The sequence below is a fragment of the Juglans microcarpa x Juglans regia genome, chromosome 5D (assembly GCF_004785595.1).
Source record: "Juglans microcarpa x Juglans regia isolate MS1-56 chromosome 5D, Jm3101_v1.0, whole genome shotgun sequence".
Taxonomy (NCBI): Eukaryota; Viridiplantae; Streptophyta; class Magnoliopsida; order Fagales; family Juglandaceae; genus Juglans; species Juglans microcarpa x Juglans regia.
Genome location: NC_054602.1, coordinates 8,477,451 through 8,533,310, shown reverse-complemented (window position 1 = coordinate 8,533,310; position 55,860 = coordinate 8,477,451). Strand labels below are relative to the sequence as shown.

General features: G+C 33.0%; 4 protein-coding genes and 1 long non-coding RNA gene across 9 annotated transcripts; 2 read left to right on the top strand and 3 right to left on the bottom strand.

Moving 5' to 3' along the window:
* Window positions 1-4,903: 4,903 nt before the first annotated feature.
* LOC121264196 lies at window positions 4,904-6,059 on the bottom strand. The gene has a single exon (XM_041167274.1). The coding sequence runs from the start codon at window positions 5,911-5,913 to the stop codon at window positions 5,257-5,259; it is 657 nt and encodes a 218-aa protein (XP_041023208.1). The 5' UTR covers window positions 5,914-6,059; the 3' UTR covers window positions 4,904-5,256.
* Window positions 6,060-25,997: 19,938 nt separating this feature from the next.
* LOC121264195 lies at window positions 25,998-36,656 on the bottom strand. The gene is made up of 3 exons (XR_005940473.1): window positions 36,646-36,656; window positions 30,657-30,658; window positions 25,998-26,137 (listed from the first exon to the last, which is right to left on the bottom strand). It is a non-coding gene; the product is annotated as an uncharacterized LOC121264195 (long non-coding RNA).
* On the bottom strand, window positions 34,429-36,620 carry LOC121264194. 2 transcript variants are annotated; one of them, XM_041167272.1, is made up of 2 exons: window positions 36,166-36,620; window positions 34,429-35,672 (listed from the first exon to the last, which is right to left on the bottom strand). In XM_041167272.1, exons 1-2 carry the CDS (start codon window positions 36,472-36,474, stop codon window positions 34,542-34,544), a joined length of 1,440 nt encoding a protein of 479 aa, XP_041023206.1. In that variant the 5' UTR covers window positions 36,475-36,620; the 3' UTR covers window positions 34,429-34,541. The 2 variants fall into 2 exon arrangements, with proteins under 2 accessions (XP_041023206.1, XP_041023207.1); XM_041167273.1 differs by having other exon boundaries at window positions 34,429-35,507.
* Window positions 36,657-42,740: 6,084 nt separating the features above from the next.
* On the top strand, window positions 42,741-43,133 carry LOC121265636. Its single transcript, XM_041169327.1, has one exon. The coding sequence runs from the start codon at window positions 42,741-42,743 to the stop codon at window positions 43,131-43,133; it is 393 nt and encodes a 130-aa protein (XP_041025261.1).
* Window positions 43,134-49,433: 6,300 nt separating this feature from the next.
* LOC121264193 (uncharacterized GPI-anchored protein At1g61900-like) lies at window positions 49,434-55,204 on the top strand. 4 transcript variants are annotated; one of them, XM_041167267.1, is made up of 8 exons: window positions 49,435-49,880; window positions 51,764-51,943; window positions 52,069-52,674; window positions 53,065-53,310; window positions 53,447-53,458; window positions 53,715-53,855; window positions 54,002-54,046; window positions 54,697-55,204. In XM_041167267.1, exons 1-8 carry the CDS (start codon window positions 49,775-49,777, stop codon window positions 54,765-54,767), a joined length of 1,407 nt encoding a protein of 468 aa, XP_041023201.1. In that variant the 5' UTR covers window positions 49,435-49,774; the 3' UTR covers window positions 54,768-55,204. The 4 variants fall into 4 exon arrangements, with proteins under 4 accessions (XP_041023203.1, XP_041023204.1, XP_041023201.1 ...); XM_041167268.1 differs by having other exon boundaries at window positions 49,435-49,884; XM_041167269.1 differs by lacking the exon at window positions 51,764-51,943 and having other exon boundaries at window positions 49,434-49,880.
* Window positions 55,205-55,860: the final 656 nt, after the last annotated feature.

The following is a 55,860-nucleotide window of genomic DNA, read 5'->3' as shown; positions in this document are numbered from 1 at the left end:
AATAAAATGAATTTTATATATAAAATTATAAATATACATGTCACTACTCTTAAAAAAAAAAAAAACTCTTAAAAGAGTCTCTGGTAAATCATCATCCTCGAAACCCAGAGGAAGTAAGGCCCAGTTTGATTATACAGATAAAAAAAGATGAGATAAATAAAAGTTGAATAAAATAATATTAAAATATAATTTTTATTTTAAAATTTAAAAAATTAAATTATTTATTATATTTTATATAAGAATTTAAAAAAATTATAATAATTAAATAAAATAAAATAAGATAAAATGAGATGATTTGTATTAAAAAAACAAAAAAAAAAAAAAGGCCAAATGCTCTTAAAAAAGTCTCATATAAATCAAATCACCATCCTCTACACCCGAAGAAGGCTCTTAGAAAAAAATCAAATCACTAGCCTCTACAAGGCTCTTAGAAAAGTCTCTTATAAATCACCATCGTCGAAACCCCGAGGAAGGCTCTTAGAAAAGGCTCTTGATCAGTCGAAACATTCCGGCTGCTACTTTTTACAGTCAGTGTTGATCAAAGTAGTTTTTTCCGAATCGGAAATTAACATCTGTCAGACTGTCACGGTGGTCAGTCGGTACTTGGCCATTCATCAATGTAAACCCAAACTAATACATCTACTTGAGATCACGCGTACATCACAGTTGCATTTGACCAATTATATACGCTTTGAGTGGTTTGCATTTTTATTTATTTTTTTCACTAAATGTATATTAATTAGCATTCATTACATAAAATAAAATTATAACTTCTTTTTTATCAATTTGTTCTTGAGACCCATTTGAATTAGAGTTGATCTCAATTCATTTTATTTAATTTTTTTTAATTTTTATATAAAATATATTAAATAATTTAATTTTTAAAAATAAAAATAATATTAATATTAAAAAATAATATTATAATAATATTTTATTTAATTTTTAATTTAATTAATTTCATCTCCGCTCACTATCTAAACCATATTTTAATCTGGCGAAAACAAATTGTTTCCCGTTCGTATATCCCAAACGTAGCCTAACCCAACGATCAACTTGCTAGGTCTCAGGTGCCGCGCTCTTTAAATCCTTGAGTTTCGGTTTGGGAGCTCAACCCACATCCTCCTAAAAAGTGCCCATCAGCTTCGGTTTCCAGCAAACCTAACAAAACTTTTGACGAAATAAAAATGGGCCTCTTGGCAATAGGCCATATGGCCTTTTTCGTGCAAATGACTTGCCAGAAGTTTTCTGCCGCCATCTGCGTCCCATGTTAAGTTTAAGACTATATTTAAATGTCAAAATTATTTTTATTTATCTCAAATTAATCATTAATCAGATTTATTATTTTTTAATTTTTTATAAAAAATTAAATTCATCTCAATCTATTTTATATATTCAAATACATATTTCAATCTATTTACATTTAAATATATCTCAATTGGACTCATAAAATATTATTATTCACAAATAAATTCAGATAATCTAAAATCACCTCAACATCCAAACACGGCCTAAGATTTCATAAAGAATCATTATGGTCGAATATGCAATTAAACAGAACCTATTCGTTTTATTTAAAAAAAAAAAATAGAGGGTCTTTATCACTGTCCATGCAGATTCTCTTGTGTGTTAGCTAATTTGAATAGTTTGTATGCTTTACATATAGGCCGCAACCCATATAAATCGAGAAATAATGTGCATGGATACTTATTTTATGGGGCAAAAATCAATTAAGCAGATTTGTCTATATATGAATTAATATGAATGGCATGCAATGAAAGAAGATCCGAGAGAGCATCTGAAAGCCATCCAAGTTGTGAGGCTCAAGGAAGGAGTGGTGTCGTTTTCTTGAAAAAGGTAAGCCAATAGGAATCCCACAGTCGAGACCCTGAGTTTTTGTTTGATCATTCAGAGAGACATTGATTAACACCCCTTCCTCTGCATGGGACCTTTTGTCAAGTTGTGACCCCACTCCCACTCCCACCCCCATCTATCTATTTGAGTAATTTTAAGTATAATTTTATCGTATAATTATAAAATGTATAATTATTTTAAAAAATAATAAAATTTATTATTAAAAAATTAATTATTTTTTATATAAATCTCATATTTTATTTATTTATTTTTTAAATAATTCCGTGACAATTGTATAATTCAAAATTACAAATAACTTTTCTCTTAAACTAATAACCTCTCCTCTCTCGCGGGGTCCTTTGTTCGTCCAATTCTGTTCGTTTACTCAACAGGGGTCCATCTCTAATTGAGTTAAAATATCTTGATCCATTTAATGCTAAAGCATGGATGCCATACAATTGACCTGATATCTTATTGTTTTTTTGTTTTTTTTTTAAAAAATTGATCTAAATATTTTTTTATAAAAATAAATTTATAAATTGAAGTATTTTAATATAATACATCATATTATAATTTTTTTTTTACTGTAAAATACATATTACTTATTACGTAAAAACACACCAGCTTATAAGTTTAGTTTTGCAAAATTCTTTTGAATTTTGTAGACCAAACAAATCTTTTTTAAACATGGTGAGATTTTATTTCTAATAGAATTTTATTCCAAATTGACTTATAAAATTAATTTTCTTTGTTTCTTCTAGGACAAAAAACAAATATTTCAAGCCATATCCCGCTTTAGGTGTATTTTACTTCTTTTACCGTCAATAAAATTTTTGCTTTTACTTATAAAAACCCTTTTTATAAGTTCGGAAATTCTCATAGATTGAATTGAGCTTATGTTAACTTGGTATTTGCTTGATTTGTTTGTTTTCACAACTCTTCTTAATTTATCTCATATCATTTCATATAATTATTATAACTTTATCAAATTTTCATACAAAATAAAATAAATAATTCAATTTTTTAAAATTTTTTAAAAAATTATATATTTTAATAATATTTTATTTAACTTTCATTTTAATTTATTTCATCTCATGTACGAAAACAAAGGCCTAAATGATCAATTTCATAAGTGAAACCTGTCCCTGCTGATGGGTTCAAGAGGCTAGATTCTTGTGGGGGCATATCTTTAATTTTGGTTAAATTGTCTTGTTTTCATATTTTGTATGTGGAGACCTCAATAATGTTAACAAATGATTGATGTCAACCAAATAAAAGAGAGAAAGGGTTCTCGCATTCGAATTTCGAAGACCATCACAAGTAGCCATAATTCGTTTCGAAAAAAATTAAGTACAAAATTTGAAAAGTTTTTAATTTAGCATTTAATTTGTTATCTCATAATTTTCACGTTGGGCTTGTCCAAGTAAATTTATCATAATAGAAAATTTTTACTACAAATTAAATTGATAAACTGACGAAACTTGATATGGTCTGTTAAATTATAAAATTATTTTTAATTAACCTATCATATAAATATTTCAATTTATAAATTTATTTTTATAAAATTTATTTATAATTATAATCCTTATATAATATATATATATATAGGTATAGGTATCGTGATAATTAGCTGATACGTTCTTGGACATGGCACAATAATTGAAAGCAGGTGATGCATATGATATGATGAATACCTAACCTTTTGACTTGGACATCATATATAGGTGATGCAATACCACCTATTACGTATCGTACAATGCTAACAGCAATCATGCCACGTAAACATGTTCAACTGGATCTTGTTTTCTTCAACTAATTAAACTTGATGGATAAGATTGCTCGAAATCGAATTTCTTTTTTCTTATTTATAAGAATTTTTTCTATTAAATTTACGAGAAATTCTATTTGAAAGTTTTATACGTTCATGTTGAAGTTTTTTCTAGCAGATATATTAAAAAATAATTAATTTTTTAATTTTTTTTAAAGTTATCACATTATAAAATGGTGTGTTAAGACACCAATTTTACGTAACATAATTCTAAATTTATATATCTCGCTTGTATTATCATTTATGTTGTGTTTATTTTCACAATTCTTCTCAATTTATTTTATCTAATTATTATAATTTTTTTTTTAAATTTTCACACAATAAAATAAATAATTCAACTTTTTTAAATTCTAAAATAACAATAATATTAAAAAATATATATTATAAAAATATTTTATTTAATTTTTAATTTTAATTTCTATTTATCTCATTTAATCACATTTCATCTATAAAAATAATTGCATGGTTAGTCTGAATTTTAAAAAAATTAAATATTTTATCAACTCTGGAGATTCTACCACTAAAATCCCATACGCGCCATTCTAGAAGGAACCATGAAAATGACAAGACAATTCAACCCCTCTTAACTGGACTGTGTCATAAGGGCAAAAAAAAAAATTATTCAGGACATGCAATGTGTTTACAACTTACAAGGTGGGTTAAAAATTATTCAGGACATGCAATCTCAAGCAACGACCTATATGTAAATTTAAATTAAAGGAAACTTCTACTGTAATTGTTTTTATTTTTTAAAAAAATATATGTAAATTTGTTAATTATGTTATGCAGAAGTTATGCTCGTGATGTTTATGAATTGCATTACTCTTATCGTATATTTAGTACTTATTTCTATAGAAATGGATAAGAAGATGTTGGCTATAGGCTATATAGCACGGAAATTTCCTTTTTTATGGGGAAGAAGTGGTGTAGATTTTATCACCCCAATTCAAATTTGGGTCATGAAACATTTTTATCATCTCAAAAGAATAATTTAAAATATATTTATTTTAAATTATTTTATTATCAAGTCGGTGTATAAAATATTCAACATATCATTTATGATAAAATTTTATTTATGAGATTTAAATTTTAAAATTTATTTTTTAAATCAAATTATGTAATTAAATAATTTACTAAATATGCAATTGAAAATAGAATTTTTGTTTAAAATAATAAAATATAAGATAAGAATAATATTGGGTTCGCATGGGACCCTCATATGGAAAAAATGAGTTAAGACGTCCATTGGTACAGAGAGTTGGACAAGACAAACGCTACGCTCACAACCAGTGAAATTACTTTCTAAAGAAATTGGGGAATTTTGGAAACCCAAATCCCAAATTCCAGGACCCAGGACAGAACAAGAGGACCTCTCCATCAGAGCCACAAAATCTGAACAAATATGCTTGGGCTCACACGTAAGCCGAGTTGACTCGTTTGAACCCACCCCGACTAGACCGAATCATCGCCCAATAAACTCCCCCAAAAAATAGCAATTAACATTACCAGCAAACAGCAGTAACAAACAGCAGTAACATTACCAACTAATTATCTAACCGGATTTAATCCTTTCGTAATTAGCCATCGAACCCGGTCTGACTCCAAACCGCATCTCTGATCCGCCTCATGTCCCGGCCCTTCAGCGTCCGGCCCACGCCCTCAAAAACCGACGTGGCAGCCGTCTTCCGGCTACGCGCCAGGTACTCGTGTGGGGGGACCATCTCCGGGTCGCCATCGCCCAAGCCTTCGTCCAGCTCGTGCAACGACTCGACCGAGTCGATTCGGAGGATCTTGGTCCAGTCCGGCACGTTCACTGGCGCCGACGTGGCCATTTGGTGGCCCCCACGTGGAGACGGCGCTGCCGCAACGTCATCGTTCCCGCGGAACTGGTGCACGATCCTAGAAGACGCTGTCGGGCGGCCCGACTCCTCGAAGGCCAGGGACAGCCCACCAACCTGTCGGTCATCCCGGGGGATCCGGCGGCGGCTCCTGAAACCCACGCTTCCGTTGCTCTCCACAGAGGCGGGTGGAGTCCACTCCCCCTGCGAATTGTTGCTGCTGTAACCGACGTGGTTCTCCCGGTCAGTCATGCCGTCAACCATGGACCAGACATCTTCTTCTCCGAGCTCCGATGAGTCCGTTCCGTTCGACCCATGACCGTGGCCGTTGCCATAGCTGAAGCTCCCCAGTAACCTTTCGCTTCGGCTCGTCGTCAATTTCCGACCCTTCGCCATTAGAGCATGGTCAGAGCTCGGCCACGGAATAGGGTTTCACCAGAGACGCAATAAAAAATAAACGAGAATTTCTTTAGAACCAAATTAAGCTACTAACTACTACGACTCCATTGGTGGAGGCTCTCGCATAAGCTCGCTTCTGAAGAATGGGAATGTATATATAGCATTTTAAGTTCACAAACTCAAACCCCGGACCCCAGAAGTTAATTTCATGTGAATTTCGGGTGCATTTTGTCTCTGCATTTTGTCACTTCACCGATGAGATTTACGGAGAGAATAGAAGACGCCAAGTAGGCCACGACTCGAAATGAAAGAAAACATCAAAGGTAAATTCATTCTTACTAGCCCACGCGCTCCACTTACCGCGTAAGAACCACTTACCAACGGGGGCGAGTGTACCGCGGGCTTGAAGAGTACGACTTTGCCAAATTTGATTACAAAATTAAAAAAATTTACCAATTATGGTCGTTGGACTTTTCTCCCCTCTAATTCCCTTTGACATTACATACAAATACAATCGAGTGAAGCTTGGCATTGTGAAGTAAACAAGATGAAGGTCTTACTCATACTACACGAAATCAAATATATTTTATTCCTCCATTTTTAACTAATTACCTTTCTATATATGAATAAAAAATATTAAGTTTTTTACATCAGTTTATAGCTATTAAAATATTTTTTTTTCATGTCTTAGACTTATTTTAAAAAATAACTGTGATTATAACATAATGCAAACGCTCTACAGATCATAATGAACAATTATAAGTAAAGATGGAACTAAAAATCTCTATTGAAAGCGTATTACTAGGGCTACAAACGAACAGAACTACTTGTGAACAGTTTGAGCTCGACTTGTATATACTCAGTTCAAACTCGATTCATTTGATAGATGAGTTGTTTGTGACCACTAATATTGGTTCAAATATTAAACGAGTTAACTCGTATAATCTCGACTCGACTTGAGTTTGTGAAAAAATTTATATAATTTCGACTTGACTTGTTTTGAGCTCGTTATAATACTCTTCATATTTATATATACATTCTTACATATATTCTTTTATTTTATATATTTTTATGTGTTATATGTATTATTTTAGATACTTTGTGTTAGCGTCGTATTTCGCACACCTTTAGGCCAAGGTCTGACAACTTAGGTTTTCGAAAATAGGTCCTGCACAAGGTAGAAAAGACAACAGCTTTGAGAGGGTGGCCTAGGGGCCATGTACCTCCGATGCCAAAGTTAGTAAATATTCTTGAAGGGTAGTAAATAAATAAGAGAGTTTAGGAACCAGAGATATATTCTCGTACCTAGGATCTGCTATTTATACTACAAGCCTGAAGAACAAATAGTGCATGCTACCATGACATCCGTATTCCCAGTACTATTCCTTGTGTCAGAGTTTTTAAATGCAACATGGCTCTTCGACGGCATCATTAATGTAGTGTGTTGTCCAGGTGATAGAGCTATTAATGCGGCGTAGTTATCCGACCTCCTTTTCTCAGTAGCTATTAATGCGATGTGATTATCCGACCTCCTTTTCTCAATTAGTCTTCCTTCTGGTTCGTTCATCCCTTTTCTGTTAGTAGATCAAGGGTCCTCGTATATTACACCTGCTGTGTGGGCGGACACTTGAGGGGGCCTCAGATTGACGAGTCTCATCCTTTACACTTTACAGCACCATCCCTCTTGCAAGTTGTGTACAGATAAGCTTTCTTGTGGGCTGGGTTAGGGGCTTGTTACTCCGAACCGGGCTTTTGATCTTACTCCCTTTCATTTACGTGCTTCTTTGGCTTTTGTGGGAGAAAATTCCCTTACACTTTGTATAAGTAATATACTTTGTTACTTTTTGTATAACAAGGTTAAGAAAGAATAATGCTAGTTATAATAATGTATTAAGTTTACAAAAGAACTATTGAGTCAAATGTTTATAAAGAGTAAGCAACTCTAATTTGATTATGGCACTATCTTATCTAATTCCATTTTGATTATTTGACCATATTTAATATCATATCATGAAAATTGGATATTTTAATATTACTTTAATAAATTTATTAAGTAATTTTTAAAATTTTGATCAATAATTATACTAGGTATTCTTGATGTAAGTCTAATGTTAGTGCTAAGCCTAAGACTTCACTTATGACATCACTTTAATACTATTTGCATCAATTCCCACAATCACTCAAGTACTTTACATAGGTTCTCACGGTTAGCCATTCAATTTTAAAAAATGATACACACCTTACTTTTCACAATATTTTATATAATAATGTTTTAAAAAAAATGGATATTTTTGTAAACTACCATATAAAAGTAACATCATTTTATCAAAATACCATTATTTTACAACATGTGTTGTGAAATTGTGAAATATATTGTGTTGGTATTATTACTCTTCAACTTTTCCCCAATACTTCATTTCCCAAAGTATGACATCACTTAACACTATTTACATCAGTTCCCAACTTGTCACCATAAGGTTTTTGACTTTTTCCAACTCAACACTCTTCACAATTTCTTTCTCTCCTTTCTCAAACATAGGACGACGCACTTCACTTTCAGTTTCTGCTTCAATCTTCTTATTCTTCTTCATTTACATTTATGTCCACGCTCCAAACTTCTATTGACTCCAAACCCTCACTTCGTAAGTCTTTGACTCTCTACTCCTTTGGTGTTTATATTCTTCTAAATAATCTAAAATCTTTTTTTTTTTCATTCACTTGTCCAAGTCATAGGTTCGATTTTGGAAGCAACTTTTGTTAGATCACCTAATGCTTGGGTAAGAGTCTAACTTGATCGATAAATTTTATTTATTTATTTTTCTCTATTTCTCTAATAGATATTCAATTAAATGCAACAATTTTCATTTTTTTAGTTTTGTGTTAGTGGCTTATATTCTCTTTTAAGTTTAATTACTTCATAAAGAATGCACATTTTTGCTCAAATTTTAGGTTATAATGTTCATATGACTTATATTTTTTACAAACATACATGTTCCTATTGTCTGCATGATTATAGTTGTAAGTAAGATGCCTTCATAATGTGCATTGAGAGATTGTTTGTGTGTTGGGGGGCTTGCTGACATATCTAGCAAATCTTATTTCAAGAGAATTAACTCAAGCTTGAGCTCGCATTAACTCGTTTATTTGTTTTATTCAAGTTCGAGTTGAGTTTGGCCTTAATAGATGTTAGGTGAATCGAGTTCGATCAGAAGTTTTCAATTTTTCTTGAGCTTGAGTCGAGTTCAAGCTCATATACATGCTAATCGAGCTCGAAAACCCTTTTTCGAATCCAACTTGACTCGATTCGTTTGTAGCCCTATATATTATGCACTTTAAAAAAAAAGTACGGGATATTGACTTGTCCCTTCTCGATAAAAGTATTTTATATTTTAAAATAAAATTATTATTCAATTTCTCTCTACAATTCTCCAAAACACAGGTAAAATAAGAATTTCATCAAAGAGAACATAAGCAGTATATATTCACATATATAAATGCATATGCTTTTATATATATATATATATATATATGTATACACACACATAGCATATCCTAAATTTCGAGAAATATGAATACAATCTCAACTCACATATAAGTTGTCTATATTTAATTGTATTAAGAAACTACCCGAATAAAATAAGTTAAATTATTAAAAATGTAAGTGTGAGAGATTATTTCATGGCATATCTTAGTTGGTTTATTTTTTTGTCATAGTTTATCAATTATGAGACGATCATCTTTTTCTTTTTTCTTTTTTTTTTTTTTTTGTCTTTTTTTTATGGTACCAAAACCAAACCCCTAAATTCCTAATTTCTTCTCAATTATTATGAGGATGGATAATTTAAAATTTGAATAATTTTTATATACTTAGTTGTAAACAAATTGTAGTATATAATATATGTGTTTTTATATCATTTTCCGCGATTGTTATACACGTCCTCGAGATTGGATTTATCCACGTCACTTTTCATTCTCCTCCTAGAAACGACCTCACTCTTTAACCCCCATCTTGTTTGACTACGTCCGATGCACCCAATCGAAGCCCCACGTCCACGTGGGTACGCACACTAGACCCCAACTCCACTTGTCCTCTAAGCACTCCCCACGTGTGCGTTTCCAATTTGAGTGGGTCCCGCCGGCCTTGACTCCATCGACGCCACGTGGCATAAATAGTGACGGATTAAATTTTTATTTTTTATTTTTTATAAAAGCGTTGGGATGTTGCGGGGAACCCTAATGATAGTGACAATAAACTAAACACTAGTACGCACATAATTGATGGTTTTTGGGTGTAATCAGAATTCTAAGCTAATATTTAAAAAATAAAATAAAAAATAATTATTCACCCCACTTGTGCTAGAGAGCCACATTCGACGGTCCAGAATAAAATTTAAATAAAAATGGTGGGTCGACATGTGGCGTTTGTCGTTTGTGAAGTGAACAAGGTGGCTTATCACCATTCATTGTCAAGAGATATCACGATCAGAGGCAATCGGACGATCCAATTCTAGCGCCTTTTGAGTACTGTTGATGTTGTTTTTGACTGCCCTACCTATCTATCTATCTATCAATATGGGTATTTTGATTGGGGTACCATAAAGTGCCACTTGTTGTGGCGGACCCCACCTTTCCTGGATTGGACCTATTTTGTGGAGTGGGCAGGTGGTGGGACCCGGTAGAGGTTGCCCCTATCCTATGCCCGAACTTGGTTGGGACCCGCTCTTAATTTGTTGGGTTTTGCCAGATGCGGGCCCTGGCCCAACTCTGGCTTGTATTGTACATTCATTGAAATCAAGTATCCTATGCTTGCCCAGCAACATGTAGGTCTTTCCATTTATTTTTATTTATTTATTATTAAAAAAACCAATAATTACATATAGGTCTTAAACCAATATAATTTCACATTTATTGTATAACTGTAGTGAAAGGAAGAGTTATATAAATTAGAGAAAAGATAGTTACAATTATAAATGTGTAAGCGTCACGTAATTATTTTAAAAAAAGTGAATAAATACGAGATCCATATAAAAAAAAATTAATTTTTTAATAGTAGAGCCTACTCTTTTTCAAAGTGACTGCACGATGCTTACATACTCCACGATTATATGTAGCATTACTCTTTATGTATTCTTTTCCAATGATTATATATAGGAGCAGTATTATTTTTTATTCTATATTTATTATTTTTAATCACAATTCTTTAGGTGACATATTTTAAGTTTTTTTTTTTTTTTTAAATAACTCATACTTAAATGGACATGATGATCATGCACTTCAAATATACTGCATCAATATGATTAATGACTCAAGAAAAAAAAAAAAAAAACCTAAGATATTAAAGAGCAATATTTTTTTTTATACATAATTCACAAGATAAACATTACTCTTCAAGAGACTAATTTCCTTTGATTGATCAATATGTATCCGTAGATATTTAATTAAGTACGTAGTACTAGTACGCCGTCCCCACAGTATTGGGACAAACCAATACCACAGGATTAACGGCCTACAGCATGATATAAATATATACATGATGATATATATATATATATATTGAATCAAAATAATTAATTATTATGGTTACAATTAAAGTCGACTAATTAATAATTTTTTATATTTTATTTTCTCTGTAATTAATACGTATAAACCTTTAATATTGCATGGCCCACCAGGGCTTTTTGTGTCTCATGTACAGCCCGCCAAAACCCTACCAGAATAAGAAGAAGCTGATTAAATATGTGATGCATGATTTCTGAAGACTTCACTGGACTAGCTTGGAAGCATGCATCAAATTAAATTAAATCATGGACGCCGGGAAAAATGAATGGTTCGAGGTCGAGTGTCATTTTTTAAGGAATCCGAATCTCACCTGCTACTTATAAGCCATCCCCAGAACGATATAAACATATAACCAAACAATATAAAATGGGGAAAAAAAAAAAAAAAGTTCTTTCCCATGTGATATCATGGTTTCCAGGTTGACATGTCGTTGTTCAGCAGTTTTGTGGATGATAAAAGGAGGCATTTTTAAGTTTATTTATTTATTTTTTCTTCTTTTTATAAAACAATTATCAGAGACCAGCATTGGTTTTTTAATATTTGTTAATCGCAACCACCATATCACTGCCTGTGTAATGATTGTACTAGGATGGATTGTATGCACTATTTTAGGGTTTATTAATTGCAATAATGTTTAATGTGGAAGATGTGATCATGCAGTAGGAATAGTTTAACATGGGCAGCTTTGTACCTGCGGCTGCATGGGAAGTTGCAGGAGCAGTGTTTTTAGAACGAGAAAGCATTTGTTCGGGGATCGATCGGCTTTGTCGGGTTGTGAGGTTTTGGGCAGCTTGTACACTGCTCTGGCCAACCAATAAACTGTACTGATTCTTGCTCGAGCTCCACACATGGTTGGTTGAAACAGAATGGGGTCCAGCATTTTCAGAATAATGTTAGAGAGGCATGCATGTTCATTTTCTGAGCCTGGAAAATCCAATGCTTGAGATCATCAATAAGTGACTTATGCTTTTGGTATGCGCTAGCTGTAACTTTCTGCAGTTCCCATCGATCTGCATTTTCAATAATAGATTTTATTTTGTGAGTGTATATATATATATATATAATTTTAAGAAAATTGTTTATTTAGGATTAATTATTTTAGTAAAAATGATTATTTTTTAACAAAATGAATTTATTTTTTTAAAATAATAATAATTGTTATAAATAATTCATTATAAATATTTATTTTTCTTGTAATAATAATAATGTTTTGATCTCTTTTTTAGCCATCCGCTCTGAATGCCATGTGTTTACACTTTACAGTGCTAGCTGCAAGTTTGCATATAAAAAAGAAAAAAGTGGTGACATATATATATAAGCTGACAAAGTATTCCTCGTCCAAGATTTTTTTGTCAGTCCTACACCTGTTACCGGAGATTTATTGTCTATCCAAGGCCTGTGACCGGCAACAAATAGATGCCGTTTGTATAATGAAATGAGATTGTATAATTTTAGATGAAGATTAAAAGTTATATAAAATATTTTTTTAATATTATTATTATTTTGAGATTTGAAAAAATTAAATTATTTATTATATTTTATGTAGAAATTTGAAAAAGTTGTAATGATAAGATGAGATGAATCACTTTTACTATATAATATTTTCACTATCCAAATGAGATCTTAGATAAAAGTTGAATAAAATATTATCAGAATATTATTTTTTAATATTATTATTATTTTGAGATTTGAAAAAATTAAATTATTTATTATATTTTGTATATAATTTTAAAAAAATTATAATGATGATACGAGATAAAATTATACACTTTTACGCTAATAGAGTTACTGCTTATTAAGCTCATGTATAATTTCGTCTTCCACTCAACAACATCATTATCAATGGTCATCATGTATCTTAACCAATTAATATTATTTTTTTATTTTTGTTCAACATATTTGAAAAAACATGGATTCTCAATCTCTTTCCGAGTGAAAATATAAATGATTAAAATGGATGTCTTGTCCAAATGTTTCAAGCTTGTAGGCCGGTGGCTGCCTATGAACAAGGATTTGTTAATTTTGTTCTATTTATCATTTTCCCAAGTTCCAACTAGTCGACCAAAATTATGGCCAACTTGCAGAATTGAAAGCGTAGTAAAATTCTAACATTTAGTTCATTTTATGAGGGAGTAGTAGTTGAGCCAGAAGGGACGTTTGTCTGTTTGTGAGTGTATTTTCATTGCCATTGAAGTGGGTACAGCTCAGCAACATGCAAGACGAATCGGACAATCGATCTCTACTAGAGAGAAAGAGTTAGATATTCTTGCCATTTTCAATGCCCAATTATATTACGGAAAAAGTTCCAGCATGCATGCAGGCCAGTCTCTCTCCCCTACACCTGGATGGAAATTCTCTGTCACAAATTTATCATGGATCTTGATAGTCGGCCGCCCAGCTCTAACCACAAATTTATGGATTCTCTAATTCTTTATTTTTTTTTAAACATTTAAAAATAAAATAAAATAAAATACATGACTAATTAGCTCAATGCACAAAAAAGTGAAAAGCATTGCGCAGGTGGTCACGAGCAAAGGTCGATCACTACCCCATTCTCTTTTCTCATGAGGTGTTATTTTCACGTTTGGGGGCCAGCAGCCACCACTTGAGTCCTCATGTGCCCCAATCTGTCTTCTCCTCGAGGATATGAAATTAATGAAAGCCAATAAAACAAAAAAGATTTTGAAATATTTGAAGTCTTAATATATTGGTATGAAAAATTGATAAACACATGTTATTTTTCACAACACATTATGTAATTATGTTTTGTTGATTTAGTAAAATATTTTATAGCAGTGATATGATCACTTTACAAAAATACATTCACTTTAAAATATATATTGTGAAATATATTATAAAATGTATTGTGTGGATATCATTGCTCAGTTGGTATATCGATAATAGCATGTTTTTTTCACTCCTTTTTTTTTGGATTGCATAATTATGTCTCTATCAGGAAGTAGTTTAGAGTTTGTCAATTACATAGCACTTTTTTTTACACTCTTTAGTTTAGTACTCTTGAATAATTGATAATCGATCTTTCACTATCTACAAACTAATTCAAATGAAATCTCATTATTTCATGACCTCAAACGGCCCTTTCTTTTCCATGTAGATTCCTCCTGGTTTTATTTATTCAACAATTATTTCTTCCTGCATAATCATGATCTGCTTTGATTAACAAATTAGATTAAACAAGAATCTTTCCCTTCAAGCATTGAATTGCTACATCTCAATCAACCATGCACCCTCTGCATGCGAGTCCACTGATCCTGTCCTTTTTGCTATTTCTGGTCAGAGTTGTACATAATGATTGTACCTGATCACATAGTCCTGGAAAATAATATATGATAAATCAAAAGAAAAACTATTATATATCTTGGATCCTTAGGGATGTGCAAGCATTTGGAGCTATCACAAAGTAATTGATTACCACCAAATACCCAGAAAACAAGCATGCATGGTATAAATTAGAGTCAGCTAATAACTTCATAGGTTAAGATATGATCAGGTCCTTTTGCAGGCTGGTGTGAGGTCACTCTCAATGTACAGAAGATCTAGCAGATAATGTAATATTTGTCTCCGTTAACTGGAACAGGTTAACAGCAACCAAGCATATCTTTGAGTTAAGCTATATATATAAATATATATATATATATATTACACACATACACACGTAGTTGAAGTGCTTCTCCCACTTGGATATAATTTTGATTCGTGGTTTTGACACTGGTGGGGAGTCCATTTCTTTGTCAGGTACGTTCTGTAGTTTGTACAATCATGAAAGGGACAATGTTAGGCGCACACTAAACGTGCATTCCAAATATAAATGTCCATAGTACTGTAATTGTATATTTGTTTCGTTTAAATATTTTTTAAATATCTTTAAATATTTTTTAAAAAATGATAAATACTTTCTTAATTATTAAAAAAAATAATAAAAAAATAAAATATTTGGAATGACCATTTGATTTGCATTATACAAGCATTATTAATTTTGGTGGTGAAAGTGGCAGTACAGCTTTCTGTGGCTAGGTTTGGCCCTTTAGAATCGAGTGGATCATGATTTGCTTGGCATCTTATTATTTGACGTGTAAGTTTCAGTACCAGCGCGCAGTAACCCAAGCTAGAAATCTAATCAGCTGCCGGCCTAAACATTGCACGCAGCTCTCTCTGATCAAGTTCATTCTGATAACGACATGCCGCAATGAATTGGGCGTTTGAATTTATAATAATAATGCATGATCTTGTTTACAACTAGCTATATAGCTAGCTCGAAATTAGGATCTGATTTCTAGATCTTCAAAATCTGCAATCACATTATACTCATATATATATATATATATATATTATTCTTTATCTACAACCACATGCACATAGATTCGTCTTCCAGATTCGGAACAGTGAACAGAAGTTATATCGCTTTCACAAAGAGGCCGGGCCGGGAAGAATAGCATTAACCAGTAAAACAGAAAAGTTCGTGGCGACCACAGTGCTGTCCTCTTGTAACATCTATCTCGTACGTAAACATTGCTGTGCGAGACTTGTAGTACATGATTTTGAGATTTGTTAATTCCTAGGTTGGCATTACTCATGTTACCTAATACCTACTTTGAACCTGAAAAGGACGGAGTTTTCGATCGGTGCAATATCATCAGTCTAGTGCACGCGTTTCTAAAAGAGAATAGGATGAAAACGATTATATATAGAGGTAGTACGTACGTACTCATGTTTAGTTAATTAATGGTGAAAATCTGGATCTTTTATATGGGCTGGTGGAGTTTGTGAAGCAAGATATAGATGTCAGAGTTTTAATTAGGCGAATATCAGAAAGAAATATAGATCACACATGACGAACGAATTACCAGCCTATAACAATATTATTTAATAATATCAAAGCTGAAATGGAGCATCTTGAAACTAGTAAAGAAATGTTAATTGTAGTAATTACTTGTAATTAAATATTGATTTCAACTCACATGCATGGCGCTGTTAATTCAGATCAGTCGTCCCGAAATCCACCTAAATTAATCGATCAAAACGATTCTAAATGATGTGGATTAATTTAGGATCAGTACTTGAAAGACTATATTATATTAAGGTCAAAATCTAGTAGCTCACTTGCAAAACAACATATAATTACGCAAGCTTCTTTTTTTTGGATCCAGGATAATGCAACTAGTTCCTGATCTGGTAGCTGTTACTTCACTCATGTGTCTTCAGAATGACAATCAACATGCATATAATATGTTACATACAGAGGCAATAGGACTATATATATATATATATATATATATATATATATATATATATATATATGCAAGATCCTCTGCATGATCATGAATATATTTTTTGTACAGACAGAATCTTATTCGAATTTTTAATTTTCAGAGTCTACAGATTATATGTACAACTCGTGGGGAAATAACGCTATGATCAATTTTTGTGCTTCCCACTTTGCGGAGTATCATCTCCAAATCTTGGGGTTGCGACATGGTGGGGAGTCCATTTGTTGAACATGCATATACATGTAGGCCGGTTTTGCACCATTCTGAAAAGTAGTACTATATATATATATATACACGTACACATATATATGCTCTTGTTTGGCCAAACTAGTACTGATGGAACGATCGATTTGATTGGCATCTTACATATTGTATGAACCAAATTACCCGCCATCACTCTTAACACCAAACTGATATGCCCATGCTGATGTAGGCGGATTAGGTCTAAATTTTACTTTAATAGTGTTGGACTACCTTTGGAAAGTAAATTTATACAAGAGTTTTGCTATAAATCAGTCACTATTTACCCCACACTTTATACTTGACAAATTTTTTTTTTTATGTCAAACCCATCACCTTCAACATCTCTCTCTGTGTGACCTCTCTCTCTCTCTCTCTCTCTCTCATCGCGCTTCCTTCAAGCGAGACCGAGATAGAGGGGTTGGGGCAAGAACTGGTTCAATTATTAGTAAATCCGATTTGCCACATAAAATGTGGGGTAGTGAATAGTGATTAATGATCAGAAGATTTATTCTTTGTGTAAATATGGTAAAAAACGCTGAATCATTCTTTGATTGAAGCAATATCAATTGTCTTTTCTCCAAATCATCTATTTACGTTCACTTTTTGTTTTCTTGGAGAATATTTTAATTTTTCTTTCAAGCGTGGAAAAGATTTTGATTTTGATTTTGATTTTGATTTTGACTAAATTTTTCACATGATTAGTGTTTAATTATTTGTTTAATTTTTAGGCAATAACTTGAATTTTTCCCTCTTTAAAAAAATTCTCATAATTATTTTGACGGTTAGTTAATCAACAAAAATTAGGAATTAAAATTGAAAAAAGATGCAAAATAGAGAGAAAGCTCTTAGAGTAAATTTATTGATAAAATTTGAAACTATTTAATGGAGCCAGCAAATTGAGCTTAATTAATATATAGATTCAAAATTCAAAATTATTAGAATTTTTTCAAAAAGAAAAAATCTAAATTATTGTGTGAAAAGTAAATACGTAATTAAACAAGAAGTGTGTCAAAAATTTGGTCAAAATTGAAAACAAAATCACTTCCATAACTTGGAACAAAATATCTTCTAAGAAGACAAAATGAAAGTAAATAGATAATTTGGGAGAAAGACCAAATCTAAGGAAAATTAGGGCATGTTTGGAAAGTTAGATGAGATGATTTTAAAATTTCTCATAATTTCTTTTTCAAACATTACTCAAACACAAAATACTTTTTAATTTTTAATTTTTAACTTTTTCATCTAATCATTACATCTTTTTCAAACTTCCAAATAAAACACAAAAAATAAAACAACTTTTTCAATTTTCAAAATAAAAATTATATTAAAAAATTATATTCACAATATTTTAACTTTATAATATTTTTATTTAATTTTTTCTTTCTTATTTTTAATTCAAACTATTTTATTATTATTCACAAACTATTTCACTATAATTCATATAATTCTCATCTCATTTCATTATCCAAACATTCCTCGTGGTTTTGACCATATTTGCCCAGATTTGATTTTTTTAAGATAACTCAATATTATCAATGTAAAATCTTACATTCTAGACCAGAATCCCCCCAAGTTGTAGTACTTTGGGTTTGCATCACCCAACATCAGTTTGGTATTCCAATATGTTTGCTATTTTTATAGGAAGCAGTCCAAAGAACACGTGATCCCTGTAAATGGACCCCTAACACGAATATTTTTTATTCACGTGAACAGTAAAAATACTGTTTATATAAGGGATCGTATAGATTACTGTTAATACGAGGGATCAATATAGATATCATTTTTGTTTTGCAACATGGGGCATCAAATGAATGAATTTGTGGGGGTCAAGGCTTGAAAATGTTTTTGTTAATTTAGATCATTATTTGTTTCGAAAATTTAAACAACTGAGAAATAGGTAATTAATTCTATAACTATTATTCTAACACTTCGCATGCAATAGGTTAACTACATATACCAAAGATTTAGATTAGTAAAGTAATCAATATAATCACTTAACTTTTTTTAATATCAAAATTAAGACTAATAACAAGCCATTAAGTTTATTAAATGTTCAATAAACAATATAAGGCCTTGTTTGGATAGTCAAATAAGATAAGAAATATATAAATAGAAGTGAGATGGTTAGACTTAAAAGATAAGATAGTTGGTGTGACATCTCCAGATTTCGCTTGGGATCGGACGGGCATCCGAAGTGTCAGGACATGCAACACAAGGTTACCTGCCCCGTTCATAACATATAAGATGCAATGTTCCTAACATGCATCTAGCATTATGCAATATTCGTAGTGGATAATTTTTTTTTTTAGCAATACTATGCTCCAAACTTATAATATCCAAAATAGTTAAAACATAAACCATGCATACTTAAAATATCCACGATTACAGCACGGGTCTCAGAAGACTGTAATCACAAAACAATGAAGACCTGGCTCCATAATTACATTGCCAAAATATACTATTGAGCTAGTTCGTTGAGTAACTCGCATAACTCGACTAACGATGCCGGAATACTATCCAAAGACCTAATTATAGAGGCTGCAAGCTCCGTGTTGTGTCTACGGCGTCTAGTCAACCTCCTTCAGTCTGCCAGTGTTTGCTCTATACTCTGATCCTAACACATCGCCTACTATTCAGAGGGAATGGTAGTTGGGACTGCCACGGTAAGATTTGATTACAAATCTTAGCAAGTTAACAGAAAACTTTCACACAGGTTAATGATGCATGCATGACAGTAAAATCATGAATACATAATCAAAGTTATAAGTAAATATAACATTACTTGATATACAACATGGCATAAATGACATCAGAAATGCTAGGGACAACCGCCCCTGCGTCCCGTTGTGGAACTGGCGTCAGTAGATAATATTAAATAATAGAAAAAAAAAAAGAGGGAACATCCCGTACGCGGAAGGAGGGAAAATCAAAACAAAAAATAATTATCTGGGCAACTCACACAGAAGAAAAATAAAGAGTTGGGCGAATTGAGAGCTGAAATAAAATTACTAAAAACTCTCTAAAACCAAACTGCTAAAAACTCCGAATAAAATTCTCAAACTGACACCTAATTTTGAACTCTGCTGGCCCTTTTTATAGAACCGAAATGCATGAGGCTTGGTCCAGAAAGTCGAGCCCCCTTCTCATACGAGTCCAGTAGCCTCTACTCGAGTCCTTTTTCTCAACTTTTCTCTATTAACTTTTACCTCCCAACCAAACGAAGCTCAGCCAAGACGACACACACAGAAAGAGATATGGTGTTTAGAGTGTTAGGAGATGATGAAGAAAGTACTTGGATGAAAGGTTAGCTTATCTCTCACAGTTTGGTGAAGAAGTCGAAGCGGAGTTTGACAAAATTAGAGATGTCCTCAAAGGATTGGATGCAGCTAGTGCCAGGGTTTGTTGAACTTCTTAATTCTGCATGCAAATCATGCGATATGATTATAGACCAAAAACAATAACCACTTGTTTTCAATTTTCATTTATGTTTGTCAGATAATGGAGAATATAGAGAGCCGCATGTAGGCTTTTGAGGAATCCTCAGAATTGAATCATATTCTATCTTCCCACAATCACCCAAGACTATCGAAATTCTTGTCCCTCTCATGGTGGTGGTTTGCAGTGGCTCATGGTGGCCTAAAATTGGAGAGCCCAATGCTCTGTTTTTTGGTGCAAAAACAGGGGCCTCTTGAACTTCCAATGTTGACTTGGGCAATGGTGGTGTACGGTAGGGGTTGTGGAGGATCTTGACGTTGCACAGAGGAGGAGACTGTGACGTGGTGGTTGAAACCGTTGGATGTGTGTGGACGAGTGACTGGTTCACGGGGACCGTAGGAGGAAGAGGTATGCTTTGAGGTGGCTTACGGTAGTTGCTCGGACTCTGCTTCGAGTTTGATCATTATTCTTCGGACTTGGGGAAGATTGCTCTGGGAGTTGGGAAAGATGAGGGGTCTTTGTGATTTGGGGGGATACGAAGGAATTTGCTCTGGGAGTTGGTTTTGGGTAGGGCCGTAGGGGGGAAATGAGTGTTTTCATTTCTTTCCCACGTGGGACGCGGTTACGCCGTGGTTCCCCCGCGCGGTTGTATATATCATCTTTCAAATGACATAATTTGAACTGAAACTGAAACTTAGCTTGACGTGACATGGCATGTACGTGAACTTAAAACATAACATGGACTAACAACATAGCATGAATGTGAATTTGAAATATAGCATGAACGTGAACATACATAATTTGAACATGAACTTGAACATAACAAGAACCTAAGCATGACATCACATAAATGTGAACTTGGAACATAACGTGAACGTGAATATGACATGACATGAATGTGAACTTGAACATAACATGAACTTGAGCATAACATAACATCAATGTGAACTTGGAAAATAACGTGAATGTGAACATGACATAACGTGAATATGAACTTGAACATGACATGAACGTGAACTTGAATATAACATGATGTGAAACATGACTTGAACGTGAAATACATGAACTTGGAATCTTATTCAATGGATTTAATTAATAAAGTGACCATAAAGGTGCTACACGGGTCCCCTTGAGCCGCATGTCCCTGTCGATTACCGCATCACAACACAGGTGTCTATACCAGCTGTGAGTGCGTTAATACGTACTCCACAGTTGTTGTGGCCCCATGTTATTTTACGTGTCACAATTGTTGTGTCTCACGTAATGTATGCTCCACAGTTGTTGTAGCCCCATACTTCATGCTCCACGGTTGTTGTGGCCTCATAAATTATTTGTGCCACACTTGCTGTGGACACACGTAACATAAAGTGTGGCTCCATCAGCGTTGGTGTCAGGCGCGCCCCGGTGACCAGCTAGTTAGGCCCCCTATTCGCAACCTGTTGACTGTACTTCGTCAACCTAGATAATTTCACACCTATTTAGACACTCCAACGTGAACAAAGGAGTTCCACTAGGATATTACCCCATCCTAGAGCTTAGGGTCGTGATTGACATGAATAACTTAACTGGCATACATGACATCTCGTAACGTGACATGACATGAACGTGACATAAAAGATAGAAGTCCTGACGTAGCGTAACGTGACATGAACATAAGATGACATACATGACATACTTTGAGACATAAATGTAATAGAAAATATTTCATAACATGGCATACATGTAACAGACAATATTTCGTGACATGTCATAACATGTAACAGATAATATTTTGTAACATGGCATAACATGTGACAGTGAATATTATATGACATGATATACATGTAACATAATGGCATACGTAATGTAACATACTTGCAACAGATAGTAACATGAGACATAATATATTATGTAACAGATAAGTATTTCGTGATAAAATAATTTGTGTAAAAGATAAACATGCGATGATATGGCATGGCATGGCATGGCATATAAAACAACAAACGAACATAAAATGTAGTTCCCTTACCGATCACACATACATAGTAACCTGATAGCAAGTTAAGAACTAACTTACCTCGATCGTCGCGTTTTACGAGATTAAAGCGCAAAACACGAGAAACTGTAAGAGGGTATTCTAAAAGTTAGAAATTTAATTACTAACAATTAGAAATGTGAAAAGAGACAACTTAGAGTAAAATTACTATTTTACCCTCTGCATGTGGGAAAATGACCATTTTACCCATAACTTAAGGATTTCACATCCTAATTTCAAAAATTATCAAAATTTACATTTCTCATGTCAATTTTGTCCTAGACTCAAATATCAACTCAGAAAAATTTAAAACCATTCACAACTATGGAAAACTCACAATGGTCGAAACATTCATAAGTCATTTCTCTTGATTTTGGTTGCAATTTCTTCCATCTTCAAAATTCATGATTAAATTAAAATTTTGTAATAAGGATCTTTCTATCCTAAGCTTAAAAATACACTTAAAATATCCATTAAGAAAAACTAATCATCAACACCAAAATTTTGTAAAAAGACCCAAACTTTTTAACAAAAAGTAAACTCTTAAATCACAAGTTTTGGCCTTAATAAAAACATATCCAAGAATTCTAAAAAAACAAATCTTACTTCTAACACATTCATAACATCATCCTAAGATCAACCATGCTTTAAATCATCAAACAAAAGCCATCCAAAATCACAAAACAACACTTGGAGATTTTGGTTTTAAATTTAGTCCAAAACAGAAACTTTTCTCTACACTAACTTTGATCAATCTCTTGATCCATGACTTAAACACATGATCTTCAAACTAAAACATCCCATGGTTTAAAAATGTGTCCTAAAGAGGATCTAACCATCAAACTTAAAATCACATGGCTAAAACTCAATAAAACATAGATCAAACCCAAAAACATCAATTCTTAGGCCTAACCGAAATCCTCTTGCATAGAAAAATCATACCTTTAAAACTAATACTAAATATCTTCAAAATAACATCCTAACATGTATATAAGATGATTAGAATCATCATATAAAAATATCAAAGCCTTTGGAATAAGATCAAACCACGAAATATTCCAACTTTCACAAAACAAAAACTGATTTTCCCCTTCCAATTTTCAAGTTTTTAAATCTAAGGAAATCTATCATCAAAAGCTTTATCCATGCAACAAAACCTCAATTAACATTCATAAACACATGCTAACAACACTCCATACAATTTTCGGACCAAGATATGTCCACTAGCTTGGTCAAAAATTTCAAAATATATCATACTCTCCAAATTCACGCCCAGAATGATATTTCCATGGTTAAAAATACTTTTGACCAACCAAATGAGTATGGAATGAGACTAATAAAATATCCACGGAAACTAGACTCAAATTCGAACAACTTTTATGAAGGAGTAATCATGAGAAAATACTTAAAAGGGGTCGGAAATAGCCATGGAAAAGACCCATAAATCTGCCTGAGGGAGCTCTTTTGGGTTTCTCTCTAAGAACGGGGGGAAGAAGTGATAAAATGACGATAAGTGTGTCTTGCACGACTTTAGACTCTTGGAGGGGGAATTTATGGGTTTGAAAGTCCCTTGATTGGAGTTGGCTATGTGACATAAAGTGGAGAGTAATGAGGGCAAATGATTACCTGCAGCAGCTGTGAGAGATGGAGGTTGATGGAGTGGACTTCTCTTCACATCAAGGCACTAATGGGTTGCAGCCAATGGCAGTGGATGGTCTGCCATGTGGGGGAGGAAACTTCTTCAAGAAACTTTGCCAAGGTGGCCAAATTCGTGAGCCTTGGTGGGCCCTAACCAAGTGGGCTTCAATTTGAGGTTTAAAGGTGGTTTGGTTAGGATTTGAGATGCTATCAAGCCCAAAATCAATTTTTTTGGCCCAATCAAATTTTCAAGATTTAAAAAGTTGGATGATAATGTCATACAAGGGTTTGATTAATTAATAGCATGTAAAAGTTATTTAATCAAGTAATTAAACACAATGCTAGAAATTAGATTAAAAAGGGTTTGGAGGCCAACTTTTATGGTTTGGGGAAACCGTTTAGAGTTTTGGTTTCAATCAAGCTTTTGGGGTTTCAATTGGATTCCAACCATTTAGGATTTTGCTAGGGTTGAAACCCTCTTTAATCTGATACAATTTGGTTGCTTAGATGAAACAAAGTTTTGCTTAGGTGGCATGATCTCACACCTTGACTTCCTTCACAAATCCATCTAATGGCTCCTCATAGTGCCAAGTGTCTAATTCTATTCATCATGTGTGGCTAAGATCTTACCAAGTGTCCAAATAAAACTTCTAACCTAATTTGGACATTCTATACTGTGATTTTGAAAACACTGCACTGGGTGCGCTTATCGAGATTACTATTCACTTTGAAGAAATGCATAATAAACTTAGTACTAAAAAATCCTAAATATTCATATTAACCTGTAGTGAAAATCGTTACCGAAATTCAACTTCGAAGTGCCCCTAAAAATAATTTCACAATTTCGAACTGTCGTTTTGTTCGAAATTATAAAATTGGCTATTGCGCCGTAAAATCCTAAATAATCAACTGAGTCTAATGGCGTAGACCAAAACACCTTCTGACCATTCTAACTACCTCAAATAATTAAACTCATATTTCTAGCATCATAGTGAGTGGTAACACTGACTATGTTGACAGACTAAAACATGTGCGATTGGTCGATTAGTAAAAACTTATGGGGTTTTCACGAGGTTCCTAAAGTCAATAGAAATTACACTGGTGAATTTCTAATGGGATGTTACAGTTGGTTTGTAAAAGTATAAGTGTTTAGATGTAAAAGTGAGATGAGATATTTTTTAATTTTTTATGGGGATTTGATAAAGTGGTGGGCCCACCGATAATTGGAAAGTGTTTCAATAATTGGTCCCACAAATTATGAATATATTTTCCATAGACTAATATCACTTATTAAAATCAAAAATTATAATTTTTATATTTTCCAAAAATTAATATTGGGCCACGTTCGTTCAAAGTAAGGGTGCGGCTAGGAGCCGGATGGGTGTGAAACTTTATTTTACACCCACTAATAATAATAAGACACGTAGGAACTCTACCAAAATTAAATATGGAGCTGCATGCAATGAATATGTTGTCCCCCTCCCCCACACACCCAAAACCCGATCTTCACTCTATTGTCCCCACACACCCATCGTCATCCCACTATGTTTTCCCAGATTCTCTCTCTCTCTCTCTCTCTCTCTCTCTCTCTCTCCTTCGAACAACGGTTTACTTTGTAAGTCATGATAATATTTTATGCTTATGGTGTATTTTAGGGGCTGGATTGGTGTATTTGTTGCTCAATAACGGGTTGTGACCTTTTGACAATGGCTCGTTCATTCGGAAATATTGAATTAATTCCTTCTAGACGAGTTGTTGTCACCAATTAGCTTGAGGAGACTGTTCTAGTTGAGCATCTCGTCCATATAGTTGCATATTACTCCCTTGCTGGACCAAGGACATATTTTCTAGATACAATATCCCTTTGGATCTAGAATCCTTGGTTACTTAGAGCTACATATACCTCTTCTATCTATTAAGGAGTTTTTTCCCTTGTCATGTCTTGTTCATAAATTTTTTTTCCCTTTGGTAAGAGGTTTTCAATTTTAATTTAATCTTTCTGCTCTAGTTCTTGACATTAGTCCTATAACAAAGTTGGAGTTTTCTTTCAAAATTTGAAAGCACTTGCATCCTTGGTGTTTCCATCTCACTTCACCGCCTGGATCAGTTTTGCCTAAATTTTGATATTTTGGTGACTTGTACATTTTGGCTAGTAAAACCATATTGACGGAGACGAATATGGGTTTGAATCTCTTGAAGTAATATGGGATCTGTCGAGAGAGACGAAGATGAAGATGGGTTCGAATCTCTTGAAGGAAGATGGGATATGTTGACAGAGAAAGAGAGAGAATTTCAATGCATCGAGGGAGAGCTTCTGGGGAGAAAAGTGGATAGAAGAGGGAAAAGGGAGGAGAGAAAAGAAGAAAGAATGGAGAATGGACTCTCACCCACCGTAAGTCCAATAAATCTATTACGTGTTGCTCTTTTAGTAGAGGGTGTAAAATGGAAAATGAAACCTGATCAGTTTGAAGCTTTTCCCTTAAAGTAAGGGTTCATTTTTTTTTTTAGGTCTTCTTTCCCCTTTCCCACCCTCCCCCCACTCCCTGTTGACTTCAACGTCGCCGCATATCTCTCTCTCTCTCTCCTTCCTTCATTTCGATCTTTTTGTGGATTTATTTTATTTGGATTGCTCTTGGACTTGTTATTTTTTTTTTTGGATCGACTGAGTTGTGGGGCTGGCGGCAAGGGATGGTAACAATGGCAACGATAAAAAAAAATGGGGAAGATAAACTCCGCAAGTGTTCAACTCGGTTCGACATTGGCGTCTTTGAAGCAGGGGGAGTGGGGTTTAACAGCAACTTCGAGAAGGGAGAGGCTTGAGAATTTCTCAAAACCAGGAAGAGAAAAAGCTCGTATGGGGAAGGGAAAGACTAGACATGGGGGCTATTAGCTTGGCCAGTCTATATTTTCTTTATGTCTCCTCAACTTTTAGTACTCGAATAAGAGAAGACACAAATGAGATGAATTCTTAAATGCTTGTTTGGATGTTGAAACCATTTTAGCCATACAAAATCAAGTGAAATAGTTTGTATTTCATTTGGCTAACCAAATGGGCCTAAGATTCATTTGATGTCATCGCTTTTTAGATGATTAAATTCAAACAAATTTTAAATAAAATTTTGGTCATTTCTGTTTATATGGAATTTCTGAATTTTGAACGCAAGTGTTTGTCTCATATATGTTACATCGTTTCTGTTATGATTGCCACAACTTTCATATTTTCAGACTTATAAGGTTGCGTTTAGATGTTAAGATAAATTGAGTTGAGTTGAATTGTGAATAATAGTATTTTGTAAGTCCTATTGAGATGGGTTTAACTTTTTTAGATTGAGATATGTTTAACTTTATAGGTTGAAATATATAAAGTAAGTTGAGATGAGTTTAACATTTTTTTGAAAAATTAAAAAAAAATAAATTTAAGATGAATTGAGTTTAATTCAACAACCAAATATTACCTAAATTATTGAATTTGTTAAACCAATTAATGCCTCTCTGCCAAACACATCTTAAAAGTCAAACTCCGAGGTTGACATTTAAAAAGGCACATAACTTTAAATCCTAGGAGCACTCCTGACCGATTATGTAAAACTCATATTTTTGTATAATTTCAAGGAAATAATCTAAAAGTGGCTTATAATGGATTATCTATTTCTAGGGGTGCTAACCGCCCCTTTCAGGGCGGGGCCACCATCTCCCCGTCTCTCGCACTCGCATGGGCGGGGGTGGAGATTTTTTTTCCCGTAATCCTCCTCCAACCATGCGGGGGCGGGGTACCCCGTCCGTCGCATGGGGTGCGGGGGTGGACCTCCATCCATCCGCCACCCCTCCTCGGCTCCCCCAAACTCAGCGACGTCTGTTACATTGCCAATCGAGTCCTCTGCCGGCGTCTGCAACTTCCATGGCCATGGCAAACCAGATAGAGAGAGTTAGATCGAGAGAGATTGAGAGAGTTCGAGAGAGATTGAGAGAGTTTGGGACCTGGGAGTCTGGGCCTGGGACAAGGTCAAGAGAGAGTTGGAGATCGAGAAAGTTCGAGAAAGAGAAAGGAATCTGAGGGGGGGGCTTAGACATGCTGGAGTGGGGCGGGGGATTTACAGAGCGGGGTTGAGCCCCTTCCATCCACTGCCTCCGCAACTCCCCTTTCATAAGGGCAGGGGGCCCTGCCCCTGTCTGTGCGGAGCGGATCCCCCACCCTGCCTAAGCGGGGCAGAGCGAACGGGGTAATGCAAGCACCCGCTGCCCACCCCTATTATTTCATCTGTATTTTCCAGTTAACTAAAGTTTTACAAGTACATCTAGCGATAACTGTTCACAGTTATAAATAATTTCTTAATCATTTCTCTCTCATCTACCCGTCTCCCACTCACTTTGCACCTCCAACATGAATTTTAATATCAAATATTCTTGCGTGTCTTTAATTTTAATATCAAATAATTTATTTTTCTTTTTAGAATTGCTACAGATTATACAAAAATATCGAATATATATATATATATATATATATACTATCAACAGGAAAGAAAGGACCTTCTAATTTGGATTAATTTTATTATATAATCTCTTCTTTTTATTTTTTTGAATTAATTTATATTTTCGTTTAACTTATAAATTTGGATTAATTTAAAATAGAACATAATTATATGACATTGTATATGGGGAGATATTACAAATATAAAAAAATTTGAGGATATCATTGATAGTTTAGAGAAAATATTTTAAATGAACAAAAAAGATTAAAAAATATAATTTTTAAATGAGATAAAGAAAAAATAGATAAGTCGATGTTTGATATATAGTAAAAGTCATTATGTAAAATAGAAAAAATGAATTTTGATGATAGGAAGATGAATACATTGAGACTAGTCTAATATCCTATATTATATTATCATCTCAGTACGTGTACTTTATATCTTTTTACTGTGATATTTATAACCTGGATTAAGATTCTTCATAATTTGTATTTATTAAACACCTAATGTTGTTTAATAAATTTATATAAACATTAATAAATATTATTGAACTTGTATAACGTATCTATCTCTCTCGTTTTAGGTTCTAGACCGAGCTTCATGGACTCTTAATCCACTTTAATAAATCGCCATCCTCGTACTTTAATTATATCAGTTGCGAAATAGAATTGATGTGATGTGAGTATACCTTTGGAATTACTATATAATTAAGATAGATAATTTCGGAGAGATTGTAATATTTGAGATTGTAATATTTGTTAACCTAAAACATATGCTTTATCCAAAATATCAAGATAGATGAGATTCTAAATTCAAGAGAAAGCTAGAGACGTGGTTGTTTAGACATGAAGAAATTCTACATACTACACCACTATCCCATTCATATCTCACTATAATAAGGTAACATTTTCTGTCAAGAGAAATTCTACATTAAAGTCTTACATCACACACATTCACCTAATCAATACGTGATTTGTCATTTTCATGATTCAATCTTAATGCTTAAATATGTGTGTGTTTAAAATAGAAGTGTAAAAATGAAAAATCAGTATATATTAGTTCGGAGAAAGTGTGTGGTGTAAGATTTCCTTATCACATGTCTCTTTCCGTTAATATTTTATTTTATTTATAAAAAAAAAAAAAAGGAGGTGATCTAAGTGTGACAAGAAAATTGCTATATTTAAAAAGAGAAAATATATTTACAACCGTGAATTGTGCAATCGCCGTGTAATCATTTTGAAAAAGTGAATAATACATGAGATCTACATAAAAAATTAATGTTTTAATAGTAAACCCTACTATTTTTCAAAACAATTACACGATATTTATGCACTTCATAATTGTATGTAGAACTACTCATTTATAAAATGAAATGAATTTAGAAATATAAGATAATATTGTGGCATGTAATATTACTGTTAGACATGCCCACAAACAAATTAAACTAAGACAAATTGAACTACATATTTATCCAAGGGCTGGATCGAATTTAGAGAATTAAGCTCTATTAGTTCTTTTAGATCCGGCCCAAACTAGTTGCTTGCAAATTCTGACCTTGCACAAAGGGATTGTTTAAGCTGAACAGAGAACAAAAGGTTGGGGAATAAAGGGTCAGGCCTAACAAAGACCAAAGTTCAATAAATAACTTTAAGAACTGGTTTGAAAAGGCTTGAATGTTGGGCCAAGCTCGAACCGCAGGCCCATGATATTTTACAATTTCCAGATAATTGCTGTTTAAAGAGGTTATGATATTTAAAAGGCACAAACTTTACTCTTTTTTTTTTTTTTTTTTTGGCCTGAATTTCACCCGTAATGAACTGTTAACAACATAGGAATTGAATGCAGCATTAATGAATTCTTAACAACCAACAATCGTAGACTGCTAACCTTTGAGTATCCGAAACCGGGGTTTCTGACCCACTTTTAAGTTTATAAGTTTTAGGAAAATGCTCAGTACACCGAAGATGGGTACCGATCATTATTTTCTTAAAGAATTTGTTTGTGTATTTTTTAAATAAAAGTACACACATATACTTTTTTTTTAAAAATATTTACTGTTCGATACACTTATATCCATATACTTTCTAATAGAACTTCTTATTTAAATTATAAGTTATAAATCATAAAATTATAAACTATATTTTCCAGTACAACTCTAAACATACACTACATCAAAGATGGATACCGAAAAAAGTTTACCGATCATTATTTTTTAAAAGTCTTTGCGTGTAAAAAAAAAAAAAATACATTGTTCGATACACTTACATATTCGGTGTTCCTAGCAAGACCTTAAGTTTTAACTCCTCGCAAAAGCTACGTTTTAGATAGCTTCTCCCATTTCACTACCCTTTTAACTTTGCTCATGATATATATTATTGATGCCTTTTTTCGTATAGCTGGATTCATAAAAGAGCTTTTCATACAAGATATAGAAATGCCCATTAGAGCTTTATCGGATTTTCCAAAATCGGAACTCTACGATGTGCAAGTCAATCTATACTCAAGTGCGGAACTGGAATTTGGTATGTAGGAGGCAATTGGTAAAGTGTATTGTATAAGCATAAGTAATATGAATTTTTTTACACGTAATTATATAAAAAATAATAATTATATGTTATAAAATTATATAATAATAATAATAATAATAATAATAATAATAATAAACTACTATCTTTTCCAGGCCCATTAGTGCATGAAGATCTCCGAAGTAGATTTATTATTTTAATTTAGAGATCATGAAACTGTATACAAATAATATTTATAATAAATAACTCTCTTTTTCAGGCCCTGTATGAAGATCACCGAATAAGATTTATTATGTTAATTTAGATATCATGAAATATTCTTGGATCATGGAATGAGTTAACGAAAATTTCAAAAAAAATCTAAAAGATCGTTCAAAAGATCATTAAGACAAGTAAACAAATGCAGTACTGAACAAAAACAACATGCAATAGTGTACTATCCAACTCCGAAAAATGAGAAGGCAAGAATACAAACACACTCTAAACACATTTGATATATAGAGATTAAAGAGCCTGTGGCTCATCAATAGCTCAAGATGATCATCATAATTCATGAATTCTTCTAGATCCGTAGATCTAGAATATTAACGATGAAAATGAAATGAAATGAAATAAAGTTATTCTTTTAAATAAATAGTAATAATGTACGTTAGTAAACATATCCGGATCTGAAAATCTAGTGTTAGAGTATTATCATTGGATTAGTTAAAGTTAAAAGATATTTTTTTATGAATATAAGAGAAATTTGACTTTTAATTATTCTGTTCACATAAATCTCCACATTAGAATAGTTATTTTTTGATTATATAATAATAAAATAATATAAGATAAATTTGGTTTTAGTTATTCACATCAAATCTTCACATTAGATTATATATTTATTCATTATATAGTAATGAATAATTAATAATTTCAAAAATATTTAATTTTTTTAATTATTAATTTATTTAATTTTATTATATTTTATTATTCTATCTATTATATATTAATTAATAATCATATTCTTATTAAATTAATATATCACTAACTCAAATTAATATATCAATTGTGATAAAATATGTGATAGAAAGAAAGGAAGAGAAAAATAATTAATAAAATATATATTTGATGTATGTACAATAATTTTTAAATTTAAAAAAAGTTTTGAAAATTATTATAATCAAATTCTAATTTAAAATTTAATTAATTTAATATAAATATATTTTATTCTCTAATAATTAAATATTCATTAAATCTAATTTTTAGTTAATCTAAAAAGATTACTCTTATTAGTGGGATCTGCTTTGACTATGCCAGCTAGACAGAGAAAACCAACTGTGCATGCAGCTGTGCTTTGATGGGTTGCAGAGAAAAAGAAAGAGAGACACGGGTGGTGTTGCGGAGAAAGAAGAATACACGAGCGAATGTGAGAATAATGAGGTTTGAGTAATTTGGAACTCAGGCTCAAATGGTAAGTGTCAATTTGTCAATCAAGGCTAGTGTTCGTAGACTCAGATCAAGGCTAGTGTTCAAGGTTGTGTTCATGGTGTTAGATTTTAGCATGTCAAATCAAGGCTAGGGTCAATGTCCGTAATAGAGGGTGTTCGAGTGTAGGAGGGCAATCTCAAAAGACTCAAATATTTTAGAAAAAATTAGAAATATACAATATATTATATTAAGTTTTAAAACACTTTTGGAGGGGCGGTAGCCCCCCAATATTTTACACAGTTTCGCCCCAAAGTTCGGAGAGAAAAATTCAAGAGTAAGTTTGCGTTTGGTTTTTAAATTCAATTGAATTGAATTTAATTTTAAATTTAATCTAATATTTAATTATTAAATTTATTTCAATTCAAAATTTTTTTATACTTAAAATTTATAACTTTTTTTTAACATAAAACATCTAATTTAAGTTTGAGACCCATAACCTTTTTTTAATTTTTTATAAAAATATTAAACTCATCTTAACATTTAAATCTAGTTTAGAAGAGCCTCACATAACTCATTCTACTACTCAATTCATTATTATTCATAAAGAACTTAACTCAGTTAAGCTCAACTCAACATTTACATACAGCCTAAGAGAGTTTTAAAATAGATTAGCATAAGGACTGGTTTGGATTTAGAGATGAAGTGAGATAATTTTAAACAAAAGATAAAAGTTTAAAAAAATGCTGTTAGAATATTATTTTTTAATATTATTATTATTTTAAAATTTAAAAAAGTGAAATTATTTATTATATTTTATATAAAAATTAAAAAAAATTGTAATGATGAAATGAGATGAAACAATTTTCGAATCCAAATGAAGTCTAAATTTTATATTATTTTTAGACTCATAATGAGATGGGTCAAAATATTAACACATGAGGAAGCATTTTCTCTCACCCTACATATAATAGAACTGGCCATTAGATTCTATTATCTGTAGTTGTTAGAGTTAGAGAGAAATTTTTACTATCTCAAGATTTAGCTACAGCTACAGTAACGGAGATGTGGTTCTTTTAACAAGGTAATCTCTTAACCCTTTACTTGAAATTTCAACGCAAAATGAACAAGCTTAACTCATTTTTCTAATAGAATGCCCCATTTTAATTAGATTCTCACGAATGATATTCATTAATGCTTGCCATATGTTAGGTTTGTAATTGAAATGGCTAGTTCTCAAGAAGTATAATTGAATGATTACTATCTTGATAAAGTTTTATCATGAATCTTACGAATGCCATCCACCGATAATCTTATCCCAACGTGAAAATACTTGACAATTGAATTAATAGAGTGTTGTCGAATTTAGCTTGAACGTTGATAATTGAAAAATATTTTAATCAATTATATAAAAGTAAATTTATAAAGTGAGGTTATTTAATATATTATATTGAATTATAAAATTAAATAAAACACACAAAATTACTTACCTATAAGTTGTCTTTTGTCTTTTTCATCTTTTTTTTTTTTTTTTCCCCTCCCCGGCATGAGTACAAGTGTACAACTTACAAGTTGTCACGCCGAAAGGGTAAGGCCCGTGCATGATGCGAACAAAGGGAACGCGTCGCCTTTTGATGTCTACGTCTTTTTTTCTCCTTACGGATCCGACACGCACGATATTGGTTTTTTCCATAGATCGAACAAGATCATGCAGGTCTCAACAGCCTGGAAAAAAGTAATAATAGCTTTTAACTAGCTGGATCCAAGAGGAGAAAGGAAATTCCTCTGATCTACCAGGGTAGGAATTTTTTCAACTGAATTACCAGAAAGGAGGCAAATTTACAGGTTTAAGATCCGCTCGGCTTCAATTTTGTTAAGAAATGAGAAACCCACATCGTGTCCCAAGTCTCACTGATTAAAAAATGTGGCGCAATTGAGATTTCTGGCTTCCCATATATTATCAACTTATGTTTATGGGTGGCTCGCGGCCCTTTCATTCCTCGATCAATGTGTGGATTGGGGGAGTATTGTGCTGCGCGCCTTTGTGCCGCTACATCATGAAACTGCCCCATTTCAATTTTCCATTACACTCTTCTACCATTATCCGGCCAGAGGATTCATCGTTGCTCAGGCGTGCATTCTTCTTTGATTGCTCTGCTGATGGCCAGCAAATCTCTCTGATTTCCGTATTCATAGATCGCTGCTCTGTAGTTTCGACACATTCAGTTTCCGTATTCACAGAGGCGATGTTGTTAGGACTTGAGATGTGGATTTTGGAGGATGATGCAATTCCCCCCTCATCAGCTTCACCTTCTCTTAGATCACTATGATTCGAGTACATCTTTTCTGGTTTCGTGGGCACATTCGAAAACTCCTTGATGTCTTGAATATTCATTGATTTTACCGCATGTTGGATCGACTTGGCTTTCCTTAATGCCTTTGGCTTTGCATCCGTGGTAGAGCCTGTGGACCGCAGGAAAGTCTGGACATCATTTATCAGTTTGTTCATCTGACTATACCTATCTTCAAAAGCAAGTTTTGCATCAACCAGCTTCATTTGGATTTGTTCTTCACGCAAAATTTCAGCCATCTTCAACATCTGCCTCTCTTCTTCCACTTCCTCACGGATTTTCCTCGACTCTTTCTTCAATTCCTCTACTTGAGCCTTATGTTCTCCAATCAGCTTCACTAGTTCATTACATACTTCCACCATTAGTTCTCCGACCCTTTTCTCTTCCTCGTACTTTTGCACGATTTGCTTTGCAGATAACTTGGCATTGGCTACCTCATTGACCAACTTGCTATTGAGAATTTCCATCATCCGATAACTTTTCCTGTGCCTCAATAATTCATCCTTTAAACCATCAACTACCGTACGGTTTCTCGTCTGTTCTCTGCTCTGCCAGGAAATCCTTTCCTCCTCCAGCTTCCTCAGCAAGTGCCCAACCTTTTTCTTAGAGGACCGCTCCTCAGCTTCAAGCTCGCGAATTCTGGAACGAGCACGCACTAGTTCTGCCTGCAAAGCAGAAGCAGCAAAGCGAGAAGCATCTGATTGATCATCAGGGTGCTTCGTATGGCCATAAAACTTGTAGACCTCATTAGACACTCCTGAACATGACCTAGGATCACGCTTCGCTCTTCCCTCCATTGAAGAATTGTGATTCAGCGAAATCGGTTCAAGCTAGCGGGAGCGATCAGAATGAGAGAGCAAGGAGGTAGATGATCATGATTAGGTCATGTATATATATAACTCGGACTTTCACACATTTGATGGCATGAATCACATTGAAATATAGAGATTTCCGTGGCTTACTCAGCGATAATCTAATAATTAACTTAATTGTATTTTCATTGTCTAGCAATAAGCAATATGATTATAATTCATTTGAAAACTATGGTAGATATAAAGTTCAGAATTTCTCGATGAAAATGCTGTTTTTTTCTTTTCCTTTCATATTATTTTCTCGTATTTCCACAGCAACCAAACTCATCAGTAACGGCGACACGAAAATCTTATCGGTTGCCGCGAAAATTGAGTCAAAGCAAACAAAATAAGAGACCAATGTTATCAACAAACTGCTCTCTTTTTCTGAGCCGAACTTTTTTACAGCACAAATTATCTCCACATAAATTAACGTAAATATGAGCAAAACTACACGGAATTACGGCATTACCTGAGACCCGACCATATCACACTGTCCACATTCCAAACCGCCAGTACCAGATGAGACCTCGGCAAACCAGAATTTCCAGAGCCCAGCGGAGAGCTTTCTCGCCGATACCTCGACTCTCGATCGCCAGAAATTCCCTCCTCCGGAGGAAACGAAGGCAAGCTTGCCGTCATCAAAGAACTTCCACTGCGAACAAGGAGTTTGTGGAGGTACGTACTTGCGGCGCAGGGAATATAAGGCCAAGCTCGGACGGTTGGGTTTCCGGCGATGGGGAGTCGCCGAGGAGGAATGGGGCACGTCAGTGAAGTTCATTAGGTTCAACGAGGTGTGGGAGCCCGAGCCATGACGGAGAGAGAGAGAGAGAGAGAGAGAGGAAAAAAAGCAGTTCTTGGGTGTTTTGGAAAGTACGTGTACGCTGACGATGTCCGAAGGAACGGTACATAACGCAGCGCTCGAGCTACACGTACTAATTGGAGAGGGTACCTTGTAATTTGCTTAAAAGGACATATGCCATTCTTTTTTCAAATTAGGTGTAACAATTCGCGTCGGGTTATTCAAGTTTATGTTAAAAAAGAGTCTATCATAACTTAACTCGAATAGATAAGCCATTCGAGGTAAGGTTACTTAGATTTGTGTCAACCCGACCCCAATAAAATTAAGGAGCAGAGAGTACTTAGGCTTACAAATTAATCTTATTATACATCACTCTACGTTCTCATGTTTTTGTATCAAATATTATTAATCTTAAAATAAGTTGAACATTATAATTCGTTAAAAACTTATTAATGTTATATGGAAAAATTTCGTTTGAGTAATAAATACGAAGATCTAACTTATCTTTTCCTGCAGCTTTATTTACTTACTCTATTTTCCTTTCGAGAGATTCGTGCGCTAGCTAGCACCTTAATTACACACGTGTGATACGTCCAGCAACTATAAGTTGCCAAATTAATGCTTCACTATTAAGGTCTGATTTAGATTCACAATTTATTTTATTATTATTTATTATTATTTATTAATTTTAATTTATAAATTTTATTATTATTTATAATTAATCTCATTATTATTTATTATTCATTTCAACTAATTTTTAAATTCAAATTTACCATTCATTTCAATTTATTTTTAAATTCAAACGAGATGTAAGTAAAAAAAAAAAATGAAATATTCTTCAAATGTACAGCTGTACGCGGTTGCGTAATTTACATAACCGGCCTAGCTATATAGCCTTAATTAATTGGATGCATGCAAAGCACCATTAATTTCAGATGGATTCAGGTAATCGAAAGTCAGCACAACTCATCATCATGTGGACTGTTAATGCCAGACCTAACCCAACGTCTACTCTAATTAATTAATTCCTCCATCTCGATCATGATCTTGTGAGTTGCCATATTAACGCGCTAGCTAGCCATTCTAAATTATTTATGATAAAGCCATTTAATTTTTAGTTTCTTTCATTTTATTATAAGTAGTCGTGAATAATTAATTGATCATCTTGATCTTCTTTAATTTTTACCCAGACTAATGATGATCTAGTTCTTAATTATAATGACCATCCAATATAAAGTCGTACGTACGTGTACGTTCAGAGCCCTACAAAGAGCAGTCGATCGAACAACTCGTGCATGACTCATCATGTTTAATTCAGATGATCAGTTTCAAGTGATCATTGATCATGTACGCTGAGAATTAAACGTACGAGGATTCGTATATGCATGTCCATGCAACCACCCCTCTCTCTCTGATCACAGGCATGGACGCAGTCTCCTAGCTAGCTGCCTGTATTTTGACATAATTATAAAGTACTTTCAAATTAGAGATTTGTAAGAGGATTCGGGCGTTAATTAATTATTGAAAACTGGTCCATATTATAAGACCCATTTATATATAATATATATAATGAAAAGAAATAGGAAGTGCCCAATGGATTTTTTTTTTTCCTTTTGAAGATGGTTGCTATCGTACTATATCATTTACAATCTCATTAATTCCCTTAAAACTTTATTTTTATTTAATTATTATAATTAGTTATTTTCCATTTTCTACCGGCGGCCTCATCTGCGTGTAAACCCATGTCGATTTATTGGTCCGATCGAGCTTTTAATTAAGTATTGAGCTGTTAAAAAAATGTAAAAAAAAAAAAAAATAATAACTAGTGATATGAAGGAGCGGTGCTATATTTCAACAACAGAGTAACACCACTCTTTAAGTATTTGAATGCAATATTTAAGCTTGCCGGGTCAAGAGTACATGCAATTTAAGTTAATTAAGCGCTTTAGAAAGTACTTCAAGAAGCATATTGGCAAGAAATATACAATCTGTTCTGAAAATAAATTAAGAAGTTAAAACTATAAATTGGCATGCAGTTTTGGCCACATGAGTACTTACATGATGATCACGAGAAAGCTGGAGAACATACATTCAGGTCAACATTAATGGCTGTTTTACGCAAATGATTGTCTAGAACTTCAAAGATTTTAACTTCAAATTAACTGAGTCTCTCAACAAATTTATTCAAATGATCCCAGTACCAGAATGTCCAGAACCATGCAAAACTTGTACAAAACTATATATATATATATATATATATATATATATATATATATATATATTATATTGATACTGAAACAGTGAAACTTGGTAAAAACAGGAGGAAATATCTCTGTCTGTCGAAAGTTCATATTAAAGAAATGCATATTTTTGTAAGATTTTGTGCAAGTTTTCAAAATATCAAATTCTTGCATGCACCCGGGCTTTGACTACTATAAGTTGTGAATGTATAATTTGTAATTGGTTTGATCTTAAGAGGATTAATTTTGACATGACTGACCTATATATTATATATAAATATATAAATACACACACACATACACACACGCTTTGGAAACCCAACTCATGTGGTCGATGAATATCGTCTAATTTCTTCTACCTAGCTAATGGTTCTTTTTTCTTTCTTTCTCTCTTTTTTTTTTCCTAATCAATCATGCTTATCATAAATATGAAAATATTACAATTTGATAGAGGGAGGGTCATTGCTGCTATCAATATACAAAATACAAGTAGGTAGATTCTTTAAGAGTATGCTACCAAAAACAAAGTTGGTTGCTGCCCATTGTACTATTAAGTACGCACATCGATTTTAAGATCGATCAATTTTTTTAACGCTTCAATTATTTCGATTTTATAATACATGAAAGATGTCTTCAATAATTGGATTTATATGCCAAACTGGAACTTCACCATGTATAGCTGATATCACAAGCCGGGCATCACCTTCCATAATTGTTGAAACCTTTTCCAAGTGTTATGCCATCTTTATTGCAAGCAATGCTACATAAGCTTCTGCAAAGCCTGGATTTGTAGCATATTTTTTGGTATCCATATTTCTACAATGTTATCATCTGAGTCTCGACTTACAGCCAAAGATGTAAAGAAAGAGTCCCTTACTATTGCATCAAATGATATACTAGTTTGATTTCTTGATGGGGCTTGCCATTTCAACATTTGCCGAGATTTCAACTTTCTTTTCCATGCCTATAGATTTTCTTGGTAGGAAAAATCCAATTGTTCATTTGCCTTCTTTAGAGAAAAAACGGATTGGTTGTGGACAATGTCATTCTATATTCTCCAAATAAAATCTAACATTAAAATTGCAAAAATTTGGAAATTAATGTTTTTCCTGAGAATTTAATCCCAATCTAGACTCTGGGTTGATGATAATCAGTATCCACTCTTGCATTGAAATAATCAGCAATAAAGAGAGACTTAAAGGCCAGCTGCTTTGGTTCCAAAAAATTCTGGTAATTGGGCATTCAATGAAAAGATGGAGTATTGTTTCTTCTTGTTCATGGCACAAAGGGCCGCTAATAGAAGGGATATTTGGAATAAAACTCTTCAATATTCCTCTAGTTGGAATTATGTTTCATATAATTTTCCAAGCGAGTCACTTATGGCGGTCATGAATCTTTAGCTTAAAGACTTTTTCAATTGATGGACTAAGGAAATTTGGCAAACGTATATTGGGAAATTTTGCTACAATATGTTAAGTTGTTTTGACAGTAAACTTTCCATTCTGGCTATTTATCCAAATTCGATAGTCCATTCTTTGGTTGTTATAAGGCAATGAGATTTTTTGAATTTCCCTAATGCTATCTTGCTCGAAAAGAGTTAGCATTTTCTGAGTGTTCTAAGAGTGGGTTTTTGGATTGATCAGATCAGAGACTCTCAGAGATGAAAAGGTTTCACTATTTTGGCTCAGATGGTTTTGGCGAAAAATTTTCTAAAGTTGGGATTTAGGGATTTGACTACACTTTGACCGATATCCCATTAAAAATTTGAAAGCATGTACCTTTTGTTAGTAGCTCCCTTGTCTTCAAAATCCCTTTCCGTAACCATGAGTCTGTAGATTTTGGTGTTGCCTGCCAGAAAGAAGTTGTGTTTAGGTACTTTCTCGATTAAAGAGAGTGCCACATGCTTGGTTTTGTTTGACTCATTTCCCATCTCGTTTTAGTTAGAAGTGTTAAGTTCATGTTTTCCATTAGCCTCAGGCCCAACCCCCTTCTTTTTTTGGTTGACAAATTGATTTCCAAGATTTCAAGTTCAGTTTATGCTTTTGATCTTTTGTTGTTTCCCACCAAAAATTTTTAAAACTTGTATTTATCGATTTGAAGGCTAACTTTGGCAATATATGCACTGAAATCTTATATGAAGGGATTGTGCTTGCAATTGTTCTGATTAGCATTGTTTTTCCTGCCTGTGATAGTAATTTTGACTTCCATCCTTCAAGTTTCTTGTTAATATTTTCCAGCAATTCTTTTTAACTTTCTTTCTTTGATCTTCCAAAAGAGGTCAGGTTTTCCACGTACTTCATCCCGGATGATGATTGTTTGTATTGCATTTTCGTCAATATCTCAATTTTTGTTGCTTGGTTGGTATTTCTGGTGATGTAAATTGAAGATTTTTCCTTGTTGACTCTTTGACTTGACCAAGCATGGTATTTCTTTAGATTATCAATGATTATTTGGGCATTACTCTCATTGGCTTTCTCAAATATGATTAAATCATCTGTAAAAAATAAGTGAGATATTGGAGAGTAATTTCGGGTTAATTGAATGCCTTTAAAAGTTTCTTGTTGTTTCTGATCTAGCAATTAGTCTTGAGAGCACCTGTGTGTACAAAATGAAAAGAAAATATAATATGAGGTCGCCTTGTCTGAATCATCATTGTGCTTTGAAAAATTCTTTGGCACAACTGTTGATAATTAGGATTGAGAAAGAGGCTGGCATTACACATTCTTTGATCAAATTAATCCAATCTCCATTGTATCCGAATATTACTTTCATCACGGCAAATAAGAAATCCCATTCAACGTAGTCGAAATTTTTTTTCCATATCTAACTTGATCGTCAAGGGTTCAATATATAAGAAAATGACTTAAAATTTGCCATGATCTCATTATCAAGTTTTTTCTTTTAGCTGACAGGCTACGTATTTGAAACTTTGAATTAAGTCCTGATCCGATCGTTGGTTTGGGTTCAGAAATTAATAATTGCACGTTTTCTACGAAACTTGCTTTGATCTATATATCCATCTGTCTATTTCACTTTCGTATAAATTAACATTTTTCCAGTGGGCATTATCAATCGTCGTACGATCTTATATATGATTCCCGTGGGCTTCATTCTAACATTACTTTTATCTTTTATATTCGTGTTAACAAGCAAAATCATGAAGATTATATATATATATATATATATATAGTAGTCATGTATGTACCTACGTACGTGCTAATTACAAGTAACAAATTACATAAAAATCCTCAGAAAACTGAGTCTAATTAAATCAAATATGTATTTAAATACACTATATATATTGATCATCGGCCTTTTATTCATTCATGAGAAGATAAAACTTATATAAAGATGTTTAGACATAAAGATCATGGATTTAATCTTCAACAAACTAAATTAATGAAAAGATTAATTTTGAGACAAAGACAGCACGATGAACCTTATGATTCAAGAAGAAATTAATGGACGTGTTGCCTGTGCAAATTAACAAAGCACACGTGAAGTGAAGGAATGGACTTGAATCAAATTAAACAGAGCCAAGTCAAAGATTCCAATCACATATCCATGTTCACACTTGATATGTTCGAATAGCTAGATGCCCTTTTTGATCCGTTTCACACTTCAAAAATTATATTATTTAGATCTCCGTTACATATTTCCTTAATTTTTAGGTGAGGATTAGATTTTAATCTGAGATATGTACACGGAACAGGGTATCATTTGGTCAACCAACCACGCCGTTAGATTGCCACGAAAGAGAAATAGAGATGTATATAAATCTCAACCGACCTGCATGCCCTGGCCCCTTTTTGTCTCTCTAAACGTAGTTTCTTGGAACCTTGTTAACCGCCATGAACAGTACCCAAGTTTCCATCAAACACCTATAAATAGCCCGAACCTCTCCAGCTTTCAGATCTCTCTTTTCCCAGAGAAAAAACCCAGATTACATACCAACATATATATATATATATATATATATATATATATAAATATAAGAAACAGAAAATGGGAAACTGCTGTAGACGTGAATCGAGGTCGATGGTATGGGCTGGTGATGACTGGGGCTCTGTCACGTCAAAGATCGACGAAGAAGCTGATCATCAAAAAACTAATTACAACGTGGAAAGGCTGAGGCTTCTTGGTGAAAATGGAGATTTTGCTTTGTCTAATTCTTCGACTTCTACCGGTACTACTACGGGGGCTGCTACACGAGAGGTGAGGGTCAAGATCACAAAGAAGGAACTGGAGGAGTTGGTGGGGAGAGTGGACGTGCGAGGTTTGTCTGCGAAACAGATCTTGGCTCGGTTGATGGATGCTGCGGATCATATATACGATGAGGCGGAGCATGATCATCGGTCGTGGAGGCCGGCCCTGCAAAGTATTCCAGAGGACAATTAATGATTCACTATAAGCTCATCATGAACCAGATTGGAATCATGAGTATTTCTGTGTGTATGGAGAGAGAGAGAGAGAGAGAGAGAGATTGGAATGTATCATTATTTCTGTACATATTCGATGGAGTTCGATCTACGTACTGGGCATTAACAGAGGCCAGCGTTGTATTAGTTTGATTAATTCTGATTTTTTTTTATGTAATAATTTAGTCTTTAATTAACCAAGCTAGCTTTCTTGTGGCATTTATTTGCTGCTTTGGGTTCAATCCCTTGCGTCTAAATTGGATTTATAAAACCCAAATTCTCACGATGCATGGTACCGCGTCGATACTGTGATCATAACGATTTGCTCTTTTCTCGTTCCATATATTTTCCAGCAGTCAATTAAAAAAAAAATGGCGATATGTGTATTTGTTTTTGTGGTTGATTCAGAACTCGTTTATTTTTATAGATAAGATGAAATGAATTGAGATTAATTAAAATTAAAAATTAAATAAAATATTATTAAAATATATTTTTAATATTATTTTTATTTTAAAAAACTAAATAGTTTAGTTTATTTTATGTAAAAATTTAAAAAAATTATAATAATTAAATGAAATGAAATTAAATAAATTAAAAATAATGGTAAAATCAAAATAGAACTCAGATGCAGAATGTCAGAACCCGTACGTTTATTAATGATTTTTGACATTTTATATGAAAATAAAAATAATAGAGAGAATCTTCTAGACCTGAATTGGTCCAGATCCGAGGAGGGGAGGGTCAAGATTATCCTTGCGAATAGTACGTACTTGTGACTGTATCTTGATCTTTTTGCCTTTTCTTTTATTTATTTGTTTATTTACTTTCTAAGAGCGGATGCAATTTAACAACCAGTTTACAATTAAGGAAATAAAATTATTTTATAAAATAATAAAACATGTTTTACATCTCCTTTTTATTATCTTTTTAATTTTTTTTATTACCTAAGTTGTAAAGTTGTCGAAGGCAGCTATCATTATTCATTTCAAATTTGAAAATTCGGTACAGACCTTTTAGAACATTTTAATTGATTAGTTCAACATCGGCCTGGATAAGCTCGGAGAAGAAAGAAAAAATACACCATGATGACGGTGTATCACTGTATGCTGGGGCTCAGATCATGAGACTAATCTTTAAATCTATCTTTCTTTTCATATTATGATTGTTAACATAGACTAATCTAGCATGTCATATTGAAAAGAAACATGTAAAAAATATAAATTTATTATCAAAGTCAAATTTATCTTCTATATTATTTTAAATATTTATTACAAACAAACTACCACTCACATAACATTTCTCCACAAATGACTCATATTTAATTACAATAACTTTATTGAATTGAAATAATAATATGTAACATGCCCTACTAAGTAAATATCCACTAATTAAGTTTCTCCTCACCTTTGGTACATAAAGTACTTTTTCTAAAGGAAAAGTATTTCTAGACGTTAATTTGAGTTTAATTTTTCCTATTCCAAATACTTATATAGAGGTGGAGTTACCCATCGTTACTTTCATACCGCTTGTATCCTAATATGTTGAAAAAATATTGCAGCTAAAAATGACATGTACATTGGCTTTTGTGTCTACTATCCAGTCAATAGTACTACAAGCCAAATAAACGTAGGGACTTATGGTTACATACATTTCATTGGTTTCAACGGAGTCAGTCTCGGAAATGATCATATGAGCATGTGGGTCAAGTGATCTTGGTTGTTCATTGCCTTGATTTTTTCTCTTCTTATAACGATAATTTTTGATCAAGTAACCTGGTTTGTTATGGTTAAAACAAATGAGTCTCTTATAATCTTTGTTGATATAAAACTTTGGTTTCAAATTATTACCATAATTAGTTTTACTCTTATTGAATTTGGATTTCTAATGTAATGGATTATTATGTATTTTATGACCTTCTACAATATTTACTTTAGACTGAAAATCAAAAACCAATGGTGGGACAGGATTATTTTTTAAGTGTTGTTCTTGGATCCTAATGTAGAGATCAATGTTTTCATGATCATATCTCCAATTTTATGTTTAAGAGATAGGCCAAAATTTTTCCATAAATGAGACAACTTGTCTATTGTATAAGCAACTTGAAGACGCTCGATAATACACATTCCCCGTTGGCCCAATTCATGATAAATGATAGTTAACTCAGAGGCTTGCTCTAGCACAAATTTGGAATCATCTATCTTAAAGCTAAGAAATTGGCTTGCAGACCTGCGATGTATTTATCCATTCCAGCATCTTGTACACCATATTTCTTATCAAGAGCATTCCAAATATTTTTGGCAGATTTAATGTGTAGGTAAACATAAAAAAAATATATCACTTAAATGATTTAAAATCCTACATCTACACAAATTATCTTTTTCTGCATATGTTTGCAATTCAATAGTACGTGCAGGTTCATGTAAATCATCGGAATGATGATAATTTTTAATAACAAAGTATAATCCAAGCATTGTAAGAAATATTTTCATATTTTCTTGCCAACGCTTAAAATTGACTCCTCCAAATTTCTTGAGTGCAATAGATTCATTTGAAGTCATGGTGACAGCCAATTAATTAAAGCTCACCTCTAATTTAACAAAGAGAATTCTACTCTAAGATTGTCGGTAAATATTTTGAAATGTTTTGTAAACTAGAGAATATGTAAAATAACAAGAATAATTTAGAAAAAAGAGAACACGGTGTTGAGGTACGTTGTAATGGACGTTTTCCTTATATTAGATTTCGCCGCCTCCAAATTTGAATATGTACTAGGCTTCTTGAAAATCTACTCCCAATATACAATAACGTCAATTCCCGTTAATCTCCTCGTCAGTGCACATAAAAGGAGATTCTCGAACTCAATATAAAATTACCAAAGCCCAAATAAATAAAGACAAAAAGAAAAAGAAAGTGTTTCACTAATTTTTTTAAAGAATTTGGAGTTAATGAATTTGTGAGTGGGGTTCTCTATTTATAGAGAATGAAATGACACTTGTGAAAAGTCACAATTAAAATGAATGAACACTTTTGAAAAGTCACAACTTCAAATATTAGATAATACACTGAAAATGTTTCTAATTCACCAAAGGACACAACCTTTCATTTGGTTGGCAAACGATTAAGACACATATCCTCAAGAAGCATAAATTGGTTCAAGTTATCATAATACATTTTCATTTAAATCTATATAATCAAACCGATACATTAAACAATAGTAATGGTTCACATTATTTTTTACTTTACATCAAATATTTAATCATTTCTAAGTTTAAAAATCAACGACGACGTGTAGGAATAAACTATTAAATATCAAAGAACTAATTCCACCTCTTTCTATTAGTTTAACTTTTGACATAAGTGATGATTTGATATAGTATCATATCAACGTTCTTGAATTTAAACCATAACTTTACACTCTATTCTATTTATTTAAATATTCTACATGTTAGGCGGATGAATGTTAAGATTGTATTACAAATAATTATAAATGAAAAATGTTAAATGTACTTAAGAAAAACTTACTTCTTCCACATGTCAATTATTGATACGTTGAAAATCATATAATTTAAAATTTAAAATTTCAATTCCGAAAGAAAACTAACAAAATGAGTCTTGTAAATAAAATTGTAAGTACATGTAGCACTACTCATTATAAATTTATCATTTTCTGTCTATTTAAATTTTTTAGATAAGTATTGATTTGACACAAAATGCAACCAAAAGGATTTGAAGTACTCAAACCCAGCCCTTTAGAGCATTAGTAATGGTGTAGGCAAAGGTAAACATAAAATTTGGCTATTTTCCTTTGCCATTTAAGAGAGATTTTCATATTAAATTATTCATCTATTAGTCAAAATAATAATAAAATATTATTTTTTAATAATAATAATCTTTTTTTTCTTTTTTTTTTCATATTTTACAATTATACTAATTATATGTTAATTAATAATTTAATTAATAATTAAATTATTATTTTACTTTCCGTCGAGAGTGAGTGAGTGGAAGGAGAGAGAAATAAGTGATAAAATAATCAATATATGGTAAACAATATCTATCGAAATATGCAGAGACACTAAGCAAAAAATTTATATTTGGAAATTTATATTTGGATCGTCCAAGTAGATTTAATGGAGTTGTTAGTTAAATATTGGTTTGGAATGATATTTGCCTATATTATTGCTAGTGCTCTTAGATCTTTGAGCTTATTAGGGGTGCTAAATAGTCTGTTCGGACTGGAGAAATTGACCGGACCAATCATTTTGGTCTGGACCAAGACTGAGACCGGTTGGCCTCAATCCATGTCTTAGAGGACCGAAGTTTCGGTTCAGTCTCGGTTAAGGGTTTTTCCACCCCAGACCGGATCGGACTTGACCAAATGAAAAATAAAAATAAAAAATATTTTATATATTATTTATACAATAATTGTACAATTTATTATATAATTTTCATCTAACCTATCACCTTTAACATTATAAAATTTTAAATATGTTATTAACACTTGTTAATATTCTATCAATTAACTAATGTATAATATCAATTAGCTAATTATATAGTAATTATATAAATTAATAATGTAATTTTCATCTAATTTATTATCATTGATCATATAAAATATTTTTTTATTGAGTTAGTTATATAATTTACATTAATATATCACTTAATTTTAATTTAGTATTTTAAATAAAAAAATTTTATTAATTGATTTAAAAAAAAAATAATAATTAGGCAGGACCGACCAGACCGGACTATAAGTGTTCGGTTCAGTCCGATTCAAAAAAATGATGGATTAAAAATATTCAGTCCATCATCACTCCAGACTAGACAGACTGATTTGCACCATTAGAGCTTGTAGACCTTGCTTCGGTGCCCAACCCACCGTGGGCGTGGAGTTGTGACCAGCAGGCAGCCAGACATCTACCCACGAAAAACCATTTTTATTATATATTATAGTTTAATAGCACATTCGTATATTATGTTCATGTAATTTTTTATTTAAGAATTATATTTTAAAAAATATCTTTCAACTATCTTAAAAATCGTATTGTCCACATATAACCAAAAACTCAAATATTTCAAGATGTATTTAACATGCAGTCGGTATTGTTTGACACGTGGATAGAAAAAAATAAGATTTTTCAATCAATTGCTTAAAATTATAGTATCTAACATGAAATACATCTTATGATATTGAAAAATACTAATATGCCCGATGTATTTAACGACGATAGTGTATTTGCATGTTTTTTTTTTATAAATATTTTTAAATAATACGTAAATGAAATACCAATCACTAGCGTTGGTCAAATACATCGGTTCCTATAGCAGGACCTCATAATATTTAATATTTAATGCAGTAAAAAAGTTTTTTAAAACAATATTAAATGTCTAATACATATTACGAAGAACTATGATATATTTATTAGGAAAATGATAGAGTTATTACTCTTCTAATATTTTTTTACTATTTTTTTTCGTATTTGATTTTTTTAAATTTTTTATTTTACTTAATAATTAAAAAAGTGACTAGTAGTAAAATTATATATATATTTTTTAAATTTTTTTTAATGATTAAGGATGTTAAAAAAATATTTAAAAGAAAATGAAAAAAAAAATACACTATAAATAGTTGGTGAGTAATAAAAAGATATAACCCTATCACTATCCTATTTATTATACTCTAGATGTTAAAATTATTTCATAATGAAACAAGCCTAAAAGGAAAACAACATTTCACATCAAATTTTAATAATTTACGGGATTGGCTGTGAAATCAGCACCATAAAAATAAAAGGAAATTAAATCCCAATTCTATGCACTGACAACTATAATTATTTTAGAGTAGTGTTATATATATTTATATTTTTATTTATAAGATTTATTTTTTTAATTTTTTTTAAAATTTAAAATTTATCAAGTTTAATATATCAATAACTAACAGGTATAAGTATGTATTTTATAAATTTTTTTTAAATACATTTAATATTTTCTATTATTCAAATAGTCCTGAAATTGATAGCAGGATGATAAGTACATTTTTGTTTTTTTATTTTTATTTATTTTTTAAATATATATTTTTTAAAATATACGAATTTAATAATAATCACTTTTTTAATTATTAAATTTTATTTTAAGGAAAAAAAAAAAAACAATCAATCAAACCATGAGTATTCAGTTAGCATTTCTTTCTCTTATTCAAAACAATTAACAAGCAACTGGCAAACAAGCAACTGGCAAGTGGCTCAGAAACGCAGCAATAATAATGATAATTGATAGCATCCACCGCACCTGTGCATGTGCCAGGCAAAGCAAACAGCTCCACCCGCGTCTCACGCGTGGGAGAGACAACGGGTGTTGTGTACGAAGGTGGGGGAGGGGCAAAAGGTCATTGATGGCGTTTAATGCACCAGGGGTCCAGCGCTGCTCTATCTTTCTCCTACATCTATTACTGATACTGCTTTCGTCCCCACACTTTCGAGCTCATTCATGGCTTCTCAATACTCTTTGTTTATTCATATACCCTCCTCTCCCTTAATTCCAAAGCTGATGCTTCCTAACCACTCTTTCTCTTCGGGTTCTCTTTTGGCTCTGCTTTTCAACATTTAATGGTACTATATTTTTTCTATGGTTTCTCTGTTTGAGAGTGATACTAGAGAAGGCATGAAGGAGAGGGCATCTCTCAAGCTCACTCCCAACATCATTCTTGCGGAAGTCTTTCTGTTGGCTGTCTGTGAGTATGCAACCCTTACTGGTTGATTCCTTCACTGGGTTTTCGTTATTTTACATGATTTACGAGTTTTTTTAGTTGGATCATTGTTGAATCTCTCCATTTTGGAAGAAAAGTAAATGGGTTTGTCGTATGTTTTCCTGAATTGCGGGGTTTTTCAATCTGGCTTTTGCAGAATTTCAACATTGGTGTAGGGATGTGGTGGTTCCTTTTTATGGACGTTTTTTAAGTTCATTTTTCGTCTCTTGAGAATATAGTGCTCTGGCAATTAATTGACTGAGGTTGTATTAGTTTGTATTATTGAAACTACCAGTTTACTTGCATGATCTGCGTGTTTTTCTGGTAAATCAATTTCTTTCTTTGAAGGTTCAGAATGATGTGCCACTGTTCAAGATTTAGGCTAGCGTTAGTGTTTTGGAATTAATTGGTGCGATTAGTTTAGGCTGAAAGGAGCCGTACGGGATAGTGTTAATAACTTGTCGCTGTGATAGTACCCTGGCCACCATTGTTTTGATTGTTGCAACAAATGTTATGACACAAATAGCATATCTAATCTTGAATGGATCAAATAATGCAAAGGTTGCTTTTCATGGAAATAGTGCTAAGAAAAGCACGACCTTGGGTGCATCTGAAGACTATATACTTGAAATTTCCGAGCCTTGAGATTCTCAGCAAGTAATAGTTCTGTATTTTTAAGTTTTTTAAATTCCAATCATTTTTTTAAATAATGGTTACGATTTTGTCATGTCCAGTTTAAAAATTGTTTTTATGTTTTTGGTATCAGCATCATCTGGTACTTTTAATTATGGTAAAATGCGGAAAGCACCAAGGTGGTAGATACTGAGTGGTAATAGTGGCAAATACTGATGTGGTAGATTCCAACCACTTGAGATGAAAGAAATGATTGAGATTTAAGAAGGTTTGCATGGTAGAATACCCTCAGAATTCTAAGGATGCTGATTCAAATATACACGTGGATTGATGAATTTCTTATAGTTTGTATTTTCTACAAGGGAGGAGTCATATTTCAAACCTACACGTGTGAAATTCATATTTCAAACCTAGAATGAAATAAACCGATGGGTCAATAAGAGGCAGACTCAGTATATCACTAATATTGGCGCTCCTTGATATGGGGTAGTCTCCACTGGAAGCCTGGTCTTTTATTTTCTCACATATTGCATCATTAGTCAGAGCCGGAAGGTTTCATGTTATTATTTGTAGAGAATCATTTTTATTGCATATTCAGCCTTTTTAAGTAGTCTCATCATTTTAGAATTTACCTTCTCTTCTCATCTGGTTGTGTTTGGTTGTTGAACCAAACTCAACTCATCACAAACCAATCATTGATGGGACCCACTACTTTTTTAACTTCTCATAAAAAAGTTAAATTCATCTCAACCTACTTCATACTTTTCAACCTAAAAAGTTAAACCCATCTCAACCTAAAAAGTTAAACCCATCTCAACCTAAAAAAGTTAAACCCATCTTAATGGGAGCCACAAAATACTACTATTCACAACTCAACTCATCTCAATATCCAAACGGAGGTGAGTTAGGTTGTGGTGTGCCCCCTCCTCCTCCAAAAAAGTTTTATTGGTGAATGGAAGTTTAAATTGATACACCTTAGTCATTGCATTCGTTTGATTCAACGAGAAGTTATCCATTCCCCAAATGCTTTAGTATAACATGATTTGTTAGTTTATATACAACTAGGATTTATTCCCTTGTCACCTCATATATTTTCAGACATAATGCGTCTAGTAATTCAAATTTTTACCTCAACTGTTTATAAAACGTACAGGGAAACTGTCCATGTAGGATTTTCAGATACTATCTTTTAACTTGCAAGATTACAACGTCATTTTCTCATGCTTTTGGTATAGGTTTCCATGAATCTTGCTGCAGCCAGTTAGATCATCTTAGTGATCCTGTTTTAATGGATAAAAAAGGGGATGCGATTCTTCCTGAGACCTCTCCTAGTGGGTCTCCTCGGCCTTTTCTTCCTCTCCTTGCACCTTCACCACTGGTACCCTTCACAAATACCACTGTCACAAAATTATCAGGTCTATTTATTTTTAATTTAGATTGAATATCCATTTAAATCATTTCCTTGAAGTTATTTGGATTGAAGATTTCAGTACGCTTTCTGCTTGGTGATCTCTCTCTCTCTCTCTCTCCTCCAATGCAGGTATCTGTGTGTTAAACTTCACTGCTGCTGAAAGCTTGATGAGTGTAACAGCAATAGATTGCTGGTCGGCATTTGCACCATTTCTGGCTAATGTAATCTGTTGTCCGCAGTTGGAAGCCACCCTTGAAATTCTCATTGGTCAATCAAGTAAAGAAACCAATGTTCTTGCTTTAAATGGGACCCTTGCCAAATCTTGTCTCTCAGATATTGAGAAGGTTTTGGTAGGCCAAGGTGCAAATGAGAATCTCACACAGATTTGCTCAATTCATGCTTCAAAACTCACTGAAGCATCTTGCCCTGTCAATAGTGTTAATGAGTTGGAGAGCATTGTTGATACTTTGAAGCTTCTGGCAGCTTGTGAAGAGATTGATCCTGTGAAAGAATGCTGCAGCCAAATTTGCCAGAGTGCGATATTAGAAGCTGCTACGAGGATTGCTTTGAAATCTTCTGAGCTTTTGAGCATGGATGGGGCCTATATATTACCTCAGCACTCTACCAGGGTGAATGATTGTAAGAGTATTGTCCTCCGTTGGTTGGCTAGTGAACTTAATGCTTCTCATGCGAAGAAAGTTCTCAGAGGACTATCCAATTGCAATGTAAATAAAGGTGAGTTTTGGGTAATGAATGTATGCCAAAAGAACCTCTCTCAAGATTACTTGTCTAGGGTTTTTTTTTGGAGAAACCTCGTGACATTTAAATTATTTACAAATTCATAAATGTGTATGTATTAGAAGCAAAATGCTTGTGTGAGAATGTGTGGAATACTGCATACTATTAATACTGGATCCTTCTTGATAACCTTGGTGGTTTGTAGCTGGTCTAATCTATCTGTATCTGTAATTTCCTCAATCCTTTATCAAGCAAATTAATTAATTCCACATTTTGTTGTGCAGCAGTTCTTGTTAGCTCTACGTTTTTATACTTGTTAAATACTGACTAGCGATGCCAGTCCCTTCAGCTGACCTTACTGATAATGTCTCGTATTTTCTTCTTCAGTTTGCCCCCTGGTGTTTCCTGACATGAGCCATGTGGTAACGGGCTGTGGGGATCGGATAAATAACCGAACAACATGCTGTAGTGCCATGGGAAGCTATGTATCCCACTTGCAAAAGCAGAGTTTTATAACTAACTTGCAGGCTTTGGATTGTGCTGCATCATTGGGAAAAAAGTTAAGAAAATCAAATATTACCAAAAATGTATACAGCCTCTGTCATATTAACCTCAAGGATTTTTCCCTCGAAGGTAGGTGCTGTTTATCTGTATCCTTTTCATGGGCAAACTAAATCTGTTATTTACTCAAAGATGATTCTAACACATGATATTTTTGTTGTTTTTTGCCATTTTGAAATGCTGTGGAACGATAATTTGAACATCTCAGTTGGAAATCAAGGTAATGTTCCTGATGCATATGCATTAAGAACTGATAGTCTATAGACAGAATCACTGAGTATGATTCCAAAATTACCCAATTCTTTTTCGCTTTTTTTCTTCCTATCTTTTTACTGTTCTTGTTCTGTGCAAGGTTTTGAAGTATTAAAACATATAGTTTCTTATCTAGACCTGTCTTAGAGGATGGATTAAAAAGTATTATTTTCAGATTGCAATCTTGTGATTAGCTTGTTTTTCTTTATCCTCTTCTGGAGCAGAGGCTGGATGTCTTTTGCCAAGCACACCTTCTGATGCAACGATTGACACATCTTCAGAAGTAAGCTTCCTTTGTGATCTGAATGACAACATTCCCGCTCCCTGGCCCCCTACATCTCACGTGCCAGCTTCATGTAATAAAAGTATGTCCTGCCTGTTGAGTTTTATTCATTAATATGGCAAATCCTGCAATTTGTTTCTTGTTCCGTTTGAAAATCAAAATTCTTTTTGTAAAACAAAGGGTTATGTTCTCCGTTCTACTTATCAACCTGAGTTTTGGCAATTTCAGGTGTGAAAATTCCTGCACTTCCAGCTGTGGCATCTGCCCAAAATGGTAAGTATTTGTATAATTATTTCATTCTTTACATTTTAATTCAATGTGGGTCGCATTTGTACATTTTTTTAAAAAACATTTAACACAAGATATGTTTTAACCATGAAGAGATACCACAGAAGTAGACTCACAAAGAAATGCTTAACCACGAAAAGATATCACAAAAGTAAATCCACAAACTGAAGTGGCTTGATGTGGTACGTTATATTGTAAAACTACTTTTATTGTAAAATAGATCTAACGTATTATATGAAGCCATGTCATTTTTTGGGTTTATTTTTGTGAGATCTCTTTGCGGCTGTAGCACTTCTCTTAACATAATGTGGGTTGGGTTTATGCAAGCTTGAATTGTGGAAAACCCAGAACAGATGCTTAGTTTCACGGTTGTACTTGCCTTGAATGGTATCCATCCTGATTGAGGTGTTTGAGGGGCGCTAGTGTTCTTTCAGAGGGGCTATCCAAAGAAGGAGAAACCGAATCCCTAAGTAATCCACTTTTTATATCTTTATAGGACACACACACACCCAAAAAAAAAAAAAAAAAAAAAAAAGGAAAAGAAAAAGGAAAGACTTGTTGGCAAAGAGGTTGGAGGAAGTTCCTCCCTAGTCTGTTGCTAGGAATTGTGGACTTAATGCTCATCTGCTTTGCAGGACTTCATCCGGATAGTGTCATGAATTTTCTGCTCTTTGCTTCATCAGTAGTCCTCGTAACGCTATTGTAATTTCAAGAAGCTTTTCCTTGCACACTGCACTCTGTCACACCTCGAAGGCTAGATGAAAGTCATGTCCAGTAAGGTTTTTCTTCATCCAATCCGAGTTCCTGAATAGAAGACAATTGTGTATTGGGCAGTGCAGAGAATCTCTATTTCCGGAGCTTATACAGCTGTGGTTCTGATTATATTGATTAGCCATTCTTGCTTGCTGGTATAATAGAAATTTTTGTACAGAAAACCAAGAAAAGGAGGAAACTGATGATACTGTAATTATCAATATTGCCATGTAAAGTTGAGTTGTAGACTTGTGGTTGGAAGAGGGTCTGTTGTAACATGTTAGTAACATGGCCAATCCATAGTTGTCAGTGCTCCATCTATTTTGGATGACGATTGGCCAACTTTACAGGCATTTTGGACTACGACAGAGCTTGACCGGATTTTTACCATTTTTTGTTTCGTTTACTCGGACTGCTCCGGGGTCATGGACCAAAAATTTGAGACCAATTATCCCTAAGGATTGGATCGGACTCAGGTCCAATCAGTTCAATTCAATCCATATGAGGTAGGAATATTTTTTTCTTCCTTTCTTTTTTTGATAGATAAATTAATAAAATCAAAATTAAGTGACCTCTTTAATGTTATGTAACTAACTCGTTAAAAAATAATTAATTATAATTATATTTATAATATTAATAGTTACTAATTTAGTACTTTAGTTGAATACGTATATGCATATAATAACATATATTATCATATGATTTATTGTATTATATATTAGTTAATTGATAGTATATATTATTTTACATTTTATATAGCTAATGGTGATAGATTAAAGAAAATTATATAATTAATTTATATAATTATTATATAAATAATATATTATATATCTAAAATATTTAAAAAATTTATACATTCGGTCAGTTTCGGTCTAATCCTCTTAAAAAAAAATACACCACGAAACTGGACCAAAAACCAAATTTCAGAAATACCATGGACCGAAGCCTAATTGGGGTAAATTTAGTCTAGTCCTGTCCGGACCGAAAAATTTTCGCCCCTTATCTTTGCTTATACGTGTTAGGTAAAGAGAATAATTGTGCGGGCA

Bases quoted from the DNA above. Each gene is read 5' to 3' on its own strand.
- LOC121264196 (XM_041167274.1), bottom strand. From the start codon at position 5,913: ATGGCGAAGGGTCGGAAATTGACGACGAGCCGAAGCGAAAGGTTACTG.
- LOC121265636 (XM_041169327.1), top strand. From the start codon at position 42,741: ATGGGAAACTGCTGTAGACGTGAATCGAGGTCGATGGTATGGGCTGGT.
- LOC121264193 (XM_041167267.1), top strand. From the start codon at position 49,775: ATGGTTTCTCTGTTTGAGAGTGATACTAGAGAAGGCATGAAGGAGAGG. The intron at 49,881-51,763 runs GTGAGTATGCAA...CTTTTGGTATAG, and splicing joins AGTCTTTCTGTTGGCTGTCT to GTTTCCATGAATCTTGCTGC. The intron at 53,856-54,001 runs GTATGTCCTGCC...TGGCAATTTCAG, and splicing joins GCCAGCTTCATGTAATAAAA to GTGTGAAAATTCCTGCACTT.
- LOC121264194 (XM_041167272.1), bottom strand. From the start codon at position 36,474: ATGAACTTCACTGACGTGCCCCATTCCTCCTCGGCGACTCCCCATCGC. The intron at 35,673-36,165 runs GTAATGCCGTAA...CGCTCCCGCTAG, and splicing joins GTGATATGGTCGGGTCTCAG to CTTGAACCGATTTCGCTGAA.